This window comes from Petaurus breviceps, unplaced genomic scaffold (genome assembly GCF_028583685.1).
Source record: "Petaurus breviceps papuanus isolate PSGF00001 unplaced genomic scaffold, PetGlider_PUasm1.0 90700, whole genome shotgun sequence".
NCBI classification, from domain to species: domain Eukaryota; kingdom Metazoa; phylum Chordata; class Mammalia; order Diprotodontia; family Petauridae; genus Petaurus; species Petaurus breviceps.
Genome location: NW_027187315.1, coordinates 3,833,910 through 3,905,998, shown reverse-complemented (window position 1 = coordinate 3,905,998; position 72,089 = coordinate 3,833,910). Strand labels below are relative to the sequence as shown.

The 72,089-nt window shown below is 40.3% G+C and overlaps 1 pseudogene; it reads left to right on the top strand.

Annotated features, from left to right (window-relative positions):
• The first annotated feature begins 43,311 nt into the window (after positions 1-43,311).
• On the top strand, positions 43,312-43,889 carry LOC138144371 (large ribosomal subunit protein P1 pseudogene; annotated as a pseudogene).
• Positions 43,890-72,089: the final 28,200 nt, after the last annotated feature.

Sequence of the window (72,089 nt, the reverse complement as noted above, 5' to 3'; positions counted from 1 at the left end):
ACCCCTGTTTTGGGGGAAATGCTATATGCTGATGTGCCCCATATGTGATTTCTCCCCCTTTATAATATGAGTTCTGTGAAAGTCAATCTTGCTTTCTATTTGCATCTCCAGTACTTTGTAGAAAGTAAGCACCTCAGCATATCCAAGGTGGGAGTATCCATTAGAGAATGCTCCTCCCCCTATTTGCTCTTGGGGCTGATTCTTTGAAAACCTCATGAATTGGATTGCTTAAGGGGCTTGCCTTGGGGAATTCTGATCTTTCCCTTCGTTTTCTGAGTTTACTATGGAAACTCAATTGTCAGTTATTGTCATCTTCCATGTCATTTATAGGCCCTAACAGATTGGCAGATCTAGTTAAAGAATATCTAGAATGCATTTGATTCAGAATAATTAATCTGCTTTCTTCTTTTTTTAACCTTTCTTTTGAAATACATTTTTATTGATATTTTCTATTTCTTATATTGCTAATATTATCTCAACTATCCTTTCTTTTCCCCCTTCCAGAGAGCCATCCTGTGTGACAAATAGTATTTTTAGAGAGAGGAAAAAATCAGCACAACTGAATGATACATTGAAAAAGTTTGAAAACATGCATAATTCTTAACACCTGTGGACCTCCCATCTCCACGAAGGGTTGGGTTTGGGGTGTCCTCTCATTTCTCTTCATGTACTGTCCTGTTTCCTTCCATTTAAAGGTCAGTGTCCCTGGTCAGAGAAATAGATGTCCCTTTCCCTTCTATTCTTTTATTACAAAATGATCATTCTTCCTAGCCACTGACTATATAACACATCTGACAGTTCCACAATGGCCATTTTCTACCAGGAGTCAAATTCGTAACACAGCCATCTTTGGGAAAGATTATCTTGTTAGACTTCTGGCATTGGAGGATTTAGGAAGTTATTGGAGTTCTGGCATAGTTTTCTTGCCCTGAAGTCATATTCATTTTCCAATAGTTGAGGGGAGAGGGGAAGAAGGACAGCTGCAGAACTCTCAGCCGATTAGAATCCACTGGCTTACAAACAAATTTTCCCATTAGGTTCCTGTGAGAAATGTACAGATTTGGTTGGTCTCTGGCCTGGGGCCTGGAACTCCTAGTCCCCTTCTGCAGAAGAGCCCTGGCCAAGTGCCACCTTCTTGCATTTCACAAGAGCAGGAAAGAGAGCCACTGACCCAGGAGAGAATGCTGGCAGCATCCAGGCCTTGCATTCACATGCTGTGTGAAGGAGGCTCACACTGCTGTTCCAAACCCCAGAGCTGGCCTTTGTGTGAGAAACATCAGAAGCCAGAGTGAGCCAACCCAGTGGGGCTGCTGGGTTTAGGGGAATGCAGAGGAATAAATGCATTAGAGGCATAACATCGGAAGCATATAATAAAGTAAGAGGCTGCTAGATTTTAGGAGGGATCATAAAAACACATGCCTCTCCTTGAGTTCTCATTATCTGATTGGCTCATAATAACTATGAAGATGTTATGTGTTTGTGTATTTTCTGTATGGTCTGAGAAATGTATGGAACCCAACGGACCTTTGTGGGGAAGGTGGGGGGAGGTATAATCAGTTATATGGCACTGACAAGATTTAAGGCTGGGAATATGGTTCCCTTGAGAGTCTCTGTCAGTTCCATATCTCCTCTTTTCCATCTAAGTCCCTGATTTACCAAATTGCTCTTCCTTAAGTACAGATCTGGCAATGTCACCTTCCCGGCCCCACATTCAGTGAAATCCAGTGACTCCCTATTATCTCCAGGACCTTCCAAGATCTTCTTTTGGGGTTTTCAGACCCTTCACATCTTGGACCTTTCCTATCTCTCCTCTTAAGGTTTTATTCCTCTCTACATTCTTCACGATCGAGAGTCAAATGCTTCTTTGCTGTTTTTCATATATCTCTATCTCTCTACTCTGAGCATTTTCCTTGGCTGTCCATCGTACCTGGAATGCTCTCCCACCTCATTTCTACCTCTTGACTTCTGTCAAGAAATAGCTTAAATCTCACCTTCTACAAGAAGCCTTTCCCACTCCCCTCGAGACATGTGACTCTCATTTAAATAGTATATGCAGAGTTGCTTACATGATGTCTCCCTCATAAGAATATGAGCTCCTGAGACAAAGAACATATTTTTTCCTTTCTTAGTATCCCTAGTGCTCAGGACGTCTCCTGGCACAAATGAATTTTTAAATCCTTTCTTGGCAGTCAATCTGTCTGCATTTAGTAAGTGCTTACATTATATTATATTAACAAGCATTTATTAAGTGTTTACATGTACCAGGCACTGGGCTAAGGACTGGGAACATAAAGAAAGGTAAATACATAGTGCCTGCCCTCAAGGAGCTCACATTCTAAGGGGAGAGACAACATGTGAACATACATAAATTCAAGATATAGACAGTATAAGTGGGAGGTAATCTCATAGGGAAAACACTGGGAGAGAGGAGAGTTGAAAAGCCTCTTAAATAAGGAAGGTGGGATTTTCGTTGAGTCTTGAAGGAAGTTAGGGACTTGGGGAGATAGAGATGAGAAGAAAGAATATTTCAGGCACAGCCTGTGAAAAGGCATGAGTCAAGAGCACCAGGGCCCACACCAGCCAGAAGGCCAGCGTCTCTGGATTGCAGTTAGCCTTGCCCCAGGGATACTGTGGTAGGAGTTTATTAAGGACAATGACTGTAAGAATGGGGATCCTGATCTGCCTAATTAGAGGTCAGGTTTACCCAGGGCTAAACTCAGCCCACAAACTGCAGTGAATGAGAAAAGCAAGGAAAGGTGCTTGTCTCAGCCAAACAGTCCCTTTCACATATAACATCTCAATGCTGGCACCTTGTTGCTCCTCAATTCCGGCTCCTTCAGGCCCCAACTTGGTCTAGGAACTCTTCCAATGGCATTCACTGCCTCTCCTGCCATTTGATTTCCTTTCCTCTGGAAAGTGTTGTCTGTCTTATAATGAAATCATCAGAGCAAACATACCTCAGGTTTCTGGCTTTTGTTAGTCAGACTGATAGCCTTGCCCAGAAGGCATCTGTGAAGACCTCCTGACTCACCAGTTCCAGCTACCTGTCCCTAGCCCCTACTCCTGGATTAGTTAGGTCAACTGAATTCCTCTTCCTTGCTCCAGGGTGTAGATAGTTATCCCTACTTCTCTTTCCCTCTCCCATGTTGCCAATACCTACAGCTGAACACTTCCAATGACCTTTCCATTATGCATTGTCAACATAGGCACCTGGTGCTAGGCCATGCAAATTACCCTGAACTTCAGAGAAGCTTCAGTGAAACTCTAGAAATAACTGAGGGCAAATGGGCAGAGCTGCTAGATACTACCAACAACTGTTACAACTGCAAAGGCTGATATTCCTATTGTACTAGAAAATCCTGCTTGCCCATCCTAATCTGTTTTCACTGAATTCACTTTCCAAATCAAAGGGCAGTGTTCCTATCTACATCCTGTCCTATCCTATACAGATTTAGGGGACTCCAGGGGTAGATGACTTATTTCATTGCTATTTGGACACCTGGATCTTTCAAAACACATTTTTCCTTAACAAGAGTGGAGTGTCTTAAGAACTAAATAGAAGCTAAGTAAAGACTAATACAAAAATTGGGGAAAGTGGGAAAGGGAAGAAGGTAGGAAACATTTAATATACATGAATATTATACATGAATAATACTTTTGGTGATAAATAATACATGTGATGCAATTGGTTTCAGGCTCCTCAGAAGAAAAATAAAATTTTTATATGTTTCAATAATGTGAAATTTAAAAAACCAACAACTTTAACTCCAGGTTTCTGTTTTACAAAACCCAGAAATATAAATGTACTAGTAAGCATGGTTTGGTTTTGAGTGAATAACAAGTTGGTATTAGCCAAAAGCTCAACTCACCCAACGCAGCCCACTCCAGGCCACCAGTCCAAATGAAACTTTTTGATTGGCAGCCTCTCCTAACCCTTTGGCTATTTTCCAAGTATAGTTCCAGTATGTGCACTCAGATAAGGATGGGGGTGCTGTTGGTGGAAATACTGTCTACATGTGAATGATTATTATTATTATTATTATATTAAATTTAGCAAGCATTTATGGAGTACCTACTGTGTTGACAAGCACTGTCATAAGTACTAGTAAACAAAAGACAAAAAAAATAGTCCTTTTCCTATAGGAACTATAGGAATTCTAGTGAGGGAAACAAGACATATACAGATAAGTATATAAAAAATGTGTAGAGAGCCAAGTCCTCTTCTCTCTTCCTCTTTATCTCACATCACCTAGATGTTTTCTGCTGCTTACTCCTCCCTCACCCCTGTCTCATAAGATGTCTCATAAGAGACCCTTCTGGCCAAGGCCATTCCCTATGCACACAAATGACCCCATTCCATCCCATTTCCTCTAGCAGACTGCCATCTCTGTCATCCCCCCTCTCTCACTTATTTTGATTCCTGTCTATTGGCTACAGGCTTATCTTAGGGATATTATAGGTTCAATTCCAGATCAGCACAATAAAGTGAATATTGCAATGAAGCAAGTCACATTAATTTTTTCGTTTCCCAGTACATGTAAAAGTTATATTTACACTATACTGTAGTCTACGAAGTGTGTAATAGTATTATGTCTAAAAAATGTGCATACCTTAATTAAAAAATATTTTATTGCTAAAACATGCTAAAACATCAGAACCTTCAGGGAAGCATAATCTTTTTTCAGGTGGAGGGTCTTGCCTAGGTGTTGATGGCTGCTGACTGATCAGGGTGGTGGTTACTGAAGGTTGGGGTGGCTGTGGCAATTTCTTTTTTTTTTTTTAATGCTTTATTAACTTCTGATTTACATCATTCGTTTCCACCAGATTTTGAGTTACAAATTTTCTCCCCGTTTTTCCCCCACCCATCCCCCCAAAACAGCAGTCCCACAGGATATCCCCACCTCCAATCTGCTCTCTCCCATATTTTCTGCCATACCTGTTTCGACTTTTCCAGTGGATCTCTATGCCTCAGTGCCTGTACATCCCATTTCTTAATTACATGTAAGATGGTATTAATAATAGTATATATATATATATATATATATATACACACACACACACACACACACATATATATATATATATTTGATTTCAAAACTTTCAATCCCAGATTCATTCCCTTCCCCCCCTGCCACCCACCCCCACTGGGGAGACAACCAGTTCAGTATAGGTTGTACATGTGCGGCTAATGCAAAACAATAACATAGTAGATATATTGTAAAAGACTGACTACATTTCCCTCCCACCCATTCTATTCTCTACTTTGATCCTGTCCCTTTTCAAAAGTGGGTGCTTCCAACTTCCCTCCCCCCCAGCCTGCTCTCCCTTCCATCATCCCCCCTCTCATCCCCTTCCCCCCCATTCTCCTGGAGGGTGAGATCCCCTATTTAGTGTGTATTTCCCTCCCTCCTCAAGCCAGATTCAATAGGAATAAGGTTGATGCATTCCCTTCTGCCCTCCTGTTCTTCCCCTCCATTGCAACCATTTTCCCCTGCCTCTTCTGTATGAGATAGTTTGCCCCAATCTGTCTTTCCCCATCTCTTCTCATTATACTCCTCTCACCTCTCAATTTCACCTTTTAAGTATCATCCCTTCCTGTTCAATTGGTCCCATGCCCTCTATCTATGTATACCTGTAAACGTATATACACATATTCACATATCTATTCATATGCCCGCATACCCTCATATAAAGACATACATATTTCTAATCCCTTCAACTACTGAGAAAAGTTTCATAAGTTACAATTATTGTTTTTCCATGTAGGAATGTTAATAGTTCAACTTTGATAAGTTCCTTATGATTTCTTTTCCCTGTTTGCCTTCTCATGCTTCCCTTGCTTCTTGTATCTGAATGTCAAATTTTCTATTCAACTCTGTTTTTTTCAGCAAGAATGCGTGAAAGTCCTGTATTCCACTGAATGACCATATTTTCCCCTGAAACATGATACTCAGTTTTGCTGGGTAGGTGACTCTTGGTCTTAATCCCAGCTCCCTTGACCTCTGGAATATCACATTCCAAGCCTTTCAATCCCTCAGTGTAGAAGCTGCCAGATCCTGGGTTATCCTGATTGTGTTTCCACAATATTCAAATTGTTTCTTCCTGGCTGCTTGTAATATTCTCTCCTTAATCTGGGAATTCTGGAACCTGGCTATAATATTCCTAGGAGTTTTCTTTTTGGGATCTTTTTCAGGAGGTGATCGGTGGATTCTTTCAACCTCTATTTTGCCCTCTTGTTCTAAAACATCAGGGCAGTTTTCTTTGAGAATTTCCTGGAGGGTGCTTTGTAGGTTCTTACTTTGGTCATGGCTTTCAGGTAGTCCAATAATTTTTAAATGATCTCTCCTGGATTTTCCAGGTCAGTGGTTTTTCCCAAGAGATATTTCACATTGCCTTCTATTCTTTCATTTGTTTGGATCTGTTTGACAGCATCTTGATTTCTCATAAAGTCATTAGTTTCCATTTGCTCCAATCTAATTCTGAAGCAATGATTCTCCTCAGTGAGCTTTTGAGATTCTTTTTCCATCTGGCAAATTCGACTTTTTAAGGCATTCTTCTCCTCATTGCCTTTTTGAGCCTCCTTTGCCATTTGAGTCAGTCTGTTTTTTAAGGTATTATTTTCTTCAGTCAGGCTGTTGACTCTCATTTCATAATTTTCTTGCATTGTTCTCATTTCTCTTCCCAATTTTTCCTCCACTTCTCTTATCTGCTTCCTAAGGTCCTCTATGGCCTGTAACCAGCTTGTATTTTCCTTTGAAGCTTTTGGTGCAGGAGTTCTGACTTCACTGTCTTCCTCCTGTTCCATGCTCTGCTCCTTTTTGTCCCCAAAATAGGAGTGTAATGTTGGAATCTTCCGTCTGCTTTGTTTCCTCTGCCTGCTCATTTTGCCACTCAATGATTTGACTTTTGGGCTTTTTGCCACAGTAGGACTCTGCCACCAGACAGGGGAGTTTTCGTCCCAAACGCTGGAGTTTTCTCAGCTGCCAGAGGTATTAGATGGGTGCCCTCTCCGAGGTCTCCACACACTCTGGCAAGCTGGACACACACCCCAGGACCTCCACCCTAGACTGCAGTGCAGATCCAAGCAGGTTAAAGCAAGAGCGATTACCCCTCAGACTGGTGCTTGGTCCCCCTACACTCTGCAGGCCAGGAGCTGAAGCTGCCACATGGCGCTGGCAGGCTGTGCTGGTGTCTTAGAGGTTTCTCGCCCCGGGGGTAAAAGAAACGCACTCCCACTTACTGGTCGCAAAGTCCAGACTGTACTGACCTCTCACTTTGTCCTTTGTGTCTATGCATTGATAAATCTGGAAACGGCCACAGCTGCTGCTGATCTGGAGTCCCTCCAGCCGGTGGCTGGTCAGGCCCGCCCTGGGGCTAAAGCCTCAGCGTGGGGCTGGGCTCTCCCAGAGCGCTGCGCTGGCCGATTCCTGCCGGCCTGCCGGGCTGTCCTCAGCGGGAGGTTAGCTTCTCTGTGTCATTATGTGGGTTCTACAGCTCCAAAGTTTGTTTAGATTCCCCTTTTTACATGGATTGGGGAGGGTGGAAGCTGGAGCCACGGGAAGGTCTTGCTTCTACTCCGCCATCTTGCTGTGGCAATTTCTTAAAAGAAGACAATAATGGAGTTTACCATATTGATTGGTTCTTCTTTTCACTTGAATATTTCGAGGCCATTGTAGGGTTATTAACTGGTCTAATTTCTTTTTTTTTTTTTGCTTGTGAGCCTAGAGTCTTTGGGTATTTTCCAAAGCACAAGTTAAGTACAGCCTCTGACAAGGTCACACGACTAGTTTTTTGAAATATTGTGAGAATTACCAAAATATGATACAGAGACATGATGTGAACACATGCTGTTGGAAAAATGGTGCCAATAGATAGACTTGCTCTTTGCAGGATTGCCACAAACCTTCAATTTGTGAAAAATGCAATATCTGTGAAGCATAATAAAGTAAAGTGCAATAAGATGAGGTATGCCTGTACTTCCTTATGGCCTACAAATATGTATGTTTCACTTTCCCCCAAAACCCACACTTATCCACTCATCTGCTGACTATTGTCTCATATCTTTCCTTCATTTTGTAACTTAAATTCCTTCAGCAGGTTATCTGTGAGAAGTGCTTTCATTTTGTCTCCTTTCAGCCTCTCCTTGACTCTCTAAGTGGCACAGTGGGTAGAGCACTTGACTAGGAGTCAGGAAGACTTGAATTTAAATCTGGCCTCAGACACCTACTAGCTGTGTGATCCTGGACAAGTCACTGAACCCTGTTTGCCTCAGTTTCCTCATCTGTAAAGTGAGCTGGAGAAGGAAATGGGAAACCACTCCATCATCTTTGCCAAGAAAACCCCAAAAGGAATCACAAAGAATGGGACATGACTGAAACAGCTGAACAACCACGTAACTCTCTGTATCCTGTCTTCCAATCTCATTATTCAACTGAAACTACTCCCACCAAGGTCACAATGATCTCTTAACTGCCAAATCTAATGGCCTTTATCAATCTTCATCCTTCTTGGTGTTTGTGATATTGTCAATCATCCTCTTTCCTCTAGTGATACTACTCTCTGTTTTCTTTCCATTCTTCCTGAGGTTCTTTTGCTGAATCTTCATACTCACCAATAGTAGGTATCCCACAGGGACCTATCGCAGGCTCTCCTCTATTCTCCCTCTTTATTATTTCACTTGGTGGTCTCATCAGTTCCCATGGATTCAATCATCACCTCTTTGCTGATGATTCACCAACCTACTTATGCAGCCCTAATATCTCCGCTGACCTCCAGTCTCTCTTCTCCAACTGTCCATTAGGCCCCTTGAACTGGGTGTCCTATAAACATCTTAAACTCAGTATGTCTAAAACTGAACTCATTATCTCTCACCCAAAGCCCTCTCCCTTCCCAGCTTTTCTGTCACTATCGAGGCACCACCACACTCCTAGTTCTCCAGTCTCTCAGTCGTCCTGGGCTCTTCTGTATCCAATCTATTGCCTATCTAATACACTTCTGTATCTAATCTATTGCCAAATTCCATTGATTTTTACTTTGTAATAGTAAATATGCTCCCCTCTCTCCTTTGACATTGCCACCATCTTGGTACAGGACCTTATCACCTCATGCCTGTACTATTGCAATAGCCTGGTACAAGTCTCTCCACCTTCTTCTCTACTCAGCCACCAAAGTGATTTTCCCCTAAGTGCAGTTTCAACCATGTCACTCCCACTACTCAATAAACTCCAGTGACTCCCTATTACCACAATGATCAAATATAATTTTGGCATTCAAAACCCAAGACATTCCCTCATTTTCCATTCTTCTTATACCTTAAACCCTCTTTTACACTCTATGACCCAATGATAGCCTTAATCTCCCAAGTCTGGGTCTTCCTCATACATGCAGCACTCTCCTTCTGAAACTCTGCTTCCTGGTTTGTCTAAAGTCTCGGAGAAAAGCCTGCTTTCTACAAGGACCTCTCCCAATCCCTCTGAATTCTGGTGCCCTCCCTCTGTTAGTTATTTCCGGTTCGTCTTGTCTACACTTTGCTTTCACAGAAATGTTTACACGATGTACCCTCCTTCAGAGCAGGGACTATCTTTTGCTTCTCCTTGCATCCTCAGTGCTTGGCACAGTGTCTGTCCCACAGTAGGGGCTTAGTAAATGCTTATTGACTGAGAAATACTAAGTGATTTTGGAGGAATTAACATATAGTAGGATCAGGAAATGCCTCTTGTCAGAGGCTGTACTTAACCTGTGCTTTGGAAAATACCCAAAGACTAGGCCCACAGGGACATATTACCCAAGTGAATAGAGCACGGGCCCTGAGAGTCAGGAGGACCTGAGTTCAAATTTGACCTCAGACACAACACAAAAACTAGCTGTGTGACCTTGGGCAAGTCACTTAACCCCAATTGCCCTCCAAAAAAAAAAGAAATAAAAGGCCAAGGTCTACCACTGCATCTGGAGTCATCGCCAGTTGTCCTGACCTATGTCATGCCCCTGGACCCAGATGGCTCTGTTGTACCTGGCTTGCCCATCCCCCAACCTCAGCTCTCCCTCCTGGAAGTGAGCAGACTGCCAGACTGGAGCTCTACCCTCCTCCACCGGATCTCCATTCTGGGTTCCCTGTCCCTCCCCAACCAGATCTCTGAGTGGGAATTTCAGGCTAGGGTAGATTCTGGCACTGGGGAATTTCAAGGTGTGTACTGACCAATCACTGTTCTTGGCTTCTGCAAGTTTCTGCTTACATAATACCTAACTGTTGGCCATGTGGCATCCCTTTAAAAACTGGTACATTGTCCATGCTTGGCACAGCAGCTCCAGTGGAGAAGGTGAGCTAAGTGACTTTTTACAGCCTTCCCTCACTTAAATGAAATTCACACCAATTACCAATTACATATTACCCAAGTTATCACATTGTGATGACTAAGAATTGAAAACAAACAAACAAAAAAAAATATATATATATATATACACATATATATGAATGGAATGGAATGTTACTGTGTTGTTAATGATGTGTATGATAAATACAGAGAAGCATGGAAAAATCTATATGAACTGATGAAGAATGAAGTAAGCAGAGCCCAATACGCACACAGATTTATATATGTATATTTACATACACACACAGAATAACTACAACAATGTAAATGAAAAGAACAATGATACACCAAAAAATAAAAAGTAAATGTAACAAAACTATAAGAAGATACCCCCAATCCACTCCTTCATGGAGGTAGAGGTCAACAGGTGTTAGGCATTGCATATGTTTTTGAATTTTTTCAATGTATCAATTAGTTGTACCAACTTTTTTTTCCTCTTCAAAAAATACTATTTGTCATACTGGGATGACTCTCTGAGAGGAGACGGAGGAGATACATAGGGTACTGTGGTGATATAAGAAATAAAAATGTCAATAAAAACTTTAAAATTTTTTGTAAAAATTAAACACCTCAAAAAAAAAGAATTCGATGCATTTTCAAAACTGGTTTATATGTGCTTTGAGAATGTAAAGCTTCTTCCATCTTTTTGATAAGAAAGTATTAATCTTTCTGTAATTTCCATGGGATATGAGTCCTGTGTTTTAACATTGAAGAGATTTTTGTTTGGACCTCTTCTGGCTCCATTGTCATCCATTTTATATGCCAAAAAAGTATGAGTTAAAGTTGGTATTAAATGGGTATTAATTGTTCTAAATGTATTCTTTCTCTCAAGCTTTGACTGTAGAATGCTATTCAATCCTCAGCATACATGGCCTCAGGCTTCTCCTTGATGTCCTTATTTGTTTTATATGTTTTGCTTGGAAGTCAAGATATTTGTAAGTATTTCCTTCTTCCATTAGTATAATTTGACCTCAGACTTCAATCTCAAAGCCTTCAGACTCTATTCTTCCTTAGTGAGAGAAGTGAAAATTTCTCAGACTATACTATAAAATCTAGTAAGGCTTTTTGTGGGAAATAGGCCCAAGTTCCCTTTCACCGGAGATCACATGATTTACAAGGACTAAAAACTCAGAGCAATAGGGAGTCACCCCTCTCCTCAGTGACACCTCAGCATAAGATATGCCAAATAAGGACAGAAGCGCTTTCTCAAATGTACATTGGGTGGTCTACTGTTTCCTTGTTACCTTGAGGTAGATTGCCGCAATTAGATTGGACACCTAACTTCCAGCTAATGGAAGAAAAGGGTCAGTAGGAAGGTGGGGGAGAATTCTTTGTTAGGGTTTTATAACTTCTCCATTTCCTTTTGTAAATATCTCCTCCTTCCTGACCATTTGTCAGGAGGGTGGCCCTTTCTCAAGATCATAATAAACCATTCTTTACTGCTTCCTACCTTGAGAAACCTCTGAGTATTATTTGGGTAAGGATTTCTGTTGCACACAGTTCTGGGGGGTACACACATTAGTGATATCTATTAAGAATTTTACATTTCTCCAGTCTAACCTTTTGATATAGTCGGAGAGTAAGACGCAGAAGCTGTTTTATGAGTTTTTCTCTGGAATCATGTGACTTAATGTTATCCATTCACATCAAGTGATTAATATGATGTTTTGATATACTTCTCTTTTTGACTTAAAAGCCACATTCAGTTCTATTTCAGGAACAATAATAATGGATGCAAGTCTATGCAGATCCATAGTTGGCTTAAGCTATGGAAGATGACATATTCTAGATTAACTGATCCTGATATTATTGTACTATTTTAAATTGAATAACTAATTATTGAATCAGAACCAAGGTTTTTCCCCTTTTCTACTTCTTCATCCAGAAATCGACCTGTGTGGGAAATCTTTCTAAAAGACCTACCCAAACAGGATGACTGAAATCTAATTAAAGACAGTAAAAGAAATTCTGTTTGGATTAAAGTGAAGATTCCTGCTCATTGTGTTTACTGAGAGAGGTCTGGGAAAGTGTTGATTCTCACTTTTGTCAGACAGGTGATATGGAAATTGTTAAATCTATTTGACTGAGATTTAGTCCAAGTATGAGATCCAAGTCCTGTACCCTGAGACTCCCATTGTAATATTCATTTTCTCATTAATTGTTAACCAATCAGAGTTGATTACCTCCCTCAGGACCACCCATTCTTCCAAGAGTGTATAAACTGTGAGCCCACCACCATGAGGGGTCTTTGGTCTGAGGCAGACAGTCAAATGACCATCCTTTTATTAATAAATGTGCTGGCATTATTAATAAAATGATTAAATTACCCTGAAACTATGTCTCTTGAACTTTTTAAATGCCATAAAATAGAGGGCAGTTTTCCAGCATACTTTGATAATTCTTTATATATTTGCACTCATGACTAAGCTAAGAGTATAGGACTGAGTCAGTCCTTTCAATAACAATAATGGGGGGAGGGGTGGAGTCAAGATGGCAGAGTAGAAGCAGGACCTCCCCTCTGCTCCGGCTTCCACCTTCCCCAATCCATGTAAAAAGGGGACTCTGAACAAATTTTGGAGCTGCAGAACCCACAAAATGACACAGAGAAGCTAACCTCCCACTGAGGACAGCCCAGCAGGCCGGTAGGAATCGGTAAACTCAGCGTTCTGGGAGCCGAGCCCAGCCCCAAGCCAAGGCTTTAGCCCCAGGGCGGGCCTGACCAGCCACCAGCCAGAGGGACTCCAGGTCAGCAGCAGCTGTGGCCGTTTCCAGATTTGTCAACACATTGGGATCCAGTAAGTGGGAGTGCTTGGCTTTTGCCCCCAGGGCGAGAAGCTGCTGAGAGCCAGCACAGCTAGGCGGTGCCATGTGGCAGCTTCAGCTCCTGGCCTGCAGAGTGTAGGGGGACCAAGCACCAGTCTGAGGGGTAATCACTCTTGCTTTAATCTGCATGGATCTGGAGTGCAGTCTAGGATGGAGATCCTGGGGTATGTGTGTGGAGACCTCAGAGAGGGCACACAACTAATACCTCTGGCAGCTGAGAAAACCCCAGCGTTTGGGACGAAAACTCCCCTGTCTGGTGGCAGAGTCCTACTGTGGCAAAAAGCCCAGGGGTCAAGTGACTGAGGGGTGACATGACCAGGCAAAGGAAACAAAGCAGACAGAGGATTCCAACATTACACTCCTATTTTGGTGACAAAAAGGAGCAGAGCATGGAACAGGAGGAAGACAGTGAAGTCAGAACTCCTGCACCAAAAGCTTCAAAGGAAAATACGAGCTGGTTACAGGCCATAAAGGACCTTAAGAAGCAGATAAGAGAAGTGGAGGAAAAATTGGGAAGAGAAATGAGAACAACGCAAGAAAATTATGAAATGAGAGTCAACAGCCTGACTGAGGAAAATAATACCTTAAAAAGTAGACGAACTCAAATGTCAAAAGAGGCTCAAAAAAGGCAATGAGGAGAAGAATGCCTTAAAAAGCCAAATTTGCCAGATGGAAAAAGAATCTCAAAAGTTCAATGAAGAGAATCATTGCTTCAGAATTAGACTGGAGCAAATGGAAGCTAATGACTTTATGAGAAATCAAGATGCTGTTAAACAGATCCAAACAAATGAAAGAATAGAAGGCAATGTGAAATATCTCATGGGAAAAAACCACTGACCTGGAAAATAGATCCAGGAGAGATCATTTAAAAATTATTGGACTACCTGAAAGCCATGATCAAAGTAAGAACCTAGAAATCATCCTCCAGGAAGTTCTCCAAGAAAACTGCCCTGATTTTTTAGAACCAGAGGGCAAAATAGATGTTGAAAGAATCCACCAATCACCTCCTGAAAAAGATCCCAAAAAGAAAACTCCTAGGAATATTATAGCCAGGTTCTGGAATTCCCAGATTAAGGAGAGAATATTACAAGCATCCAGGAAGAAACGATTTGAATATTGTGGAAACACAATTAGGATAACCCAGGATCTGGCAGCTTCTACACTGAAGGATACAAGGGCTTGGAATATGATATTCCAGAGGTCAAAGGAACTGGGATTAAAACCAAGAATCACCTACCCAGCAAAACTGAATATCATGTTTCAGGGGAAAATATGGTCATTCAGTGGAATAGAGGACTTACAAGCATTCTCGATGAAAAAACCAGAGTTGAATAGAAAATTTGACATTCAGATACAAGAAGCAAGGGAAGCATGAGAAGGTAAACAGGGAAAAGAAATCATAAGGAACTTATCAAAGTTGAACTATTAACATTCTTACATGGAAAAACAATAATTGTAACTAATGAAACTTTTCTCAGTAGTTGAAGGGAATAGAAATATATATATATGTCTATATATGAGGGTATATGGGTATATGAATACGTATGTGAATGTGTGTATATATGTTTACAGGCATACATAGATAGAGGGCATAGGACCAATTTAACAGGAAGGGATGATACTTAAAAGGTGAAATTTAGAGGTGAGAGGAATATAATGAGAGGAGATGGGGAGAGACAGAATGGGGTAAACTATCTCATATAGAAGAGGCAAGGGAAAATGGTTACAATGGAGGGGAAGAACAGGAAGGCAAAAGGGAATGGGTCAACCTTATTGCCGTTGAATTTGGCTTGAGAAGGGAATAAAATACACACTAAATAGGGTATCTCACCCTACAGGAGAGTAGGGGGGAAGGGGATGAGAGGGGGGATGATGGAAGGGAGGGCAGGATGCGGGGGAGGGATCAAAGTAAATAATAGAACAAGTGGGAGGTGGGATAGGAAGGAGGGAAATATAGTCAGTCTTTTACAATATATCTACTACGTTATTGTTTTGCATTAGCCACACATGGACAACCTATACTGAACTGCTATACTGAACTGCACCCAGTAAGGGTGAGTGACAAGGGAGGAAGAGAATGAATCTGGAATTCAAAGTTTTAAAATAAAATATTCAAATATATATATATATATGCTATTTTAAATACTATTTTACATGTAATTGGGAAATAAGATATACAGGCACTGGGGCATAGAGATCCACTGGAAAAGTCGAAAGGGGTATGGGAGAAAATATGGGAGAGAGCAGATTGGAGGAGGGGATATCCTGTGGGACTGCTATTTTGGGGCAGTGGGTAGGGGAAAACGGGGAGAAAATTTGTAATTCAAAATCTGGCAGAAATGAATGATGTAAATCAGAAGTTAATAAACATATGAAAAAAAAGATATCTTAAAAATAACAATAAGGCAGTGTATGCATGAGAATGTTTTTATGTCATCTGTTCAATAATCACTGAATCAATAGGAACTTGTTCTTTATACCCCTGGGACTTTTGTGCATACCCTTTTTGCTCTTCAGACAATTTTTTTTCCTTCAAGGTGTTTATAGATATAGTGATATGAGCTGTGAATGATTTTTCTGAAGTACATAAACAGGTGAATGACCTATAGTTGGAGTGACTAGTATCCTCATCTTGATAGTAAACAGGTGATGCCTTCTGTTAAGAATGATTAGATCAGACTTGCATCAGAAAACTTGCAAAGTTCTATGCTATTAATTCTTGTGCCACTGAGAAACATTTGCAGCAACAATTATGACTCTTCTCTAGATCTACTACTTTTTCCAGTTTTGTAGAGAAGTTAGACTTCCTATCTTTGCCCCCTTTGCCCCACACAACTGTATTCATTATAATAATGGTACGAAAGCTTTTTGTTTTGTGTTTCTATGGAAACTTTTTGCTTGCCACTCGTGTTTCATTATGTTGGTCTTTTGAAACCATATAGTCATCAACTAAAGAAAACAAGATATATACAGAATAAATTGTTGATAATCAATAGAGGGAAAATATTCGTGTTAGGGAGGATTGAAAAAGGCTTCTTGCAGAAGACAATTAAAGCTGGGACTTGAAGGAAGCTAGGGAAGCCAGGACATAGAGATGAGGAGAAAGAGAATATGTAGAATCCGTGAATAGTCAAGAATTTTCTACATTCTTCTTTTTGCCTATTCTTTCTCTAATTGTTTTGTTTCTCAAGCTTCTTTAGTATCACTTTTGATAGGTATTAAATTGTTTATTTAGTTTTTTGCATTGTTTGTATCACCTTAATCTTTTGACTTTCTTTTTCAGTTACTGATTAAAAGTCTAAAGAGTTTCTGATATACTTTTGTTTTCCAGATTCCATTCTAGATGGTCCATTTTTATCTTAGCCTTCTTGAATCAGGCAGTACGGTGCTCATTTTTTTCTACTGAATCTATGTAACTACTAGGTATTGCTGTAGTTTTCCAACATCTTTCTGCAATGTCTTCAATAGTTTTTTCAAGCTGTTTTTTCATTGGTGCCTGACATCTTGATTCCTATGTTCTTTACTATCACAATGGCTCCAGCACATACTTCCCTGTGTATGTCCTGAAAGATTTTTAGATTATCATATGTTGTGGGAGGATGTATTCACTCCTGATATAGAAGATGTCAGTTTTAAAAAACTGATCTGTTTTGGTATAATTGGTCTATTAGTCATTAGGCATGCTATGCCATTTAAAATTTTCCTTTTAGAAATTCTATGCTATTAATTCTTGTGCCACTGAGAAACATTTGCAGCAACAATTATGACTCTTCTCTAGATCTACTACTTTTTAAGCATGCCCATTTCCTATTAAAAATCACTTGAGACTAATATTATTATTTTTTATCCACTTCATTATTAGATAGTATTCCCGGAGTTTATGCTAGATATAGTTTTTCAATGCTTTAAGATTCTTTACTCTTCAGGTTTAAAGTAACTCCTAAATTTCTACTCTTACCTTATCCAGTCTGGATTTAGGTATGATTGCCTTGCATGGAATGGTAATACAGTATTTTGTGACTTGGAGCTGAAGATACAGCTGATAAAAAAGCAGTATAAAGTCTTTGCCCATAACTGATTAACTTAGGTTTCCATTTTCTCTGTAATGATGTAGCAAGTTGCTGTTCAGCCATTTCAGTCGTGTCCAACTCTTTGTGACCCCATTTGGTGTTTTTGTGGCAAAGATTCTGGAGTGGTTTACCATTTCCTTCTCCAACTTATTTTGCATATGAGGAAACTGAGACAAACAAGGTTAAGTGACTTGCCCAGGGCCACACAGTTATTACATTTTGGAGGCCGGATTTAAACTCAAGAAGATGAATCTTCCTGACTCCAAACCCAGAACTTTATCCACTCTGCCACTTAATTATGCAGTACTGGCTCATAATAAAAACATCCTATCTTTGGGATATTTTTATGAGTGTACAGTTTCATGCACACTCATGATTTGCCCACCGTAGTGGTTAGTGTCTTCTGCACCAAATCATTTCTGGCAATGGGGCATTGGTATTTCTGATGTGTTCCAGTATATGTCTCCTTTTTGTGCTAACAAAACACAAAGGAGTGCCTCCTGGTCCCCTCTACTTCTTGTCAAAATGATAATTTACACCTACAAGCCTATACCACCCTGACTATTTTTTGACTTATAGGAGCACTTACATCACATCAGCTATAATAATGACCTGATAAATAGTACTGTGAGGGATCACTTGGCCAGTGTTTAGGGAGTTCCTATCTGGTCTTCACAGCTGCCCTAGTGGTCTGAAGGCACCAAAATCTCCCTCTCTTCATTCCTTTACAATTTCTCTTTCTATGCTCCCCCCCGAGGATGGATTTGGTTTTGAGGGAGTCATAATGGAAAAATTGTTCTTTTCATCTTGCTCAGTGGAGTTCAGATCAAAAACAGCCTGAGGACAAATTGCTATCTTGCTATTACTCTTAGCCTGCATTTCAGCAGGGCTATTGCACAAGATTCCTGGCAATTGAAGGCCAAGAAAACAACTTTTATCTGGGGGCCCTGATGCTGCTTTTAACAGGAGACACTGAGGTGGACACGGTGCTTTGGAGCCAGAGGAGTCTTAGACTTATTTCTGATGTCAATTTAATTTTCCAGGGTGTAAAAGTGCAAGATTAAAGAGAGTTGTGTACAAAGATCTCAAGTTTGTTTGAAATTTTAAATATTGATGAAGGGCTGATTTCTGCCAAGAAGTCTTACCTCATATTTCTAATTAATTCATTCCCCAGCATTAATCTGAATGTACAGAAACAAAACACATGTCAAGGCAAAGATTAGGAGATGTCTTAAAATATCACTAATTTTAGCAGAAAATAATTTTTTTTTTTACATTTTTACAAGAAAAGTCTTGTTTACTTCATTGGTTTTCTTTGTCTGAGTCAACCTTGTGACTTGATAAAAGGGGTGCCTGGATATAGACTGAGCAGCAGACAGACATCTTGTGGCTTTCAGGCGACTCTCAATACCTTTAGATTCTTTTTAAAAGTACTTTTATTGTTTTAAGAATAAAATTTTTTCCATCAGGTAATAAACTATCTGACTTAAATTGTGTGTGTGGAGAAATTATTTGAGGATGCTCTTAGAAAGTGCTATAAGTTTACTCTCAGTTCTGAGGTTAGTTCAGGGGCAGATGTCTTTAAGACACACCTAGAAATGGTAGAGCGGTATGTCAGCTCTTGTAGGTGAGTAATCAGCATGGGATACAAGGTTTAACAGAGCCAAAATCTGATGGAGTTCCTTCCCCCTCCCCACCTCAAGTTAGGTCCTGATGCAAAGGCAGGACTTGATTGGCTTGATAACTCCTAAAAAGGGGGGGGGAAAGAATTGAACTCTGGTTCTTCTGGAGAGGTTACTTGAAAAAACACAACTGCGATCCCTTATAGAAATACAAGTCAGTATCTAACTATTATCTGCAAAGAGTTCTTTCTAAGTGTTACCTTCTACCAATGGCAATACTCCCAGCTATCTCAGCTGCTAGAGAAGAACTTTTCCTAGAGTCATGCTTTGAGGAATGTTACTACTACCCAAGCCAAATTCTGCCAAAGACAATTTTAGGAATAAGCCAAACCCTGAGAAGGCCAGGTCACACTTACATAGGCTTATATAGAACCGTGTGTTCTCCTGCTCACAAAGGACTTCACCTTTGTAAATGTAGAGCATGTGTGTTTACTATGCAGGTTATATATATTTCCACATGAGCTGTCTAAATGAGGTGTATGGGGAGGTGTGAGTAGATAGCTCTGAAACTGCCCCTTCTCCTCTCGAGGGGAAACTGATTATCTCCTGGAAGACATCAGAAAGGGGGCCATGAGGTTGGCAACTCTGCTTTCCTCAGGGAAAACATACCAGACCATGACTACGTCTGCCTGCTCCCCTAAATATTGCTGGTCTAGGAGTATGATTTTCCCCCTTTAGGTTCAATTTGCTTTCCTGGTTGTTATCTTTTAAAAGGACAGGATACCCTGACCTTATATCTGAAGACTTTGAGTTTACCCTTTTCTACCAAATGCTAGTCACACAAGAGACCATCACAAAACTTGTTTATCCAAGCAGGTATCAAACAGAAATTAAGGATGTTAACACTGATTAGACTATACCAGAAAAAAAAAGAATGAATGTGCTCTCCCAATGTATATTTGTGTCTAATGGTACTTATTTTGGAGGGAAGAAAAAAAAATTTACATGGTAATTTTGTTGCATATTTGAAAAGAATAGCAAGTTGTGCATAGTAGATTTGTAATTTCATGTACAATAGTCTCTTTAAAGTTGTACTATAAGGGTAGGTGGTGCAGTGAATAGAGCACTGGCCCTGGAGTCAGGAGGACCTGAGTTCAAATTTGACCTCAGACCTTTGACACATTTACTAGCTGTGAGACTTTGGGCAAGTCACTTAACCCCAATTGCCCTAAAAGAAATTGTACTATGTTAGGGAAATGTTTGTTTTATTCCATAAATGAAAAATAAAATTTAAAAAAGACAGTTTGGAACTACTTGTGTTGCTTCTTTTTTTTCTTTTTTTCATATTCTTTGGAAAATTTATTTTCTAACTACCATAGCTACAATTTAAGAATAAATATGGATTTTTTTCATTTTTCAAATGCTTTATTAACTTCTGATTTTCATCATTCATTTCCTCCAGATTTTGAGTTACAAATTTTCTCCCCGTTTTTCCCCTACCCACTGCCCCACAATAGCAGACCCACAGGATATCCCCTCCTCCAATCTGCTCTCTCTCATATCTTCTCCCATACCCCCTTTGACTTTTCCAGTAGGGCATGTTGGATCTATATGCCCCAGTGCCTGTACATATTATTTCCCAATTACATGTAAAATAGTATTAATAATAATAGTATATATATACATATATATATATATATATTTTAAACATTTGATTTTAAAACTTTGAATTCCAGATTCATTCCCTTCCTCCCTTGTCACCCACCCTTACTGGGAAGATAAGCAATTCAGTATAGGTTGTACATGTGTAGCTAATGCAAAACGTTACCATGGTAGATATATTGTAAAAGACTGACTATATTTCCCTCCCTCCTATCCCACCTCCCACTTGTTCTATTCTTTACTTTGATCCTTCCCTTTTCAAAAGTGGGTGCTTCCAACTTCCCTCCTCCGCAGCCTGCCCTCCCTTCCATCCCCTTCCCCCCTACTCTCCTGTAGGGTGAGATACCCTATTTAGTGCGTATTTCATTCCCTCCCCAAGCCAAATTCAATGAGAATGAGGTTGACCCATTCCCTTTTGCCTTCTTGTTCTTCCCCTCCATTGTAACCATTTTTCTTTGCCTTTTCTATATGAGATAGTTTACCCTATTCTGTCTCTCCCCATCTCCTCTCTTTATATTCCTCTCTCATCTCTTAATTTCATCTTTTAAGTATCATCCCTTCCTATTAAATTGGTCCTGTGCCCTCTATCTATTAATACCTGTAAACATATCTACACACATTCACATATGTTTTCATATGCTTGTATACCCTCATATATATATATGTATATATATATATATATTTCTATTCCCTTCAACTACTGAGAAAAGTCTCATCAGTTACAATTATATTTTTTCCATGTAGAAATGTTAATAGTTCAACTTTGATAAGTTCCTTATGATTTCTTTTCCCTGTTTACCTTCTCATGCTTTTCTTGCTTCTTGTATCTGAATGTCAAATTTTCTATTCAACTCTGGTTTTTTCATCGAGAATGCTTGAAAGTCCTCTATTCCACTGAATGGCCATATTTTCCCCTGAAACATGATACTCAGTTTTGCTGGGTAGGTGATTCTTGGTTTTAATCCCAGTTCCTTTGACCTCCAGAATATCATATTCCAAGCCCTTCGATCCCTCAGTGTAGAAGCTGCCAGATCCTGAGTTATCCTGATTGTGTTTCCACAATATTCAAATTGTTTCTTCCTGGCTGCTTATAATATTCTTTCCTTGATCTGGGAATTCTGGAATCTGGCTATAATATTCCTAGGAGTTTTCTTTTTGGGATCTTTTTCAGGAGGTGATCGATGATTCTTTCAACATCTATTTTGCCCTCTGGTTCTAAAACATCAGGGCAGTTTTCCTTGAGAATTTCTTGGAGGATGATTTCTAGGTTCTTTCCCTGATCATGGCTTTCAGGTAGTCCAATAATTTTTAAATTATCTCTCCTGGATCTATTTTCCAGGTCAGTGGTTTTTCCCATGAGATATTATTTCACATTGCCTTCTATTCTTTCATTTGTTTGGATCTGTTTAACAGCATCTTGATTTCTCATAAAGTCACTAGCTTCCATTTTCTCCAATCTAATTCTGAAGGAATGATTCTCCTCAGTGAGCTTTTGAAATTCTTTTTCCATCTGGCAAATTTAGCTTTTTAAGGCATTCTTCTCCTCATTGCCTTTTTGAGCTAGTCTCTTTTTTAAGGTGTTATTTTCCTCAGTCAGGCTGTTGACTTTCATTTCATAATTTTCTTGCATTGTTCTCATTTCTCTTCCCAATTTTTCCTCCATTTCTCTTATCTGCTTCTTAAGGTCCTCTATAACCAGCTCATATTTTTCTTGGAAGCTTTTGGTGCAGGAGTTCTGACTTCACTGTCTTCCTCCTGTTCCATGCTTTGATCCTTTTTGTGCCCAAAATAGGAGTCTAATGTTGGATTGCTTTGCTTGGTTTGCTTCCTTTGCCTGCTCATTTTGCCACTCAATTACTTGACTTTTGGGCTTTTTGCCACAGTAGGACTCTGCCACCAGACAGGGGAGCTTCGTTCCAAAGGCTGGGGTTTTCTCAGCTGCCAGAGGTATTAGTTGGGTGCCCTCTCTGAAGCCTCCACACGCTCTGGCAAGCTGGTCACACACCCCAGGACCTCCACCCTAGACTGAAATCCAGATCCAAGCAGGTTAAAGCAAGAGTGATTACCCCTCAGATTGGTTGCTTAGTCCCCCTACAGTCTGCAAGCGAGGAGCTGAAGCTGCCATGTAGTGGCAGCTGTGCCACCGCCCTCAGAGGCTTCTAGCCCTGGGAGCAAAAGCCGATCTCACTCCCCAACTACTGGGTCCCAAAGTCCATACTGCACTGACCTCTCACTTTGTCCATAGCATCTATATGTTGATAATTCTGGAAATGGCCACAGCTGCTGGTGATCTGGAGTCCCTCCAGCCAGTAACTGGTTAGGCCTGCCCAGGGGCTAAAACCTCTGACTAGCACGGGGCTGGGCTGGGCTCCCAGAGTGATGCGCTGGCTGATTCCTGCTGGCCTGCCAGGCTGTCCTCAGTGGGAAGTTAGCTTCTCTGTGTCATTCTGCAGCTCCAAAGTTTGTTCAGAGTCTCCTTCCTCCATCTTAACTCCGCCCTGCTACTTGTGTTGCTTCTTGAAGGAGGAAAGAAAATGAATGTCTCATCTCCAAAGCTTTCATATCAACTCACAGAGGCATGCAATAAAGAGTAATTTTTCTCTCTACCAATGAGGACAATCTCAGGCAAATGCTCCAGGTTTAAGACCTGATTTGCATTATTGTTTTTGTAAGGGTGGGTATTGATTGATTCCATCAGTAAAATCATCTTACTCATCTTGAAGTGTTAAACACTGAACTTCACACCTTAATCAGATAGGGAGACTTCTCTATTGAATCAATCAACCACAGGTTTTAGACTGAACACAACAAAAGGTTTTTAATCAATTTATATGTAATCTGGAATGACATTGCAGATTGTTTGAGGAAACTGTGTCATAACTTGTGAGCCATCTATGAAATAGCAGGTCGGTTCAGAACCCAAAAGATTTGCGCATCTGGCTTGAGAAGGGGAAACCTAAGGCCAAGACCCCTGAGAAGGAATCACTTAGAGGGAAGGAAAAGAGACCTGGCCTCATCCTCTGTCTTGGTCTCCTCTTCCCTCAGTTCCCTTTGATGGGAAGAAGGCCTTGTCATATCAAAAGAGTCTGAGGATTCTGGATTCTCTATCAGCATCCTAATCCTAGCAGCATCCCCAAATCACAGCAGCTGTTGGTATTATCTGCAATAGTAACAGTACAGAGAAAGGGCAGCTTTAAGACTTCCCAAGGATTTACCAATTGATAAATGACCAAGGTATATATGAACAGGCAGTTTTCTTATGAAGATTTTAAAGTTATCATTTACCATGTTAAAAGTGCTCCAAATAACTAATAATTGGAAAAATTAAAATTAAAGCAACTGTGAGGTTCTACCTGACATCTATCAGATTGGCAAAGTTGAAAAAAATGCAGAATGATTAGTGTTGGATAGCCTACAGAAAAACTAATATTTTAGTTTTTAGACCCACTGTTGGTAGAGCTGGGAATTGGTCCAACCATTCTGGAAAGTAAATTGGGACTATGCCCCTAAAATGATTAAACTATGCATACTTTCTAGCCTAGCAATGCTACTACTATGTCTGTTTCCCAAAGAGATCAAAAAAGAAGAAAACAATTCTTATGTAAAAAATATTTATAGAAGCTCTTTGTGGTAGCAAAGAACTAGAAACTGAAGGAGTGTCCATCAATTCAGGAATGACTGAACAAGTTATTGTATATGAATGTAATTGATAGTTATGCTATAGGAAATGATGAGATTGGTTTCAGAGAAATGTGGGAGGATTTGTATGAATTGATGCAGAGTGAATTGAGTAAAACTAGGAGAAAAATTTATACAATAACAACAATATTGTAAAAAACAAATAACTTTGGAAGACCTAGGAACTCTGATCAGTGTAATGACCACCAAAATTCCAGAGCAGCAATAATAAGGCAGGTTATACACCTCCTTACAGAGAACTGATAGACTCAGAAGGCAAATCGAGACATAGCATTTTTGGACATCGCCAATGAAGGAATTTTTTTTGCTAGAGTAGGTGTATTTGTTACAGGAGGTTCCTCTCCCCCCCCCCCCAAATGGAGAGAGGGAGAAAAGGAAAGAGAGAGAGAGGGGGGGGGAGAGAGATTTTGTCATATGAAAAAAATTTAATTTAATTTTAAAAGACTAAAAGGAATTTAGCAGAGAAACTACACTATACCTAATTGGAATATCTTGAGATTTTTAGTCAAAGAATTTCCAGGAAATGTGAATTTCCTCTTTGCCATGCATGCTTTGTTAAGTCTACTTTCCCTTGGACTCTATACGTACTGGTTGGAAAATGTGTCACAGACTTTTAGGGGAATATTTTGTATACTCTATTCTATCTTGGTAATTAAACTTCTCTAAAAGCTAATTATGTCTGGATTACTAGTTTATTTCAACAGATAATCAATGGTGGGAAGCATACCAATGGAGCTATATAGCATTAGAAAGATAGACCTTAATCCCTCAATCAATCAATAAACATTTATTAAGAACCTACTATGTGCTAGACACTGCTAATCACTCAGTGCTGCCCCTAAAACTCTGAGGCACAAAGTAAATTTCCTCTGGGGACCTAGTCTATCAGTATGAATTGGGATTGGAGCAGTGCCTTAAGGGTTAAGGAATATAAGATCTTCCCTGTTCATTTATAGGCCTATGTGACCACATGTGTTCTCTTTTTCCCTTGAACAGGGGCTGTGTTCCCAGATCTAAAGGTACACAGGTATTTCAATCAGGATGTCTTGTTTCTTTGAACTCTGGCCAGTTTACAGCTGGGACACATCCTGAGTCACACAGAACCCATCAGGTGAAAATTATATATATTTCGGGAGATTTATATTGCCTTGGGGAGGAACTTGCCTAAGAAGAAGCTTTCTTACCAGAGGCTTGCTTGCAGGAAGGCTTTCACACCTTTTGGCTCTGAGCCTATTAGTTAAAAACTATATATCCTGGGAGGTTGGTATTTTACTTTGGGGCTCACTGGTGGGAAGAATGTTTCTTTGTGATTTGGCCAGATGAGACTCTGGGTAGCTGTTGTTAAGACCTCTCCCTGCCCTTTGCCAACCCAAAATTGGTGTTACCTGGTCTGGTATTATGTATTATGTCACTCTGTTTGGAGCCCTGTCTATTGGATTCTTTCTTGGATACTCACTTCTCTCTACTTATATATCTTTCTCATTGTTTAATTAAAGTAGGATAGGGGTGGCTAGGTGGTGCAGTGAATAGAGTACTGGCCCTGGAGTCAGCAGGACCTGAGTTAAAATCTGGCCTCAGACACTTAACACAAAACTAGCTATGTGACCTTGGACAAGTCACTTAACATCAAATGCCCTGCCCTCCCCCCTCCAAAAAGTAAAAAAAAAAAAAACCCCAACAAAAACAAAACTACACAAAATTGAAGATGACTAACCCATTTGAAACTGTCTTTCCTTTAGAGAAGCAGATCAAGAACCTGTGCTAGCAGCGCCCTCTGTGTGCTGGTGTGGTTGCTGCGACAGTGTCATGTCTCCCACTTTCTTGAAGTCTGGTCCTGGAATTAGAGGGCAGTGTGAGGCATTGGAAGCTGGATGTTATAGACTCAGCTATACTGTGACTTTGGGCAAGATGTTTTCCTTCTCTGGATCTCATTTCTCATCTTTAAAATAAAAGTAGGATTAGATGGACTTTACGGTGCTTGCCACCTCTAATAATAATTGTTCAGTGCCTGGCACATAGTAAGAGTTATGTAAATGTTAACTATTATTGATAGTCTATGATTCTAACTAAGATGAATCAGAAATGGGAGCCAAGTAAAGAATGGTTCTAGTTAGTCAAGAGGAAGAACTAGAAAATTCTTTGAGGAAGTTGACCTATGCAGTAGGGACAAGTGTATAGGGCTATATATAATAGGCAGCCAGAAAAATACTGACATTCTCTACTCCCATCTCCACCCCCATTCCTGTATCCAATCTGTTACCAAGTCCTGTGGATTTTAACTTCACGACTTCCCTAGTGTATGGCCCCTTCTCCCCTTTGACACTGCCTCCACTCTGTTGCAAGCTCTCATAACCTCACACCTGGACGGTTGTAGTAGGCTTCTGGTTGCCCTCCACATCTCGATTCTCTTCCCACTCCAGTCCATCTCCCACTCAGCTTTCAAAATTTGTCTTCCTAAAGCATGGGGTCTGATCATGTCACTCAACCCTACTCAATGAAATCCAGCGACTCCTCATCACTTTCAAGACTAAATATAAAATCCTGTTTGGTTTTTAAAAATGCTTTATAACCTGGCCCCTTCCTACCTTTCCAGTCTTCTATGCTTTAGCCCCTTCTGAATACTCTTTGGTCTGGTGACACTGACTTGCTGTTCCTTGAAAAAGATGCTCCATCCACATACCTGGAATACCCTCCCTCCTTCTGTCCCTCTTCTAGCTTCAAGTCTGAGCTAAAATCCTTCCTTCTGCTATGGCCCTTTCCCAGCTACCCTTTAATGCTAGTACCTTCCTTCTGAGAGGAGCTCCATATTTTCCCCAGTGAATTTTGTTTGTACATTATTTGTGTGTTGTCTCCCCCATTAGATTGTTTATTGCTGCCTGTTCTTTGTTCTTGAAGAGGACCAATGACATCAGGTCATCAGCCTCACTCTCTCTTCCAGAGTCATTGAGGTCCAATGGCCAGACAAAGGTCAAAATAACTGGCGATGACCCAGGGTGCAGTGGGAGATGTTGGCCTTCTGAGCCAATAGCCATTCAATGACTAAGGGCTAGGTAAGAATTGAGACAAAAAGATGAACTAGTTTGCCATCACAAAAGAATCAGTCTGAGAGGGGAAGACTCTCCTAGTTTCTGTCCAGAGCAGAAAACAATTGCTATTTACACTTACTCTAAGTCATCAAAACCCAAACAGTGAGCCCCTGCCCCTCAATTAGATTTTGAGCTCCTTGAAGATAAGGACTATTTTGCCCACGTTTATATTTTCCATGTTTAGCATAGTTCCTGGTACATAGTTGGCTAGGTAGTACAGTGGATAGAAAGCTGGGCCTGGAGTTAGGAAGACCTGAATTCAGATTAGGCTGTATAAGCTAGTAAGAACAACATCATTTATTAAACATTTGCTAAGTAGCTTCCTATGGGCCAGGCACTGCGCTAACCACTGAGGATACAAAGAGAGGTAAAAACATGATCCCTCCCTCAGAAGAGGTCACACACACTACACACACACACACACACACACACACACACACACTACACACACACACACACACACACACCACACACACACATCATGCTATATCTATATATTATAAACATACAGGATATATGCAGTGTAGAAGGAAGGAGATCTTGGTGGGAAGAGGGCAGAAAGAGAAGATGATGGGAAAGGCCTCCTGTGGAAGGTGGGTTTGAAATGCGTCTTGAAGGAAGCCACGGAATCCAGGATGTGGAGGAAGGCAGGAAACTATTCGAGCTATGGGGGCCAGATAGTGAAAAATTATTTTGTAGCATACAAGAAACATGGAGAATGTCTGGATGCAGGAATGTAGAGAGTAAGCCAAAGGGAGTATTATGTAAGAAGCAGGAAGGTTCTGAAGGGCTTAAAATGCCATAACATAGGATTTTTATATTTGATCCTGGACGTAATAGGGAGCCACTAGATTTTGCTGAAGGGGAGGAGGTGCAGTGCGGATGTGGTGAGAGCTATGTATTAGAAAAATCACTTTGGGGCAGCTAGGTGGTGCAGCGAGTAGAGCACCAGCCCTGGAGTCAGGAGGACCTGAGTTCAAATCTGGCCTCAGACACTTAACACAAAAACTAGCCTTGTGACCTTGGGCAAGTCACTTAACCCCAATTGAACTCCAAAAAAGCAAAAAAAAAAAAAAAAAGAAAGAAAAAGAAAAATCACTTTGCCAGGTAAGTTAAAGACAGGGAGAGGGGAGAAACTGGAGTCAGGAAGACTGCTGCAATAGTACAGGTGAAAGGTTTGGAGAGACTGCACCAGGATCGTGATGGGGTGAGTGGAGAGAAGGGGATGTATAGTCTTATCTACAACTCAGAGTATAGGGATTAACCAGGAAGAATTGACTTTGGAGTCAGAAATTATTGTTGTTCAGTCATATCCAATTCTTTGTGACCCTATCAGGGTTTTCTCAGCAAAGAAAATGGAGTGGCTTGCCATTTCCTTCTCCAGCTCATTTTATAGTTGAGGAAATGGAGGCAAACATGATTAAATGAGTTGAGTTGAGTTAAATGACCTGAATTCAAATCTGACTTCAGGTCTTCCTGAATCCAGGCCTAGCATTCTCCATTGTGCCACCTTGCTGCCCTGGACTCAGAAGATCTGGGTTTAAAAAAGACATGGATTTAAATCCTGCCTCTGATGCTACTGGTGCAAATTTACACAAGTCACTTAACCTCACTGGGCCTCAGTTTACTCAACAGTAAAATGAGAGGGTTGGATTAGATGGCCTCTGAACTCCTTTGTACTTCTATACTATGACATTTTGAATAAAATTTTGAATAAGTTTGGCTGAAGATTTCTATGAAAGCTTTGAGTCAAGTCAGTAAGTGTTTCTGAAGCACTTATTGGCCTTGTTCTCAAAGACCTCACAGTCTAATGGGGGAGACAACATGAAAACAACTTTGTACAAAGAAGATACAAACAGGCTAAGTTGTAGGTAATCTTGGAATGAACATACTAGCATTAAGGGGGAAAGTATTCTTGAAAAAGATGGGATTTTATCTGAGACCTGAAGGAAGACAGGAGGCAGAGGTAAGGAGGGAGAGCATTCCGGGCATGGAAGCAGCCAGTGAAAATGCTTGGAAACAGGAGATGGAGTGTCTTGTTCTAGGAGAGGTAAGGCCATTGTCATTCAGTTGAAAGAAAATAGCTCCAGTGTGTTTGCCAAGAAAACCCCAAATGAGGTCACAGACAGTCAGACATGACTGAACAACAATTCTTACTGAATTCCATAAATATTTGTCATGATTAGCTCCCTGTAATAGCAGGTGGAGGAATAGGTGAACATGTGAGACCAATTACCCTGGACTTTAAAAAGAAAATATTAAATCTGAGCCTGTATTAAGCTCTCTGGTGATATAGAGTGAGACTTCAAAGATCCAATATGATAGAGGGGGGAGGGATGGCACTAGTAGCAAGGGAGACCAGGAAAGACTTCCTACAGAAGGGTGGCACTTTAATTGGGAATAATAAAGCCCAAAAAGTAGGTTGGTTCTCGGTTGCAAATGGCTTTAATGCCAAACGGAAGCATTTATAGTTGATCCTAGAAGTAACAGGGTGCCACCAGAATTCACTGAGTAGGAAAGCAAGTTGAAAATTAAGAATTTTACTTTAGCAGCTGTATGGAGAAGGGATCATGGTGAGGAGAGATTTGAGGCAGAGACTAATTAGGAGGGTTGATCAGAATCTGAATTAAGATGATGGCAAAGAAAAGGAGAGGTGGGAGGAATGTGAAGGTAGAAATGACAAGATTTGGCAACTAATTAGATATATGAGATGAATAAACTTTTATTTGTCACATTAGCTAATCTGTTAGGTGTGAGGTGGCACCTCAGAGTTGTTTTAATTTGCATTTCTCTAATCAAAGGTGTTTTAGAGCACTTCTTCATATACCTATAGACAGCTTAGATTTCTTCATCTGAAAACTGCCTATTCATATCCTTTGACCATTTATCAATTGGGGAATGGCTTGTACTCTTGTAAATTTGACTCAGTTCTCTATATATTTGAGAAATGAGGCCTTTATCAGAAAAACTTGTTGTAAATATTGTTTCCCAGCTTTCTGCTTTCCTTCTAATCTTGGTTGTATTAGTTTTGTTTGTACAAAAGCTTTTTAATTTAATATAATTAAAATTATCTATTAAATATTTTGTAATGCTCTCTCTTGTTTGATCATACATTCTTCCACTCCCCATAGAACTAATAGATTATACTTGCTCTTCTAATTTTCTTACAGTGTCACCCTTTTTGTCTAAATCATGCCAAAGGTCTGTCATATCTAAATTTTCTAATATTTTATATACTTCCTTAGTTTCTTTCTTGTTTATTTTTTGGTTAGATTTATCAAGTTCTGAGAGGGTGAATTTTTTCAATACCTGGTTTTGCCCTTTTTGCCCTCTGGTTCTAAGACATCAGGCAGTTTTCCTTGATGATTTCTTGAAAGATGCTGTCCAGGTCCTCCTTTTGATATTGGCTTTCAGGTAGTCCAATGATTGTGATATTGTCTCACCTGATTTGTTTTCCAGGTTAGTTGTTTTTCCCATTTACATTTTCTTCCTTTTTTTATTCTTCTAAATTTGTTTAATTAATTCTTGATGTCTCATAGAGTCATTAGCTTTCACTTGCCCAATTCTAACTTTTAAGGTGTTTTCCTCAATTAGGTTTTGTACTTTCTTTTCCATTTGGCCAGTTGCACTCTTTAAGTTGCTTTCTTCAGTGAATTTTTGTATCTCCTTTTCCATTTGGCCGATTCTACTTTTTAAGCAGTTTTCCAAACTGTTAACTCTTTTTTCATGATTCTTTTACATACTCATTTCTTTTCCCATTTTTTCCTTCTACCTCTCTTATATAATTTTTAAGCTCCTTTTTGAGCTCTTCCATGAGTTCTTTCTGGGCTTAAGACCACTTCCTATTTTTCTTTGGAGTTTTGCCCATGGGCGTTTTGATATTGTTGTCTCTTCTGAGTTTTGTCTTGTTCTTGCCTGTCAGCATAATAACTTTCTATGGTCAGATTTTTTTTGTTGTTATTTTGCTCATCTTTTTCTGGGGGGAGTGGGGTGGCCCTTTTCCTTTCTTTTATTTTTATTAACATTTTTTTTGGAGGGCAGTTGGGGTTAAGTGACTTGCCCAAGGTCACATGGCTAGTTTGTGTGTGTGTGTGTGTGTGTGTGTGTGTGTGTGTGAAGTGTCTGAGGCTGGATTTGAACTCAGGTCTTCCTGACTCCAGGGCCGGTGCTCTATTCATTTCACCACCTAGTCTCCCCCTTTCCTTTCTTTTAAATTTGAGCTCTACTCCCAGGATGGAAGGGTTGCTGTTTCAGGTTTCTTATGCCAGTGGCTGTGGGTCCTGGCTGTTTACCTGGTGCTTCACTGATGTTGCCCTGAGGCCCATGGGGGCCTATTGTATTTGGTGCTGTGCTGAAGGGGTGGGGTGGAAGGTAGCTGGTGCTGCTGGAGGCCATATGAGTCTGGCAGCTTACTAGTGCTGAATTGGGGTCCTAGAAGTGGTGTCTGGGTGTATGGTGAGGCCTCGTGGGGATGTTTCTATGTTTTCTCAGGGCTACACTGAAGCATGTGTAGGATTGGCCTCTGGAGGCTGCCTATTTGCCCAGAGCTGTGCTGAAGAATGAAGGTTTTTTAAAGGAAAGATTTGAGTATGTTTGTAAGCAGCAAGAAGTCTGTAGGGGATGGGATCAAGGACATATTTAGAGGGGTTAGCCTCAATAAGGAGAAAAAGTCTCCTCATCATCTAAGGGAGTAAAGGAAGAGAAAGTAGGGAAGGATGTCAAGGGGTTACAAGACACAAAGAAGGGAAAATGAAAAAAAAAAACCCATGATGAACAGCCTCTATTTTCTCAAAGTGTAGGATGAAGTCTTCAGAAGAGTATGGAGAAAGAGAGTGGTATGGGAGTTTTGGGAAGAAAGGATCTGAATTCCTCTTTTTCTTTAACTGTCCTTGAATTCAGACTTGGCTGCCATGAGGATAATGGGGGTGAGTAGACATTGACTAAAATGACATATTGAAATAAAGAGATCACCACTTTCAAACACTACTTCAGGTGTTTCCTGAAGTCTCAGTGCCCAGAAAGGAAAGTGGTCAAAAGCCAACGCTGTGGAAGAAATCTAGATCCCAGAGTGAAAGCATTATTGGGAAGTAAGAGGAGAAATACTGCAGATTTGCTAAGACTGCCAGCTATTGTAAAACTCATTGCTCTTGAAAGCTGAGGAAGAGGTTAATTTTTCTTGTCATCTTCCCTGCTTCTACCTATTTCTAGTCTATGATCCTCAGAAAGGATGAGAACATTACTTTCCCTCATTCTTTGTGACAGGCTTTGGGTGTGTATGATGCAGTGTCTCTCTGGCCACATCCAAAGATGTAGAAAAGCAACTGGGAGGTTTAGAATGCATTCACATAGGAATGTTCTTTCTATTTTTTCTTGCTTTATTCTATGTAAAATAAACCATGTGATTCCAGCATGCTAAGTCTCTGAATCTGTAAGTTCAAGGGCCTGAAACTGAGAAAAGGTAGCCTACAGAGGGCAATAATAGCCAACATTTGTATAGTGCTTTAAGGTTTGCAAAGCCCAATACACATGTTAACTCATTGGATCTTCACAACAATGCTTTGGGGGAGGTGCTATTATTATCCCCATTTTACAGATTAGGAAAATGAGACTTAGAGAGATGAAGTTACTTACCCAGGGCCAAACAGCTAGTAAATGTCTGAGGCAGAATTGGAACTCAGGTCTTCTTGATTCTCAGTTCTCTACTCTCTCCCCTGCCCCACCTACCTGCCTCATGTAGGAGCAGGGTAGGAGCTCATAAGTTCTGTATAGACAAAAAATTTTATATTTTTGTCTTTTGAGAAATATTCCATTTTATTCTCCAGATCGATTTTGGATAATCAGTGGAGTTTAATTCAAATAGCTTAGTCCCACCACAGAAATATGAGCTAACAGGGGCGGCCAGGTGGCCCAGTGAGTAAGAATGCTGGCCCCAGCATCGGAAGACTGGGGTTCCGGCCTCAGATACTCGGCACCCACACAAAAATAACTGGCCATGTAACCTTGAGCAAGTTACTTAACCCCAATTGCTTTAAAAAGAAAAGAAAAGAAATATGAGCTTACTAAGTATGAGAGAAAGGGATTTTCAGTAGAAGGTGCTAGGGAAAAGTTTGGGTTTTTGCAGGTTGGGCACCATCTGGTGGACAGTGGGGATACAGCAGCCTCTTAGGGATTCTACCAAATATCACAGAGAAATTGCAGGGCCATGGATTGGATGGGTCAAGTAGAAGGTTGACTTAGTTATTTCATTTCCTGTCTGGATAATTAATACAGTGACATACCACATTTCTGTAGGCTTAAAGATGGTAGCACTCAAACCCATGACCCAAGGATCTCAAATTGTATTACAATGAGTCAATGGGTACACAAGTATAACATGCTATGTGAAGGATAGCTATCATTAAGGGGCAGTTTAATAAGACCAAAGCTTAAAAAGTCCCCTTTGTTCCCTTCAGAGATTAGGAAGGAAAAAAAAACACAGTGATAAATGGATTCCTCTCTTAAGGTGTGCACTTTAGCCACAAAACAACTATGCTATAGTAGATCGTGGAGGGAAGGTTCAAGATATAGTTGAAGGGTGATGGTGGTATTTTTAGTAGAAAAAGAACATTTAAAGGGCAAGAAAATATAAGTTTCGTGTTTTCTCCATCCTATATCACAGTATTTTCTGGACAGTTTTCCTTTTTTCATCAGTACAGAAACATTGGCTACAGCCAAGAGGGCATCTGGTCTCTTAGCCCAGAAAGTCTGAGGAGTCAGCTGTTGAGGGAAATTCCATCAGTCTAGTTCTTATTTACCTCTAGTGCTCATTTCCCCTTAAGGGGTAGGTCCAGTCTTAGGCTGCTTTGAAGCCAAGTTTCTATGTACTTGTCCTAGAAACAGCTGTTGTTCACTTAGCACTCACCCTTGGTTTCTGTCCCTTTCCATTTATGGCCTCTGGAACTTTGTAGAAATCCTGGCCCTTTGTTCTCATTCAGGGCCATTGACCAAACAAAGGACAAAGCAAGCTTTGCTGTTTACTAGGTCAGTGTTCACATAGCCAAAGGATGCTCAAGTGGCATGTGGACAGTTGGCTGGCTGGTAATGAGGATCTTGGCATATGCAGTGGCCCTCATTGTTTTATCCTACCTTGTTTCTAAGGAGCACTGGCCTGCTGGGCACACAGTTGGAGAGCCCTTTCAGTAATACTACTGGCAGCCATGTAGATAGGGGCTATTCATACTTTGCCTTGGCAGGGGGGTGTCTGGGATTTAGACAGTGCCTTCTGCTAATTTAACAGCTAGTCCCTTTTAGTATCTGTAGAAGTGACATTCTCCCAGCCTTCTTTAACCCCACCATGTCACCAGATTATATATTTAGAGCTACCAAGGACTGTAGGGAATCACCCAACCATATAGTTCTTTTTCAGAAAACTTAAGAAACCAAACAAAACTTAGCATTGTCATACTCAGCTGGTTCCATCTCTTAAGTTCAATTGTTTATTCATTTCTTTGCCACCTGGAATTTTTGCCAGCCCTACCCTTCTAATGAGTTGGATCATATGTATCCCCTAGAGTATCCCCTGCCTTTAAATCCAATGGTGGTAGTCACCAGTGACAAAGAGTAGAACCATAGGTAGGAACTCCTAGGGCGGGGGTGGGTTTGGATTCAGTCAAAGGGCCACGCTTGAGGACCTAGAGGACCACATGCGACCTTGAGGCCACAGGTCCCCCACCCCTGTCTAAGGCAATAATAGTTTTGACCATTGCTGTAGGCATGCTAGAAGAGAGGGAAGTCTGGCATCCAGTATGATGGGAACATTATGCTAAGGCCCTATCCTATGAAGGTTGGGCTAGATTTTCTTTAAAACAAACTGGAAAATGTTCCAGAGATTTAATTGACTCAGTGTATAATTCTTAGGCTGTTGACATGGATTCTGGGTCACTGAGTACAGATAGTTATTTTTGGGCCCTGATGCTTGACCACTGCACCACCACAGAGTCCAGGGAGCTGCTAAATCAACACAATGTCCTTACTGAATATTCTTGTCAAATCACCTTGACACTATGGCTAAATAAATCTTTTTTTGTTAGCTGTTAGGTCGTCTATGAGTGTTTCATTTTGTTCTGATAGTGAGACTAACCTACTAGACCACAAGCCTGAGTCCAGCCTCACTCTCACAGGAATTGGGGGATGTTGTAGGAAACAATCTAGGGATGGTTGTACTATGCAGCAGGAAAGTGGTATCTACCAAGAGGAAGCCTTGCCCTCCTGAATGTCGGAACTCAGAGTCAAAGTCCCATTTGCCTCAAACTAGTTATGCTTTTGGCAAACACATCTGAGTGTTAGGTCACATGGTGTCTATTATATCACGTCTCCAGTAGGCTGCATGACTTGTGTCTTTGTCCAAGCCTCAACTCTTACGTCCTCTGGGAAGTCAGTGGTTTGGCCAATTAGAGCTACTGAGTAGTTACTTGCATAAAGCTCTGAAGGAAGATACAAAGGAAATCCAAAGTACAGAAGGAAGGAAACAAGCATTTTATATAGCACCTACTAAGTGCAAGGCTCTGTGCTAAGCACTTTACAAATACTGTCTTGTCTGATCCTCACAACTCTGAGTGGTAGCTGATATTATTATCCCAATTTTATAGTTGAGGTTAAATGACTTTCTCAGGGTCATGCAGCTAATAAATGTCCGAGCTAGGACTGGAGCTGAAGTCTTCCTGACTCTAGGTCTAGGACCCTAGCCTTTGTGTAACCATGGCAACTATGCTAAAAGAGCTTAAAATCTAATAGAGAAGATGGAGTCTTAAAGTCTAATAGAGAAAAAATGCAGGTCTTAGGAGATTTGAAATATATAGTTTGTAGATATTGAAGGAATTGACTGCAAACCAGCACTTCTTAGACTGTGGGTTGTGACCCCATATGGGGTCTTAAAAAATTTGGTAACAGTAAAAGGTTTCTGAACATGCAGTGACCAAAAATTAATTTGGAATCAAATGCATAATGAATCCGAGGTGTTTCTGGCAGCTCTTGCCTGAGTTTCATCCGCAACTTGGTTCTGAACACAGCACATGAACACTTTGCATTGAATATGCCCTCAAGCCACACCACACCAATGAAAGCTGCCAAAATACTGAAAAGGGGTTGCAAGTAGAAAAAGCTTAAGAAACCCTGCTCTAAACAACATGCTGACGGATTTTACAATGAATCAAGAGCCCTATGTTAGGCTGGTGGTTAGGACTTGGTAAATGACTTTGAGACCAGAGATGGAGGGAGGCTTGATGATAAAACCTGCTATTCATCTCCTGACAGAAAGAAGGTGGATGAACTCCAGATGCAGGATGAGATGTGCAATTTTGGACATGGCCACTGTGGGAATTTGTTTGTTACAAAAGTTTTGTTTTTCCCCAAAAGAGAAAGGATCGATATATACAAAAATATTTATAGCAGTTTTTTTCTGGATGTAAAAGAATGAGAAGTTGAGGGGATGCCCATCAATTGGGGAATGGATGAACAAGCTGTGGTATGTGATTGTGATGGAATGCTATCATAGTATAGGAAATGATGAGCAGGATGCTCTCGGAGAAACCTGGAAAGACTTGCATGAGCTGATGCAAAGTGAAATGTACTGTGTACAAAGTAACAGCCATGTTGTATGATGATTAGCCGTGAATGCCTCAGCCATTCTCAGCAATACAGTGATCCAAGACAACTCTTGAAGGGCTTATGATGAGGAATGCTATCCATCCCCAGAGAGGGAACTGTTGGTGTCTGAGTACAGATTGAAACATACTTTTTTTGCTTTTTTCCTTGAGTTTTTTTCTTTATGTTTTCTTTCACAATGTGACTATTGTGGATATGTTTTGCATGACTACTAGGTTTGCATGACTATGGAATTGCTTGCCTTCTCAGTGGGGGTGGGGTGGGGTGGGTGGAAGGGAGGGAATTTGGAACTCAGTTTTGAAGATGAATGTTAAAAATTGTTTTTACATGTGGCTAGGAAAAATAAAATACTAAATAAAAGCTAAAAAAAGTTTTGTTTTTCCTTCTAAAACAATCTCTTTGGGGAAGGGGGAGATGAGAGGAAGATAAAATAGGTACTTAACAAGTAAAAAAAAAGATGAATCATTATGTGGGGAATTTTCAAAGAAACACTCAGATTGTTTAGAACTCATTATTTTTAAAAATTTAATATTTTTCCCAATTAAATTTTAACATTTTTTTTCAAATGTTTAGTTCCAAATTATCTCCCTCATTGAGAAGGCAAGCAATTTTACATAGGTTATACATGTATAGTCATGCAAAACACATTTCCGTGTAAATCATGCTATGAAAGAAGACGCAGACCAAAAAAAAAAAATAAATATAGGAAAAGTATCTTTCATTTGCATTCAGACTCTACCAGTAGAACTCATTCTTCCTGCTTTTCTCTGCCACTTAAAGGCCATGAAATACCATAATATGTTAAATTGCAGTGGAATGTAAGCTCTTTGGAAACAGGAGCTCTCATTTCTTTGACTGTCCCAAGTACACAGCACAATGCCCAACACATAGTAGACATTTAATAAATGATTGTTACTTGATTGATTGGGTAGGTAAATCCAGTGTTCAAAAGCAAAGTACAGCCAAGCTCACATGGAGGGTGGGGTGGGACAAACTTTCCTGCCTTTGTTTATACAGTCACACAGAATAAAGAGGGAACCCTTTGAGTAAGATGGTTCTTCCCAGTAGTGATAGTGAGTATCAACCCCCTTCTCCAACTTCTTGTATTTGAAAATCATTTCTCATGTTTATTGTATTAACTGTAGTTTCTTGAGTAGGAAACCCAAGAATTCTCTTCACCTCATTTCTACCACCAACCCCTCTACCTAATGGAATGAAGTTTGCACCCCATGGAACATGTACCCCACATGCAGCTTGAGGACCTGGGATCTCCTAAACTTTTTATCTCATGAGACTATTTCCAAATCTGGACACATTCATCTTGGGATCATTATTCTGGTTATCTATGCTCAGGGAAGGAACAAAAGAGGCAAAGAGGGCTCTGAGATCTGGGTCTCAGAGTTGCCCAGGTTGAACCTTTGCTTCACCTGCCATGTGCTCACAGCTGCTATGGTGGCTGGGCCTTGGGGAAGGGGCCCTTACGCCTTCAGGGAGAGGCTCAAATAATCCTCACAAAATCTGAAGACAGGAAGAGGTTGAGGGTGGGGTCACTCATTTTTAAAGGCTCTTCCTGCTTTGTGGCCAAGAAGAGTGATTGCTTCATCATCTCAAAGTGCATACTTTTTAGACCTGAGTCCCACTAGAGTCCCTGGAAGGTCCTGAAAGTTTCCAGGGAAACTCTATCACATAATCCATAGAATAGCTCTCTTCAAGCCCATTCCTACATACCATCCATGGAGAACAACCTTCTTTGAACTATGCAGGACTTTCTCTAATTTGCTAGAATTGTTGTGTAAGTGTGTTTGTATATATAAAAATGGAGGTGGGGGTAGGTGTGACCACTGGAAGGAAAGATGAGGGTCAGAGGATGGGCCAACACCTGGTCTGCATTTCCAGAAGATGTGGACCTGTAAGGAATTGTTTAGACAAGACAGAACCAAGGGAAAATGTTGAATGTCTATTCAGCAGCCTCTCATGTTTGAAAGCTTAAATTTTGCCTCTAACTATGAGAATATAGCAGGGGTTATGCTACTGCTGCAGCTGCATATTTTAAGTCTTTTCATGTCAACTTGTGAGAACAATTTTTGCCTAGCATTTCTTTTGTATAGCAGAAATAAATTGTTGTGCCATCTCTGATTTATTGGCAGGTAGGTTGGCACAGTGGATAGAATGCCAGACCTGGAATCAGGAAGACTCATCTCTCTGAGTCCAAATCTGGCCTCAGATATTTACTAGCTATATGACCCTGGGCAAGTCACTTAACCCTGCTTGCCTCTGTTTCCTCACCTGTAAAATGAGCTGGAGAAGGAAGTGGCAAACCACTCCAGTATCTTTACCAGGAAAATGAGAAATGGGGTCATTAAGAGTCAGACACGACTGAAAAACAACTGAAGAACAACAAAGTCCTGATCTTCACTATATGTAGTGCTTAACCCTTCTCTTTGGGTGCTAGACCAGCAGGAGCTTAGAAGACTACCACAGATCAGGCACAAAGAGTCCATATAAACATCTGGAGTAGAGGTGTCTAAATGCGCACATCTCATTTTTCTTTGGAGCTACCAAAGTTCTGCTTTGCTCATAGAACACAGCACCATCTTTGATGAGGGTGTGCCCCCCTGAGAGGTCCTGTGCAAGTCCCATGTCTCAAAACTGATTCCAGAGTTCTTCAGAGAGACCTGGAGAGTGTCCTTGTATCGTTTCTTCTGACTTCCATGTGAAATGCTTGCCTTCTGTGAATTCTTCATAAAACAGTCTTTTAGGCAAATGGACATTTGACATTTGAACAATGTGGTGCTCTCTGCAGTAGAGTTGGGATGCTTGACAGTTCAGCTTTAGAAAGGACCTCAGTGTCTGTTACCTTACCTTGCCAGGTGATGTTCAGAATCTTCCTAAGGCGATTCAAATGGAAATGATTCAGTTTCCTGGCATGATGCTGATAGACTGTCCAGGCTTCACAGCCTACAACAATGAGGTCAGCACAATGGCTCTGGAGGTCTTCTGTTTAGCAGGCAGTCTCTTCTCTCCCACACTTTCCTTTAGAGTCTCCCAAACACCGAAATGACTCTGGCAATTCATGTGTCAACCTCATCATCTATGTGTGCATCAGTGGAAAGTACCCAGAGCATTGAAAACTGTTCCATTTGCTGTAACCCACGGTTCCATGTATGGATGGTGCAGTGCTGCCTGATGGAGGGCCTCTGTTTTCTTTGTGTGGTCAGACCAAAATTAACACAAGCTGCAGAGAATTGATCCATACTCTATTGCAGACAACCTACAGTATTTGGGATCACAGATTTACAGCTGAAAGGAACTTTGGAGGTCAAATTGGGCAGAGGTGCCAAACACATGATTCCCAACATTCCTGATTGCTTGCACTGGAAAAGAAAATACAACTGTGAAATATTTAACAAAGTAAGTTTAAAAATAGCAAAACATAGATAACATCAATATGTTTTTGTCTAAATCAATAAGTTACTCAAGGACACTTAGGTATGGTTTAGTGGGCCTCCTCTCTGTTTGAGTTTGATACCAGTGGCCTCTTCTAGCCCTCTTATTTTACAGAAGAGGAAACTGAGGCCCTAACTGTATGTCCAAGGTCATACAGTTGAAAAGCTACAGAATCAGAATTCAAACATAGGCCATCCGCTTCTAACTCCAGGACCCTTTTTCCTGTGTCTCTTTGCTTCCCGTGCAAGTCACTTTATTTTTTGTGCATTATATGTTCCCATACATACTTATTAGGCCTTACATGTATGTCCTTTCTCCTCCACTGGACTTTTCTTTCTCTCTTGGTGACCTGCACAAAGTGTATCCTCAGTGAATGTTGTTAATGGATTGATTAACTTATCAATTTGCTTTTCTTTCCTGACCCTTTGGGGCTTAAATCAGATGGATTTGAGATCTAGAGTAATTTTAAAATTTATTTTTGTGAAATTCACAGTCAACTAGCAAAGTCAGGTGGAGAAGTGGATTTGATGTCTTTAAAATACATTAAAGGAGGTGTGGCTAGGTGGTGCAGTAAATAGAGCACTGGCCCTGGACTCAGGAGCACCTGAGTTCAAATTTGGCCTTAGACATTTATCACTTACTAGGCATGTGACCTTGGGTAAGTCACTTAACCCCAATTGCCCTGCCTTCCCCCCTCCAAAAAGAAAAAAAAAACCCATACATTAAAAGAAAACTTGTGTAATAGACACCTTTTTTATATACATGTGAATTTTATTATATAATAAATATATTTTATATAATATGTTAGATTTTAATTATAATTGTGTCATTATATTATAATTATATGCATAATCATTTATAAGAATCTTCTCTCTTTTGAATATATGTGCAGATCTGGCTCCTTCTGTGATATATTTCTATGGCTTTCATCCCCTCTCAGAATGAAAATAAGAGAGAATAGGATAATCATGAAAGGAAGGAGGAAGAAGGGAGAAAGGCAGAGAAAAGATTTCCCCCACCAATAACCTTGAGCTGCTTCCTGCTTTTATGTGTGTGCCATATTGTTTCTCTGAGAATTTGAGTCGAGAGGCAAGGTCTGGGGCTACCATTTTCTGTGACTTGTAGCAGTCAAGTATGTTGTCACCAAGCAACAAACAACACACAATGGGAACAAAGAACTATTTTGATGTTGTTCAAAATTTGTTTTCTGAATAGGCTGATGATCAGGTAAACACTTTAGGTATTTATGAGTGGTTAGAATAAACACATTATAGAAAACAAAACCTGTGAATACATTCCTGTTTTCATACCCAGCCTCCTTATCAATTCCTCCTATCTAAAAAATAAAATTAATTCTTTCTTAACAGACAACACAAAGCAAAAGTCAAAAACATCCCTGTATTTGGAATGTGAGAAAACTCATTCTTCTAAAAAAAAAATAGAAAATTTTAGTTTGGAAAACAACAAACATTTGTAGCATAAAAAGAACCATGGATTCCTGTTTCTGATAGACCTTGGCCTTTAACAGGTATAAACAGGCTTGCCAGTCTGACATTAAAAGAAGACTGTGCTGGAGTATGGACTATAAACAACAAGCTACCTAGGCTATCTACTTAGCATTTGGAATCATAGCATCTCAGAGACTAGTTTGAGTAGAAATTTCTTGTATGGCATTCTAACAAGTGGTCATACGATAGCCACTTGAAGACTTTCCAGGACAGGGAACTTACTACTTCATGACCTGTTCCATTTTGAATAGCTAATAATTAGGAATTTTTTCTTACACAAAGCCAACAGTCTGCCTCTCTATAACTCCTACTCACCAGTTCTGGTTCTGCCTTTTATGACAGGCTCTTAAATATGTGTGAATGGCTATTGTGCCACCCTTAATTTTATTTTCCAAGCTAAACTCCTTTAGTTGCTTCAAACAATTCTCCCATTGTATTTTTGAGTATTATCATCAATCCGGTTGCTTTGTTTCTGGATATGCATGCTTGTCAATAGCTTTCCTAAAAATTAGACCCAGAGTAAAACAAAAAAATGTTTCAATGACCTTCTCTTGGACTCTCTTGGTTTTGTCCTGGGCTTAGGGCTTCCGATAACCTTTCCATTTCTGCTCTGGGTTCTGACATTAAATGACTTCCCCCTTTGATGTGCAGCCACCTTGCAGAAGGATGCAAGTTAGGGTTGAAGTGTGTTGGGGGAAACAATACCTTCTAAAATACTGTTATTCTTCTTTGCTTTCTTTATATCCCATCACTCTGAGATCTGAAGATTTCTCTACCTGCGTTGGGTCTTAAGGAGATAAAGGGAATTGTAGCAATTGTGCCTCCTTCTACCATAAGGGATCACTGGAAGTTAAAGAATAACTTTTACTCTAAGGTTTCTCCTTGGAGCTCCAAAGAATCTTCACAGAATCTCTTCCATTCCTACTTCTTTCCACAGCATGTGAAAATGAGGTAGCACATATAAATTTGTTGTGCAGAGCTGAGATGGGATCTGATCTAAACAGGGCCTGGGTCTGTTAGCCTGTGGCACAGATGTATATTTTGGGTGAGGTCTGCTTTAGGCCAGTCCCCTGGGAATTTAGGTTGGAAACTGGAACCAAATAAGACATTCAAAGGCCATTCAATAGTTAACAAAAGGAGATTTACCTAGCCATAGGAGAAGAATATTTGGTCAAGGAGAGGTGTCGAGGACACTTTGAGTTGATTCAGCCCAGTGAAGCTACCTTGTCTGAGATGCGCATTGTGATCCACCATCCAAGGTGGTGTGATCCATCTTTAGGCCTGAGGAGGAAGTGATAGCAAAAGTCTGACTGTAGTCTGCTTGAACCAACCAAGTTCTGAGGATGTTCTCAATACCTGTTAAGAGAATCTGTTCGGCATGCGCCTCTTGGCCAAAAGGTGCAGATATAAGGTGCTGCGCCGGCCTTTGACCCTTTCTCTTCAGTTGTCTGTAAGGTGCTTGGTTCTTCTTCGGAAGCTAAGGCCACGGTGAGGTGAACCCTCACTTCAGCCGGCGACTAGCACCACTATAAACAAGCCTCTCCTCATCCATCTGCTGAAATGGCCGTCTCTGAGCTCACCTGCTTCTACTCTGCCCTCATCCTTCAAGACGATGAGGTTACTGTCACGGAGGATAAAAATCAATGCCTTCATTAAAGCAGCAAGTATAAATGTTGAACCATTCTGGCCTGGATTATTTGCCAAGACCCTGTCCAGTGTCAACATTGCAAGTCTCATTTGCAATGTAGAAGTTGGTGGACCTGCCCCAGCAGTTGGTGGTGCTGACCCTGCTGGAACTGCTGCTCCTGCTAGCACAGCTGCCCCAGCTGAGGAGAAGAAGAAAGAGGAAGCAAAAAAAGAAGAATTTGAGGAGTCCGATGATGACACGGGCTTTGGTCTGTTTGACTAAATATTTTTTGTAACATCAAATAAAAAGCTTAACTCAAAAAAAAAAAGAAAATCTGTTCTAACTTGCATGAGGGGAGGGGTTAAGATATTGCTCCTACCATCACCTCTTCAAAAGAATAAGGAAGACTTAAGATATTATAGAGAACTAAATTTGAAATACAGTCATCACTGCCTGAGCCCTTCAGTATATACTATGTCTTAACTTACATAAGATTCTCCCCAGGGACACAAATACTAGAACACAAACACAAAAACAAAAAACAGAAAGCTCCGTAGGGAATCAGTCCCCATGACTAGATTACTTTGCAACACAGTCTTCATCTGGCTCTTTTGTGCTCCCTCCTGGTAACATAGTCAGTGTGAGGGCTAAGCTAGAAGCAGCAGTCCATAGATCTGGGCTAGCTCATTTTTACAGTCTGGTTACAGTTAACCTCAAGGGGAGAGAGAGGCCAGTGCCCGTCTCAGAATTATTGGCAACAGCTGTTCCTTCATGCGCCTGCATTCCTGATTGTGGTAACATTGTGAATCATCCCTGGGTGATCCTTCTATGAGTCATTGTAGAGCAAGCATAGCGCTTGGAAAAAGAGATCATTCTTTTTTCTGAGTTAATTTTTCCTTGTTCCCCCTACTGAATATCCAGTGAATGTCATTGTCTACTGGCAGCCCCCTGGAGAAGACCTGTGTCAATGAAAGGAATGGGGTTTTCCAGTATTTCAGGGATTTTAAACCTTTTTTGGGGTGTTGATCCTTTTGGTAATTTGGTGAAAACCATGGACCCCTTCTTAGAATAATGTTTTTAAATGCATAAAACTAAAATGCATAGGATTATAAAGATAATCAATTGTATTAAAATAAATTACATTAAATTATAATAAATTGTAGTATTTGCTATCCCAAATCATAGTTTAAAAACCAAACCAAAACAAGTTTATGGAATCCACATTAAAAACGTGTGAGCTATTGCTTATAGTCTTCTACTTTGCAGACTTACTTTCTGTTCTCTAGGATTTTGCGAGGGTCTTCAACTTCTGAGAGGAAAGGTACTTTACAAATGAAAAAATAACCTAGAATTGATGCCAGTTAATGGGGGAGGGACAGGAATAGAGATATATCATGCCTCTTGTCAACTAGAACAGAGTAATTATTAGATGGCTACTGAAAGATTCTGCTAATCAGGACAATCAAGGCCTTCAGACAAGGAATAATGTTGGCCAACTTGATATGTGTGTATATACATATGTGTGTATATATATATATATTCACATGTATATTTGTATTTTCCTCATTAATAAAATTTCAACATCTTTCAATATGTTAAATCCCTTAATCTCCTAGGATTAAATAAATATTAAAGTTACTGAATATGCAGTTTGTTAAGAATGAAATGAATAATAAAACAAAGACATACATAAAGATTTATATAACCCAGGGTTCAAGTCTGCAACATTCTCATAAGGTTCTCTTCATTGGTGGAGAGAATTATTACTAAATATTGCTTGCCTCTGTGAGAGGTGAAATTAGCTTGGGATTTGGGGAGAATTCTTTTTTTCACCCTGCTTCAAGAGAGAATACATGTGATTCCAGACTCCCTTAAGGGATAAATCTGAAGAGAAAGAGAACACTTTGGAGGGTAGACATGCAGGGGAAAACCAGTCCCAAAGAGACTCTCTCTTGGTTATTGCTAGTGGGGGAGCTCATTCATTCTGGGTATTTTCTAGTATATCTTGATATATATCTATGTGTATATGTATATGTGTGTATGTATGTGTGTTTGCTGTATGCTTTGATAAATGAGTTTACTTACTATTTGTGATGGTCTTTTGTGTAACCAGCATTTGGGGGGAAGGAACAGTCTTTGGAAATAATCTGTACCCTTTCTTCTTTAAGGGATAAGGACCAAGAAAACATTTGGAAACTAAAAAATAATTTTCCCTAGACTAACAATAGCTAGAGGGAGCAGATATAATTCTAGTCTAGCACCTCTTCTCTGAAAAGAGCAGAATGGCCAGCCTGGTGGTCCCAATGTTCTACTCCCATCCAGGCAAGAATCAAAATCTCCCTTGGAAATGGGTGCAGGGGATTCCAGAGCTATGTATTTATGCTTGCCCCCAAACCAAATTTAGATAATCTATGTGTACATACATAATGTACATGAGCCCCATGCATACTTTACACTTAGAATATATTAACTGTATGAACAATCATAACCAGAGTAATTTCAAACCCTTACTGTAAAAGCAGTGACTTCATTTCTAAGAAAGCAGTTTTATACCATTTATTTCATCTTGCAAGGTATTTCACAAGCATATATTAATATCATGAAAGATTCCATAATGAATTCAGCAACAGAAATAATTTTTTAAAATAATGCTTTAGTTATCATAGATCTTAGGTCATAATTTTTAGAGTTAGAAGAGACCTCGGAAATCATCTGATCTAACCATTCTTCCTTTTATAGAGGGATGGTAAACTGAGCATGGGAAAGGTAAGTGACTTGCCAAAAGTCACAAAGGGAATAAGTGTCAGGTGGTATTTAAACCCTGTTCCTCTAGAGCCCATGATTTTTCTTTCCAATCAATATCAAGTAAGGCATAAAGTAGGCAGGTATATGCTCCCTAGAGATGTCTATCACTATCATGGAGAATGTCCAAAGCAAAGTCCAAATGGAAGAAGAATTCCATGATGAGATTCTCTGAATTTTCCTCTCTTTGCACACCACTATGACAATTGAACTTGGCCTCAAAAGACATTAGATCCTCCTTAATGAGAGTTTGGTCTAATTATCCACACAGGAAAAGTCAAACAAATAAGGAACAATTATCATATGCAGTTGGCAAAACAGTCCATTAAGTTGGCCCATTGACACATGTATCTTGCACAGATACTGTGGATGCCTAATGGCTTGGCCCAGAATTGAATAGAAGGATGGGAGCATCTTAAATTTCACTCTGGAAATTGTGCAGTACCTTAAATGACCCAAAGTTTTCTACTGATGTTAGAAAGAGGAGGTTTTGGATTGTGGAAAAGCTTAGTATCATTTGAACTCATGCTTTATGATGCAAATCTTTGAATAAAATGTACAAGAATCAAAGGATAACTGAAAGATACATAATTGGTATTTATGGACTACAGCACTACCCTAAGTAGATGTTTAACTCCTTGAGGAAGGGACTATCTGATTTTTGTCTTTGTATTGCTAGAACTTGGCATGTTACCTGGCACTTAATAAATGCTTATTGAATTAAATTATGTGCTCAAGGACAAATGTAAAATATATAATCCAGGAAATGTATGATCAGAAAAGGAAATGGTTTCATCATGTAGTAAGAACAAGGGATAATAGGTGTATAGTTCAAATATTGCTTTAATACGCAGGTAATGTAAATGTAAGATGGGTGCCCTCACTCCACTCACTCTCTCAGGGCCAGGCAATCTATACCAACTTTTTAGAGTTGATTAGTCTCTTTTCTCTGCCATTGACTTGAGACTGTATTCCTCCTATATTAGGGGGCTAGTAGCTAGTTTTTTCAGTTGTTTTTTTTTAGCCACTGAACACCAGATCAGCTTTTATAAAAAGATAATTTCTTCAAAAACATAGCAAGAACAAACACACAAACATTTCTCTCAACTCCTTAGGAACAGAATCTAATCCCTGGGTAGGGATAAAGCTCATCCCTCAGCTCAGTCCCTATGTAGCAATGGTCCTACCAAGTTCCTATCATAAGGTGGTTTTGCTGCTGGCTGAGACTGTGGCTCAGACTTCTATCTTTGAAACTGTCACTGTCAGATACTCTACTTCCTGTACTTACAAAGTAAAAAAATGAACATAAAAGGCCAAGGAACAAGGCCTGCTTCTCAAGGGCCATATGGCCTCATGAGGGAAAGGAAGCCCTAAAGGCCCATTCCTCTTACCTCATGTTCTTACCAGCCATGAGTGAAAGAATCATCTCATTCCTCCAGACACAAGTGCAGCAAAGAAAGGTGGCAGTGGCCAGGGCTAGACATTTTGAAGAGTCCAATGATTCTGGTTACACAACTAATGGTAAAAAGCTCCTCTCAACCGCACAGTACCCCAATAAGAAACTGCTACAGAATCTCTGCCTAATCACCATAATTCTCTTACAGGCAAGCAGTTCTACTATCTTTCATATGGATAATAAGATCTTAGCAAACTGATAGGGTCTGTACATTTGCCAGAAGTCTTAGAAGACCTCCACCATGTTAGGTAAATCCCTTATAGAGAATTTTTGGGAGGTTAGAGATAAGAGTTGTGCTGCATGAAAAAAATGTGGATAGGTGGCAATCTATAGCACTTGATAATGAAACTACATCAATGAGAAAACAGATCTATCGAAATTTGGAAATATAAGTTGGTGAGATATAAAGTGAGGATGTTGAACTTAACGATTTTAAAATTTTATTATTTATTTTTAACATTCTTTTTTTTCTTTTGATTTTAATATCATACAATAAAACAGCATAATTTTATCAGTGTACAATGATCAATTTATTAACTTTATCAATAGTCAATATTTTCATAGTTGTTTTTCCTTTCCTGATGATGACATTTAACATTCTTTTAAAAAAAAATAGGGATTCCAAATTCTCTCCCTCCTTCCTCTTCTCCACCCATTGAGAAGGCAAGCAATATGATATCAGTTATATATGTGATATCATACAAAACATACTTCCATATTATAAAAAAGCAAGAAAAATAAATTGAGAAAATTATACTTCAATGAATCCTCTCTTTCTCAGTGGATAGCATTTTTTTGATCATGAGTCCTTTGGAATTGTCTTGGATCATTGTATTGGTCAGAGCAACCAAGTCTTTCATAGTTGTTCATTATTATAATATTGCTGTTACTGTGCACAATAATCTCCTGGTTCTGCTCACTTCCTTTTGCATCAGTTCATATAGAGCTTCCCATGTTTCTCTGAAACCATTGCCCTTCTTATAACACAACAGTATTCTATCCCAATCTTGTTCAGCTATTCCCCAACTGATGAGCATCCCCTCAGTTTGCAATTCTTTTCCACTACAAAAAGAGCTACTATAAATATTTTTGTACATATATGATCTTTTCCTTTCTCTTTGATCACTTTGGGTTACAGAGTGGTATTGATGGGTCAAAGGATATTCACAGTTTTTATAGCCTTATGAGCATAGTTCCAAATTGTTCTTCAGAATGGTTGGACCAGTTCACAAATCCACCAACAGTTCATTAGTGTACCTATTTTCCATCTTCCCAAACCTTCAGCATTTGTCATTTCTGATAAGTGGGAGGTGGTACCTCAGAATGATTTTAATTTGCATTTCTCTAATCAATAGGAATTTAGAGCACTTTTTTATATGACTATGGATAGCCAGAGTTTCTGCTAAGGACTCCTGCTGAGGACTGCCAGGGGCCAGAGCTGCTGGGAGTGCGCTTCCCGGACGCTGGGTGGTTGCTGTGAGTGGGGAGAGGAGGACCTTTGCCTGAGGTAGCCTGTTCTGTTTCAAAGGCTTGAAAATGTGGGTGCTTTCTACTTTATCTACCTGTGCCAATGTCATAACTACTCTGATGGCTTTCACTTTCTGGTTTTGGGACTCAGTCTTTTGGTATCTTAATAAATTTTCCAGCTTATTCCCCCATATGGCAAGCATGATGTATTTTGTGATGGATAATTATATCAGCATATTTGTAATCTCCGTAGGCATTGTGAATATGACATTGCTGATACACATCCCTGGTTCAGACCTCCCTGTTGGAGGCAGAAAGGAGAGAGCCCCCAAGGTCATGAGGCTGTGGCTGCAGCTGCCGTTGACAAAACTCATCTCAGAAGACCTAGGGCAACAGTAGAAGATGGGGGTGGCCTGTCCTGACAGCTTGAAAGGGGCAGGGAAAGCAAAATCAAGCCATTCCCAGAATGTGTCTAGAGCCTTCTTCTCCTGCCTGCCAAGGATTCCTCCTCAGGTCACCCCTGGGGAAGGGAAGGTCCAGAGAATGAGGTAGCCTTTGGCTCCTCAGCCAGAAGGACTATAGAGCCAGGGAGGGAGAAGCCTGGCCAAGGGAATGTCAGCTACCTCCTACTCTCAGACTTCCTCTGGCCCCACATAAGTGGAACTCAATAAATAGTATTTTGTGGAAAAAAAAAGAAAATATAGGAATAAATGGAGCCTTCCTTAAAATAATAGGTAGCATCTATTTAAAGCCATCAGCAAGCATTATATGTAATGGGAGAAAGCTAGAAGCATTTCCCATAAGATCAGGGGTGAAACAAGGGTGTCCACTATCACCCCTCTTATTCAATCTGGTACTAAAAATGTTAGCAGTAGCAATTAGAGAAGAAAAAGAAATCAAAGGAATCAAGTTAGACAAAGAAGAGACCAAGCTATCACTCTTTGCAGATGATATGATGACATACTTAGGGAATCCTAGAGAATCAAGTAAAAAACTGCTTGAGACAATAAATAAATTTGGCAAAGTTGCAGGATATAAAATAAACCCACATAAATCCTCAGCATTCCTATATATTTCCAATGAAACTCAACAGCAAGAAGTAGAAAGAGAAATCCCATTTAAAGTTACTGTAGACATTATAAAATATTTGGGAATCTACCTGCCAAAACAAACCCAGGACCTGTATGATCATAACTACAAAACACTTTTCATACAAATAAAGTCAGATCTAACTAATTGGAAAAATATCAATTGCTCATGGCTTGGTCGAGCTAATATAATAAAAATGTCAATTTTACCTAAATTAAATTATATATTTAGTGCCATACCAATTAATTTACCAAAAAACTACTTTATAGAGTTAGAAAAAATAGTAACAAAATTCATCTGGAAGAAAAATGGTCCAGAATATCAAGGGAATTGATGAAAAGAAATGCTAGGGAAGGTGGACTAGCTTTACCAGATTTCAATCTGTACTATAAAGCTACTTGGTCATCAAAACTACTTGGTACTGGCTGAGGAATAGAGGAGTGGATCAATGGAATAGATTAGGCACACAAGATTCAGAAGTCAATGACTACAGTAATGTATTGTTTGATAAACCCCCAGACCCTGGTTTCTGGGATAAGAACTCACTATTTGACAAAAACTGCTGGGAAAACTGGAATATAGTATGGCAGAAACTGGACATAGACCATTATCTAACACCATATACCAAAATCAAGTCTAAATGGGTTCATGATCTAGGTATAAAGGTTGATACTGTAAGCAGTCTGCTAAAACAAGGAATAGTTTACCTATCAGACTTGTGGACAGGGAATGACTTTATGACTAAACAAGAATTAGAGAACATTATAAAATGTAAAATGGATAATTTTGACTACATGAAATTGAAAAGTTTCTGTGCAAACAAAGCCAATGTAACCAAGATTAAGAGGGAAGTGGGAAATTGGGAAAGAATCTTTACAACCTATGTCTCTGACAAACGACTCATTTCTAAAATATACAGAGAATTGAGTCAAATTTATAAGAATACAAGTCATTCCCCAATTGATAAATGGTCAAAGGATATGAACAGGCAGTTTTCAGAGAAAGAAATTAAAGCTATCTATAAGCACATGAAGAAATGCTCTAATTCACTATTGATTAGAGAAATGCAAATCAAAACAACTCTGAGGTACCACATCTCACCAGTCAGAATGGCTAAGATGAAAAAACAGGAAAATGACAAATTCTGGAGAGGATGTGGGCAAACTGGAACACTAATGCATTGTTGGTGGAGTTGTGAACTGATCCAGCCTTTCTGGACAGCAATCTGGAATTATGCCCAAAGGGCTATAAATTCTTTCATACCCTTTGATCCAGCAATACCACTCCTAGGGTTATATCCCAAAGAGATCATAGAAATGGGAGAAAGACACATATGTACAAAAATGTTTATAGCAGCTCTTTTTGTGGTGGCAAAGTATTGGAAATTAAGGGGGTGCCCATCAATTGGGGAATGGCTGAACAAGTTTTGGTATATGCATGTTATGGAATACTATTGCGCTATAAGAAACGGGGAGCAGGCAGTCTTCATATTTACCTGGAGAGGCTTAAAAGAACTGATGCTGAGTGAGAAGAGTAGAACCAGGAGAAATTTGTACATAATTACAGACACAACGTATGTGTGATGACCAACTTTGATAGACTGGACTCTTCTCAGCAATGCAGGGATATAAGTCAATCCCAAAAGACTCATGATGGAGAGAAAAATGTGCATCCAGAGAAAGAACTAGAAAGAACTAAGTTTATATCCAGGTGGAAGCAAAATACCTGATCTTTTTCATTCTCTTATTTGATTTTATGCCCTCTTTACCATTTTTCATTCCAGCTGGTACAATCCATCCTTATAACCTGACCAATGTATAATGTGAAAGTATTTACAGATCCTATACTTGACTATAAGCCGCCATGGGGGGGACGGAGGGAGGGGGACAAAATGTGAAATTCAAGGAATTGTGGAATTGAATCCTGTAAACTAAAAGGAAACAAACAAATTAATAAATTAAAGAGTTTTTAAAAAGAGGTTATTGGTGGAGTGTTTCAACTTTTATTTGACTCTGTATCTAAGATATCTAGGCAGTTTTTTTTATCATTTCTTGAAATATGATATTTAGGCTCTTAATTTATCATGACTTTCAAGTAGTCAAATCATTCTTAAATTATCCTTTCTCAATCTATTTTAAAGGTAAATTGTTTTTCTGATGAGATATTTTACATTTTCTTCTATTTTTTTTCATTTTTATTGAATTTTTTATTGTTTCTTGAAGTTTAATGAAGTCATTAACTTCTATTTGTCTAAGTGTCATTTTTTTTCCTTTTGGAGGGCAGTTGGGGTTAAGTGACTTGCCCAAGGCCACATGGCTAGCTTTGTGTTGAGTGTCTGAGGCCGGATTTGAACTCAGGTCCTCCTGACTCCTGTGCCACCTAGCTGCCCTCCTAAGTGTAATTTTTAAGGAATCCTTTTCTTCAGTGAGCTTTTTAAAAAATCCCATTTTCCATCTGGCCTTTTCCACTTCTTATGGAGTCTTTTTCTTCAGTGAATTTTTATGTTTCTTTTATCATTTGGCCTATTCTGATTTTTAAGGTATTATTTTCTTCCTATAAATTGTGATTTACTCTAAAAAATTATAGTATTTTTTGTGCCTCTTTTACCAAGATGTTAATTATCTTTTCATAAGTTTCTTATATCACTCTAATTTCTTTTCCCATTTTAGCCTCTACCACTCTTTTCTGTTTCTTTAACTCCTCCAAGAATTCCTATTATATTTGTGTCCAATTAGCATTTACCTCTGAGGCTTTGTTTGTAGTTATTTTTACATTATTGTCTTCTGAGTTTGTATTTTGGTGGTCTTGCCATCATAGTAGTTTTTTATATGTTAGTGCTTTTGTTGTTGTTGTTGTTGTTTGCTCATTTTTCCAGCTTATTTTTTGACTTTGAACTTTATGTTCAAGTTGAGCTCTGCTCACTTGGGGGTGGGGAGGCACTGTTTCAATCTTAAGACTTTTTTGTCCCACTATTTTTAGAGCTAATTGGGGGTAGGGTGGGAGGGTGAGGAGGGGTTTGCAAGTTTTTGGTGCTTCCAGTGTGGTGTGTTCCAGGGAGACGTGTGGTCACTGTTTGCCTGGTCTTTGCTCTGGTCTTTACCCAAGAAGGGCCCCTGCCTTCCTGCAGCCAAAAGTGCTAGAGCCGTGCTTTGAAATTGCAACCGGGGTCACTGCTTCCTTGTGACCTATCACAAGTATTCCTCTCCACCCTGGAATGGGCAATAGACTTGCCAATCAGCACTGCATCTCATGTTACCAAATGGTCCCTTGTAATCTCTTTCTGACCAGTTGTCCAACCCCCTTACTGGCTCTAATCTGAGAGCTCCCAACTGCTGCTGCTATTAACACTCTAATGTCCTGAGGCTGGTGCTGCTGCCGCATGCACTTTGGACCAGCCCCCACCCTGGTGTGATAGACCTCTTCTGTCAACCTTCTAGGTTGTCTAAGGCTAGAAAAAAGTCTCTCTCTTATTGGTTCTGTCCCTCCAAAATTTGCCCTGAGATACTATTTTTAAAGTTGTTTGGAGGGTAATGTTGGAAGGTTTCAGCTGGAAGGGCTCCTAGTTGAATTTGATGATTTTGAAGGTCCCTTCAAGCTCTAAAGCCTATGATGATTTGAACTTCTTGGCAAGTGTGGGAAAAGTGATGAAAGCAATGAACAGCTAATTTTTTAATCTCTTGGGAAGTTTGTATCAATCATTTGAACCTGATAAATTTTATCTCAACATATTTAGAAACAAGCCTCCTGAGATACAAAGCAAACATTATGGAATCAATTTTTTTAAATGGAGGTGAAGCGGGGCAGCCAGGTAGCACAGTGAGTAAGAACACCGGCCCCCGAGTTAGGATAACCTGGGATCGAATCTGGGCTCAGACACTTAGCACCTACCCAGAAACACCTGGCCGTGTAACCTTGACCAAGTTACTTAACCCCAATTGCTTAGGGCTGGCCAGGTGTCACAGTGAGTAAGACCACCGGCCCCAGAGTCAGGAGACCTAGGATCAAATCCAGGCTCAGATTAGCACCACATCCAGAAATAACTGGCCGTGTAATCTTGAGCAAGTTACTTAACCCTAATTGCTTTAAAAAAATAAATAAATGGAGGTGAAGGGTGGTTATTTGTCTTAGAGATGATGGAAAGGATAACTGAATGGAAGAGGCTTGACTAGGGAACAGTTAAAATGAAAGTGATCTGGAATCAATAGTGCTTCATGGTGGCAAAGAAGGAGGAGAAACATAAATTTAAGCTGCATTAAAGAAGCAAAACATCCAGAAAAAGGAAGTTGATCATTCCAATGTAGTGTACTTTTGTCAGACCATATCTGGAGCACTACATTTTGAGAAGTGTATTTTAACATGAAGAAATACCAAATTATTCTACACCTTGGGGGTAGAAGAAGGTGAGAGGAGTAATGCCAGGGAAAACAGGTGGCTAAATCATTCATTCAACAAACATTTTTCAAGCATCTGCTCTCCAGATCTCTTGCCTCATTTTTAGCTCCCCAAATCAAGTTTGTATTCACATTTACTCATTTCTGAATTTCTCTCCCCAATCCAGATTGTAATGAATCACCTGGTATCACATGATGCTGGTAAAAAAAAAAAAGGACAATTTACTTGAAATAGAATGCAGAGTAAATCACAAGAATTAAAGTCAGCTAGCAGGCATTCCATTATCCATTTTCCTACCTCCTCCCAAACTTCCAGGGCACGCAGGCTGTGAGTCTTCTTGGCTTCCACTTTTCAGCCTGGCACCATAAACAAAAGAAAAAATAGGGGAAAACAGGTTTGCAAATTCGCTCACCCGTGCTTCCCTCACTGGTCCATCAGAATAGCAGGTACAAGCATACTTTGGGGATGTTGCAGGCTCCACTCTAGATCACCGCCATAGAGTGAATATTGCAATAAAGCAAGTTTCATGAATTTTTTTTTGTTTCCCAGTGCATATAAAAGCTGTGTTTACACTTTACTGTAGACTTAGTGTGCAATAGTATTATGTCTAAGAAAACAATGCACATACCTTAATTTAAAAATGCTTAATTGCTAAAGAATGCTAATCTTCATTTCAACCTTCAGTGAGACATAATCTTTTTATTGGTGCAGGGTCTTGCCCCGATGTTGGTGGATGCTGAAGGTTGGAGTTGTTGTGGCAATTTCTTTCTTTTTTTTTTTTTTAAAGCAATTTCGGTTAAGTAACTTGCTCAAGGTTACACGACCAGTTATTATTTCTGGGTGTGGTGCTAAGTATCTGAGCCCGGATTTGATCCCCAGGTCATCCCAACACTGAAGTCCGTGCTCTTACTTGCTGAGCCACCTGGCCGCGCCTAAGCAATTGGGGTTAAGTAACTTGCTCAAGGTTCCACGGACAGGTGTTTCTGGGTGGGTGCTAAGTGTCTGAGCCCGGATTCGATCCCCAGGTCATCCCGACACTGGAGCCGGTACTCTTACTCACTGTGCTACCTGGCCACCCCATGGCAATTTCTTAAAATAAGACAACAATGAATTTTGTCACAAAAATTGACTCTTCCTTTCACTTGAACACTTAGAGAGATCATTGAAGGGTTATTAATTAACATAATTTCAATATTGTTGTACCTCAGGGAACAGAGAGACCCAAGGAGAGAGAGCTGGAGAACAGCTGGTGGGTGGAGCCATCAGAAAATTATGCAATATTCATTAAGGTTGCTGTTTTATATGGGTGTAGTTCATGATGCCCTAAAATAATTGCAATAGTAACATCAAAGATTGCTGATCACAGATTACCATAACAGATTTAATAATAATGAAAAAGTTTGAAAGATTGTGAGAATTACCAAAATGTGACACAGAGAACACATGCTGTTGGAAAAATGGTACCAATAGGCTTGTTCTAAGCAGGATTGCCGCAAACCTTCAATTTGTATAAAAGCACAATATCTGTGAAGTGCAGTAAAGCAAAGCACAATAAAATGAGGTATGCCTGTAATCTGTTTTGGGAGCACTGATAGCAGTGGCATAGGATGCACAGGATTCTTTAGCCTAGGGGGCTGTTATGAAACCCTGGCCCTTGTTCTGGTCATCATTAGTGAGGTCTGGGACAAGATCTCAGAATCCATCATTTGGAGCACTCTGAGATTCCCCTCGAACTCTCAGCATCTTTCTGTCATTTGTCTTCTTCAGCTCCCCTGTAATCTACCTTCCTGATTCCCCCAGTGCTCTTTCCAACATCTTTTCCATCTCAAAGACATCCTAGGCTGTGTGTCCCCTACATGCCCCCCTGCCCCAAAGACAAGGCAGAGATTTGTTGGTCCCAAAGTCTTGTGGGAATGTGTCTTCTGGAGAGACTTGATACATCTTTAGTGTACTGTGTTAGGCATTGGGGACAGGAGAGATGGGGAAAGGGAGAGGTGATACAAAAATAAGTATGTGCACACACACTGAACTAGATTTGTGATTTCATTGGTATAGTAAACTCCTTGTGAGGAAGGTCCATCTGCCAACTGTTCAACTTATGGTCTTCAAGAGTTACCTAGACCATTGAGAAGCTAATTGACTTTCCTAGTCACTTAGCCAATAGGTGCCAGAGATAAGGCTTTTCAACCCAGGCCTTAATTAAGGCTCATTATTCATTATGTTTCACTGCCTCTTCTCTCTTCCATTCTCTATTTTCTATAATACTGTATGATATATGATAATGCATCCTCTCCTCCCTCCAGTCTAGCTGCTCTCACTCACAGCTTTCTGTGGGCTCTGCTCCACCCTTCAGCAAGCTCTTCCCACCACAGGCTCCATGTGATTGCATTCAGCCTATTAGGTGTCAGGGTACATCTTCAAAGCAGGGAAAGTCTTCAAATTCCCTTAGGATTATTGAGGGGCAGGAAAGATCTTCAAATTCTCATTACCATTACAGATGCTGGCAGAGATGGAGGCAGAATGGTGGTGGGGTAGCATGGTGGGGAAAGCATATGACTTAAAGGTAGAATACATGTGCTTAAATTCTGGCTCCAAAACTTATTAGCTCATTACCCTGGATAAGTCACAACCTCTTTGAGCCTCACTTTCTGTATGTGTGAAATGGGAATGAAACAGTGCCAGTCATAATGTTGTTATGAGGATCAAATGATATAATGTATGTAAAGCATTTTGCAAAACTTAAAACTGCATGTATCTAAGTGTGAACTATGAAGTACTTTCTGGGTCTCTGCTACCTAATCTGTAAAACGAAGATAATCCTTCTTCATAGAGTTGATATAAGGAAAGAGCTTTGTAAAAGCAGGATGTTATTTAAGTGTGAAGTTTTATGATTATTATGAGGCAGCAGAAGCAAAAATACAGGATTGGAATATCAATGAAACCAACTGGAATTGAAGATCAGGGCTAGCTAGGCCTAGAATAGAAGCAACAAGTGACCTTTGGGTAACATCTAAGTTTGGGGGTGCTGCACTGGAGATACAACACTCAGGCAGACACATTGTAATATCAATTTGGTAATTTCTTTGAACTTGGCTCTCTGGGGTTGTTTCTGGAGGCTTCTGGAAGAGAAAAGTTAGAAGTCCATCAGTCTTGTTTTGTGCAGATAGGAGGAAATGCTGGGGTGGGTTGGGGAGCAGAGTCTAGGTGACCTTGGAATGCCCAGCTGCTCCCTTCCACCCATTCCTTTAGGAGAAGCTCTGAGGGCTCTGCTGGAGATAAGAATGAAGGGATTATGCTAGTGAGATGCAGAGCAGATGGAAAGAGCTTTGATTCTCACTTCCTTCCCCTCACTTCCCTTGAAGGGAGATTAGCTCAAAGCTTCTATTACCCTTAAGTTGGTGGACAATTTCTTCTCCTTTCTAGAGAGGGCTGACTCAAGGGGAAGAAACCAAATGTATTCCCTAATGCCAAACAGCTCAGGAAGCTGTTTTCATATAAATGATTTCTCCTACTTTACCATTATTAATAGTATTACTAATTAACTAGGCTCCCCTTTATGTGAAAGAAATTTTTGTCTAGTGCAATTAATGATTGAGAGAGAGTAAATATCTAGAAGAGTTTTTGATCTCTGTAGAGACGGGATACCTCCCTGCTTCAGTGGCTGAGGCATGAGGAGAGAAGAGCAGACATTTGGAAGGCCCAAAAGCAATGGAGACATAGTGACAACAGGTCTCTAGGTAATTGTGTTTCCTTAAACAAGGGTCCAGACATAGGTTCCCAAAATGGGCAATACTGCCCCCTGGGGGACACAGGACACAGAATGATCCAGGGGGGCAGTGGTAGCCTCGGGTGCTTTGAATAAAAATAAAGGGTGGTGAAAGAATAAGGAAAGAAGATGAGAAAATTTTGAAAAAGCATTTGTACATGTTTCATCTGTTGTGTAACAGAGTTAAAGTCATAGTGATTACATTATTTTCCAATTATTACATTATTTTCCAAATAAACACACAAAATACAAGTTATAACTGATCAGTGATGTTGCAGCATTGACAGGAAGTATTGGCAGCAATATGTGCATGTAATGACTTGTTTCCAATACAATACTATAAGGTTACATGATGCAATAATTTGTCATCAAAATTTCAATGCAGGAAAAAAGCACAAATTTACAATAAAATATTAAATTTAAGATGCGTCATTTTAAAATATTTTATATTTTTTAATTATGCAAATTTTTAAAATTAAAGGGTTATAGAAAGTAGATTTCCAGTAGGGCACTGAGTAATATTTTTTGAAAGGGTGTGGTAGGCCAAATAAGTTTGGGAACCTCTGGTCTAGAAGATGGAGGGATAGGGAATGAGCCCCCAAATTTTGTGGGTATAGGGAATTCCCAGATGAGGGGACTCCCTCTACCATTGCAGGTTGGTATCTTTGATGCAATTTATAATCTATAGATAATTGTTTAGGACAATGAGAAGTTCAGTGACTTGCCCAGGGTCACATAGCAGTATATATCAGAGACAGGGCTTCAACCCAGTTCTGACTTCAAGACTAGTTCTTTATCCAGAAAAAAAAAAAATCATGCTTCCTACGGGGTTCCTACCTCTTAAACCTCCTGCTATAAGGAAAATGTTTCTCAGTTCCTTATATTCCCTCACTTAGGAGCAGCCTTCAAAGAGGCTGCCCTCATTAAAACCTTATATGTGGGAACTCCTATCACTCATCATGTGTGAAGACCTGGTTTGGAACCAGAAGATTCCCAGGGTTCTCTTGGTGGGAGGGAATCTGCAGCCCCCTGATCACCAATCAAAGCATCTCTTAACCCACACAACTGCTAGACAATGAAATAGGAAAGATTAAAAGACTTGAACTGGGTGTCAGTATACCTGCTTTCTGTTTGTACCTGGCCCTAAAGGGCACCTCGAGCGTCTCACTACCATCTGGTGCCTTTTTCTGATTACTCCACTGTGGTTTCTAGCTCTGGATTCTTTAAAATCTCCATTTCTCCCAGTGTGGTTCCCATATCTCTTGTGCCTCCTAAGAGTGTGTGTATGTGTGTGTGTGTGTGTGTGTGTGTGTGTGTAAAACCAGGAAGAGGGAAGGGGAGAGACAGACAGACAGAGACTCAGAGACAGAAAGAGACAGGTGGAAAACTGTGTCTAATAAGTGATAGCACCTCTTACGTGCAACAATGTGGTAATTTACCAGCCAAATGGTTCCCTCATGCCCTGAAAGTGTTAATTCCCCTGGCAGGGCTAAGGCTTTACTCCCAGCAGAATATCTCACTCTGCCTGGCTTGCTCTAGGATCAGGCCTGTTGTTAATAAGTAATGACAGCTCTGCTCTGCGGTTCAGTCTCCCGGGGTTTTGTGTCAGAAATGTCTTCCTTCGCTGTTCTTGCAGCTGACAGTATCCAGTTCACTGGCAGACTTTGTGTGTTCTGGTGTCCCCCATTTCCTCGTCTCCACAATAGAGCACACAGAATACCACCTTCTGCCCAAGGCAAGGGGGAATGGTGGGGCAGGTCCGTCCCTTTTCTGAAAGGGAAATGGGTGCTCCTTCTTGGGTGAGGATGACACATCACCCAAAAAGGTTCTGGACAGCAGCCCCACAGTGGATTTCTCATCTCCTTATGACATTCTTTCTGATGAGTCAGTCAGAGGAACCCAGGAAACCAAACCCTGCCTACCTCATTGGCATGGCTTCTGAAATTCATAAAATTATGAAGATAGGAGACTTGCTGAAGTCATCTCAGTTCATGCCCTGCTCCGCAGGGAAGATGGCCTCTAAAATCAGAACTAATTACTGGCAGGTTGTAATAAATGACATTTTAAAGTTAATGGATCTCACATGAGGGTCTCTCTGACCACTGTCCTACATTCCAGGCACAATGAGAATGTGGGTCAACATCCACCCAAAACTATAATAGCTCATGAACTGTCCTAGACAAATATATTTCTTAAAAAAAAAATAAGATTGGGTCTCCCCAGTTCTCCCAGGCTAGAAATGTAGGGCTAATCATGGGTCCATTCCCACTGCTGATAATTATAGTAGTTTTTATCTCTGTTTTTTTTTTCCAATGTGGGCCAATTTATCCTTCCTTAAGCAACTTGATTACTGCCCTACCCCCCCCCCCCAACCCATGGGGCTTACCATATTGGTGCTGGATTTAATTCAGAAACCTGCTTGGCTTTAGCCCAGTGCAATTCAGAATTCCCAAAACTCAAACTATATGCCAGCCTCAGCCCCCCCAGTAGCTGAGATTACAGGTGTGCACCACCATACCAAGCTTTCACTTTTAAAATAAATTTTATCAATGTCTTTTGTTTTCATTTGTCGTTTCTAGATATAATACTCCTTTCTTATTTCATAGAAAAATTAAGCAAAACCAAAGCATTTGTAAGCATTTCTTGTTCTCCCAGTTGCTAGACACAGGGTTGGGGGAACCTGTGCCCTCAAGGACACAGGTGGCCTTCTAGGCCCTTGGGTGTAGCCTTTTGACTGAGTACAAATTTTACAGAACAAATCCTCTTATTAAGGGACCTAGAGAGGACTTGAGAACCTAGAGAGTCATATGTGGTGTCAAGGCTGCAAGTTCCCTACCCCTGTCTAGAGCCTTCCCTGATAAGATAGCTTCCTGTCTCCTTTGCATTCATCTTGTGTGTCCCTGCTTATTTATATGTTTTCTTTCCTATTCCTGTAAGCTCCTTGAGGTCAAGTGCTTGTTTTTCCCCTTCTTTGAGTCCTTAGTTCTTACCCAAGCTTTGTACAAATTAAGAGTTTAATGAATGCTTGTTGGTTGATTTACTGTCTGCGACCCCATTTACAACATTCTGCACCTGTAGTTCCTTACTTTGCTGAAAGATGGGGCCAAGCTTGTTCATTATGTTATCTTACTTTTTACCAGCCAACTAGAAGACACATTAGTTCAAAGAAAAAAACCCAACACATTTAATTAAGCATCATAGCAAGATAAGTGACCAGAAAGATGTGATCAGGTGAGCTACTATCTCTGCTTCTCTGGTCCCTCTGCTGTATAAACTCTCTGAGTTGCTGTTTCTCTCTGCTGCCATAGGCTGATCTTTGCTTCTTATATAGCTTCTTCCACTTCATAGGGAAGCATCTACCAGCTCCTTGACTGTTCAAACTCTGGGTACCATCTTTTGTGACACAGATATCAACTGGCTACACCCAGTCAGCCAGCTAGCTTAAAATGTCCTTAGGTATCTTTAAATTTGTCTTTTGAGCTACTTTTCCTCTTACTGGGATTGAACCCCTTGGTCCAGTCTCCTAACTTTTTCTTAAACTTGGAAAATTCCTTTCAACCCCTATTTGTTAATGTCCTTTCAAAACATATCGGGTACTCTCTTTAGCAAAACTGCAAGAGATGTGCATAGAGTTAGGATGGCAAGGTTCTTTTAAAAGCTCATAATGTCCCCTGTTTGCTATGTAAACCAATTTGGGGCAAGATAGAAAGGGCTAGGTAGAGCTGGGCAGAGTCAGTGGCCCACTGTTTCTTTGTTGTGCAGCAACAGAATCACTGGGTCCACTACAAGAGGATTCTTTTGTCAGCATTTAGCAGGATTTGCTTGAAGGAAGCTCTTCTTCTGTCTGGTTAAAATCAGTACAGGTGGCACGTTTTTCAAATTCACTACCTAGAATAAATATGCTAACTGGATGTTAGAGTACAGAGAGTTCTCGCTTTACATAAATTCACATTACACAAATTTTTAAGAATTGATTGTAAAGAATTACAAAAGAAACCTCATTCCAAAAAACTCACCTGCACAATACTGTTCTTTTTTTGTACCCACTCTGTGCTCTACACCCTCCCCCTCCCCAAACCAAACAAACTAAAGAAAAAAAAAACTAGCAAAACTCTCCAAATGAAAGCAGAATAGACATGCAGAGAAATGCTACTTGTCTGGGGGATTGGCTTGAGATCTCCAGTGGGGAGAGAGGATACCTTTGCTTCTAAGGGTCTGTCTTACTTCCGTGCTTGGGTACCACTCCCCAACAAGTCCTTGACCCCTATGCCAGCCCTCTCCCATGAGGAGAGAGGCTTCCTTCCTGCCTTCCCCCATGCCTCCCCTTCCCACTCTGAGGGCAAATTGACAGTATGTAAAAATCGCTTTACCCCAAAACTGTTTGTAGTTAGAAAAAAAGAAATAAGCAGGAACCTAAGTGGTCTCCACCAGGGGGAGCTCTAAAACGTCATATTTCCCATGCCCTAACCTCCAGGTTCTGAATGAACGTTATCTATTTTTTCCTTAGTATAGAGCTTACGTGACATAGACACCCAGCATGTAGCATGGATCTGTAGATAGATCTAGAATCCCCTACCCCACATGCCAAGGAAACTGGAGTTCCACCCTTGTGGCTATGTGAGCCTGGGAGAGTCGCTTTTGTTGGCCTCAGTTTCCTCATCTGTAAAATGAGCTGGAGAAGGACATGGCAAACTACTGCAGTATCTTTGCCAAGAAAACCCCACATAGGGTCACAAAGAATAGGATATGACTGAAAACAACTGAACAACAAATCCAGTTATTCCCTGTGATAGTAATGGCAATTAAAGATTCCCCTGTATTGGCTTGGTTTTCAAATTGATTGTGTTAAAACCCAGAGCTTGTTAATCCCACCTGTGGGATGGACTTGTTGATGTGAAAAGAGAGTCCTGAACTGGGAGGAGCTGGTGACTTAGATTTGGAGAGACAAGAGAGAGGCAGAAGAACTTTTTTTGGAAGCAGCACCTCGTGGAGAGAGAGAGACTAAGAGAATTGCTGGTGGCTGCTTTGAATTGCCCTGGACTTTTGAGACCTGCCCCCTGAGCTGCCAAGGACTGAGGAGACATGGCTGTTTTGCTGGTACTTTGTCTGTCTGTTTTGATGTTCTTTTGCCAGATTTGTCCACTGGTGAAAGACAGTCCTGTTGTTGAAGAAGTCCTGGAACCTGGCTTTTGGTTAAGAAGCCCTGAGACTGTCCTGCAGACAGAGAGTGAATACTGTCCACTGGTGAAGGACAGTGCTGTGTTGCAGGGGTCTGGGAACCTTTCTGTTGGTTCAGAGCTACTGAGACTGTCCTGCAGACAGAGAGTGAATACTGTCCACTGGTGAAGGACAGTGCTGTTGTTGCAGGGGTCTGGAGACTGTCCTGCAGACAGAGAGAGAATACTGTCCACTGGTGAAGGACGGTGCTGTTGTTGCAGGGGTCTGGGAACCTTTCTGTTGGTTCAGAAGCCCTGAAGAAGGATTTTCTTGTTGTATGTTTACAGAAATCCTGGGAGAGGGTTTTGCTAATGTTTTCAGGGGTTCTAGGACTGTTCTACAGACAGAGGATGAATTAATGAAGGGACTGGCAATGTATCTTGTGGCCTTGCTAAGCCTTGTCTCCCCAGGAACTAAGATTGCTGAGAACTTGCCTCGTGTCAAGATGAAGAAAAGACCTCCATTTGAGTATTAAGTGCTGTGCTTAAACTTGATGTAACTCTGGGGTAGATTCAATTGTGATCCAGGGGTGGGGAACTTTTGACCTTTTGGTGCTTTGTGATTGACAAATGAAGGTACTTTACTTATGTTTGGAAACTAATCTCCATTTGAGAAGAGGGGCTTTGTGGTGGACTAAATGAAGGTATAGCCTAGGGGTGGAGAAGTATTTAGACCAGGGACTTTGTAATTGATTGAATGATTGGAAGGTCCTGGGGTGGGGTAGTACTTGGAAATTATTTAATCAGGCTTAGTAAATGCTGTATTTTGAATGATGTCATGTTTTGACCTTCTCTGTTCTTGGTTTGTCACTGAATAAAATGGAGAGCACCTATGCTGGTATTCTGAACCTTGGGAAGTTGCCTTTCCTTGGTATTACATTACATTCCCCCAGCCCTACTCTGGGGGCCTTTGGAACAAATTTTTCACAGGCTCAAAAAGCAATCATAGGACTTTCAGGGAGGGATTCCTCAGGCAGCAAAAGTCCCCTTTAAAAATGTTCCAGGGGCTACTCTTCTAATTCCCTGGCTGTAACAGCCTCACCTAAGTCTGCTATAATATCACAATCTTTCTGTAAGGGTAGCTAGAGCAAATACTAATTTTCCTTGAGCACTGTGAACTAGCATTTAAGTCTTAAACCTTGTATATTTTCAACAGATCAAACATAAGTGACTTTTGTGCTGGTGCCCAGGACAAAGGAGCTATTGGTCCCACTGTACTAAAGGGAAAATGAAAAAGCATTTATATAGGACCTACTATAAGCCAGACACGGTGTTTAGTGCTTTTATATGTGTGTATGCATGTATATGTGTGTACGTGTGTATAAACACACACACACACATGAATTTGATCCTTACAACAACCTTGGGACATAGGTGCTATTATTATTATTCCCATTTTACAGATGAGGAAACTGAGGCAGGCAGAGGTTAAGTGACTTTGCCAGGGTCATACTGCTAGCAAGTAGCTGAAGTACAATTTGAATTCAGATCTTCCTGACTCCAGGCCCAGCACTCTATCCAGCACTTCACCAGCTGCCCAGAACAGTCACATCTGGAGTATTTTGTTCAGTTCTGGATACCACACTTAAGGAAGATAAATTGCACGATGTATCTGTCCAGCAGAGGGCAACCAGGATGATCATACGATTTAGATAAAGTTCAAGGTTTGAAAAGCACTTTGCAACACACTATCTTGTTTGGGCCTCACATTATAAGGTAGGTACTACAAGAATTATTATCTTCTCCATTTTGCAGGTGAAGAAAATGAGGTTTGGTGAAGTTAAGAAAGTTGCCTGGTCACTGCCTGAGGTGGTGCAGTGGATAGGCTGCTGGACTTAAGACTAAGAAGACCTGTGTTCAAATCCTGTTTCAGATAATTACTAGCTGTGTGATCCTGGACAAGTCACCTAACCTCTCTCAGCATCCATTTCCTCTCCTGTAAAATGGGAGTAAATATATCACCTATTTCATAGGGCTATTGTGAGGATCAGATGAGATATCCATAAAGGGCTCTGCAAACCTTAAGGTGTCATATATGTGTGTCTACATATACATATATACATACACACATATACATGCACATACACTCAGATAGATGTAAATTGATAGATAAATGCTAGTACTGAGGTAATAAGTAGCAAGGTAGAATTCTAATTCAGGTCTTCCTGGCTCCCAAGTCTACCACTTCAACCGCTATGCCATGTTTCCTTCTGCCATGCTGAAGAAGGGCCCTCAGATCACACTATGAGAGCACTGACTGAAGGAAATAAAGTTGTGGCTTAACCTGGGGAAGAAAAGACGTAGGGGGAACCCAAAAGCCATCTTGAAATATTTGAAGGGCCATTGTTTGGAAATATGGAAGAGGGATTATATTTGTTCTTTTTGGCTCCAGAAGCCAAAACTAGGAAGAAAAGATGGAAAGTAGAAAAAAGCAGATCGAGTCTCCTTGTACAAGAGAGAGACTTCCTAACTAGAGCTGTCTACAAGTGGCATGGGCTGCCTCCTACCTGGAGGGTGTCAAGCAAAGACCAGACAGTCACTTGTTGGAAATATTGTAAAGGGGATTCCTGTTCAGGATTGGATGAGGTGCCTTCCAACTTTGAGGTTCTCTGATTCTGTGAAAATCATTAGGGGCTGCCCTGGCATGCTATGATAGAGGAGGGGAGCCCCCTGCTGGGGAATTATCTGCAGCTGAAGGCAGAGCTCTGGGCTATTTTTTATTTTTCCCATGGAAAATGGAATTTGGCTGTAGCATGCTGGGACTCCCACAGGGAGCACACTCATGATTAGTTTCTAGCAATGATTTCTGCCAACTGAGAGCCATCGTGGGCTGAGAGGAGATGGTACTAATGAAGTATTTCAAAAGGGCTTAAATAAGCATTTAAAGTACCAGTTATCAGGGCCTTCCCATGCCTGGAGATTTGGTGGACTTTGTTGATGTGATGGCATCACTGAGTGACTCTCTGGAGGAAGGCAAAGAGTGGGTTTGGGAGCAAGGAAATCATACAGGTCACTGAAGGGACAGGGAGCACTGGTTCCTGCTACCTGACACAGTCATATTCTAGAAGACACAGTCATAATATAATAATATAACAGTATAACAGATTTGGAGCTGAAGGAAATCTTAGTGACCATCTGGTCCAATGTTTTCATTTTACAGATGAAGAAACCAAGGACCAGACTTGTAATTAGTGTAGAGATGGGATTTGAAGACAAGTCTGCCTCCAAGCCCAGTGATCTTTTGGCTGGTTTCTCCTTGTCAAAGGGCTCCCTTCTATAGTCCCTACTCTGGATTCATTAGTAATACAATACTAGGTCGTGAAACTAAAAATTAGCTAGAAACTGAAGTCCCATAAGGGGAGGCAGTACTGGGTTTACTGGGTCCAGGCTTCCATAGTGCCATTTCTGATCATCTAATATGGTGGTGCAAGTGGGTCTAGACTAGGGAATGTAGAAGAGAAACCTTAAGAAAGTGAGAGAGCCCCAAGACTAGACAAGAAGACCCTAAATCACCTAAAGTATGGCTGTACCAAATTATCTGGGATGAGGGATTCTGGGAGTAGGAGGTTGGGTCAACTAGCCCAGAATACTGGGCTGACACTAGAATTAGGAAGCAGACCTGAGGAGAGAGCAGGTAAACTGCATCATGAACTCCTATCATGCTGCTTTTCCAAGGTATGTATAGGTGGCATTTCACTCTGGCCTTTAAGGAGAGACCCTAGAATTAATAAAGGCTCTAGTCATGGTCCTCAGCTGTAGGCAAATAGACAAACATTCCCTTAGGTATACCCAGAGAATACTTTCCATATCCCCAAGGCTTCTTTTCCAGCTGTTAATGGCCACTCTTTCCCCCACTTGATTGCAGCCTGCAATTCTTGGCCAAGTGACCTGACTCCCCCTTGTACTGGCAGCAGTGGTCCCAGAGGAGATTATATTCTTGCCTGTGGATGGGTAGATGGGCCATATGAACCTGGGTTGCCTTGGGGAAGATTGACCTAGCATCGCGGGGAAGATTGACCTAGTGTCACAGAGAACTCGTACCTGGGAAGGGAGAAGCAACAACTTAAATGATATCCAAAGGGGTTTCTTCTAATGCATGTAGAGTTGTTTTCTGTTTTACTCCACTGGTATAATCTGTCATTATATATATATATATATATATATAGTATAGTATAGTATAGTATAGTATAGTATAGTATAGTATAGTCAGAGGAGGGGATCGATTTACCAAAAGGGTGAATTTGGTACAGTGGTCCAGAGGCAACTTATGCTGCTTATTGATACAGAGACTGTTTTGAGATTGTCCTAGGGATATTTTAAATGCCAATCTCTCTTCTCTGGCCTATGTGCACCAGAACTTTACATTAAAAATGGAAATCTTTTGTTTTTATTTCATCTTTGTTTCCAAATATATTCCTCCCCTTTTTCCTGCCCAAAGGGTCATCCTTTATAACAAAGAATAAAAAGAAAGAGAGGTAGAAAAAAAAAGCAGTTCAGCAAAATTAAACAGCATATTTAATCTAATGGTCTTTTATGTCACAGGTTTTAAGATTGTCCACATCTCCAGTAGCATCTCACACTCTGCACCTGGGTATGTGGACACCGCCTTACTCTCTGGGCAGCTAAATGGCACAGTGGAGAGAGCACTGGTCTTAGAATCAGGAAGACTCATTTCTTTTGCCTCCTTGATAAAAGGAATCTTTTTTCTTAACTCTCTTCATAGGGTTGCTGGATAGTACAGTGGAGATCTGGCCTCAGATACTAGCTATATGACTCTGAGCAAGTCACTTAACCCTGTTTGCCTCAGTTTCCTCAGTTGTAAAATGAGCTGGAGAAGGGAATTGCAAATCAGTCCAGTATCTCTGTCAAGAAAACCCCAAATGGGGTCAGTAGAGAGTCAGATACAACTGAAATTACCGAACAACAACTTACTTTTTGGGCTGACTTCTTCACTCCAAGCTTCCCTCAGACTGTTAGATCTGTTTCTCAGAGGACCACAACATGATTATAATCATACTTTCAGGGTGCTAAGGTTAACCCTGTTGAATGGGGGGATACTATCACCCCTATTCAGCACAATGAGCTATTGAGGCCCCAATAATACATTTCTATTTGCACAAAGCCAACTTCTTGAAATGATACTTTTATATCTTAAATACAACTTTACTTAACTACTAGTCCCCCCCAAAAAATAATATCACAGTCATTTATATAATAAAACAAAGCTAGGGATAATAAATATGTCACAATCCACACATAAACCTGGACCATAATCTTCTAATAATGCATTCAATAGACATGGGGAAAACAGGTACATATGTACAAAAACCTGAGATTGTGGCATCTGAGTCAAGAAAATTCATGTCCTCAGAGTAACCCAGGACTTTAAAACTTTAAATTTACAGAACAGTCCATAACATTTTGGATGGAGAGAGCTTAGTAGTTCACTAAAGAGAACTTAACTAACACTTCTGGAGGCATGACTTCTCTGCCAAACCAGCTGATCTACTGGGTGACTTCTCTGATTATCTGCTTTCAAGCTGTTTCTCAGCTCAACTGGACTTCATCCTTAACAGCAACTACAGTGTCTATCACTTCCAGATTCAAGCTCAGCTGATGTGGTTATGAAATATGTTCTTTCACCTCTCTCTTACCCTTCTGGATAAATACTCTGGGTCTTCTTTGAAAATGACCCTACCTTAGCTTATCATTAATCACCAAATTCTCATCTTCTGTAGTAATCAGATAAATTACATTTGTCCCATAATTATGTAACAATGCTGGTATCCACATCCTACATGTCCCATTCATTACTGCTTGCCTCAGTAACTGTAATTCTTAGAACTCTGAGCAGACCACCTTATGATAAATTGATTCATATGAAATGGCAGTACTTTAATGGGACAGTAACTTATATAACTAGTATTCCATAGTCCTCCACCTCAGCAAGTGAGAGAAGAAAGGGAATTTTACTGGGGTCACTTTGGATCATTATTAAACACACAGCATTCAATTCAGATTTTTAAAAAATTCTTTCCATTTACTTTGTCGTAGTCACTATGTATCTTGTATTCCTAGTTCTGCTTTTTTTTTTTTTAAAGCAATCGGGGTTAAGTAACTTGCTCAAGGTTACACGGCCAGTTATTTCTGGGTGTGGTGCTGAGTATCTGAGCCCAGATTCAATCCCCAGGTCATCCTGACATTGGAGCCCATGCTCTTACTTGCTGAGCCACCTGGCCCCTAAGTAATTGGGGTTAAGTAACTTGCTCAAGGTTATACAGCCAGGTGTTTCTGGGTGGGTGCTAAGTGTCTGAGCCCAGATTTGATCCCCAGGTCATCCCAACACTGGAGCTGGTGCTCTTACTCGCTGTGCTACCTGGCCGCCCCGGTTCTGCTTTATCAGTTCATACAAATCTTCCCATGCTTCTCTGTATTCTTCTTTTGTGTACTATGGTTCTCTCCCTAATAAATAGGGAACTGCTTAATTTGAATTTCTTTGTTACTGGAAAAAAAAGTGCTGCCAAAAGTATTTTACTGTATATAAGATTTTTTTTTCTGTCTTTGACCTCTTAGGAATGGGCGCCTACTAGTGGAATCTCTGGGTCAAAGGACATGAACACAGAGCCTTTTCCTACCCATATTCCAACTTTCTAATAGCTCTCCTTGCCCTCTAATGGGGTTTAATATTCTGGCTTGGATCTGAACAAGGTGAAGGATAACAGTTTGCTAAGAGGATCTTAGACTGGTAGAGTAGGATTATCTAGTCAAATAACTGACATTGATTTGGGGGCCTACAAGTGACTTATTAGCTTTGTATTGTCCTCAACTTGGGCAACCAGGTGCATAGAGTGCTTGACCTGGAGTGAGGAAGTCTCATCTTCATGAATTCAAATCTGGTCTTCGACATGTACTAGCTGTGTTACCCTGGGCAAGTCACTTAACCCTCTTTGTCTCAGTTTCCTCATCTGTAAAATGAGCTGGAAAAGGAAATGGCAAATCACTCCAGCATATTTGCCAAGAAAACCCCAAATGGGGTCATGGAGAGTCAGACATGACTGCAAATTACTCAACAAACAACAAAATTGTTCTCAACCCAAAGGTATGGAGGCATATAGACTTCTGAATTAATGACTTATTCCAAAATTAGAAATAGGAGCTGGGATCTAAATTTATCAAATGTGTTCAAAGAGGAAATGGAAGGAAAAGAAAATGAAATATACAATTCTATGATTCCCCCCCCTTTTTAATTTTAATTATTCATTGGTTTTCCACCCTGAATAAATTAAAAGCTAGTTAATGCCCAAATAGGTAAAGTGATTTCATGCCTCTTAAATATTACACTTGTGCTTCAATTCCACATTAGATGTTCCCCTGAAATTTTGAATTCACAAAGTCAATGCTGTATTACAAGGAAAAGGTGCTGAGTGTTAATCAGCAGTCAACTCACCTTCTCAGTGTCCTGCACAAGACCTCAAAGTGACCCAATAAGAGAGAATGTAAAGACCACAGAAAACCTCTGTAAAACTGGTTCTGAGACACATCCTAGCCAATTATGGAGAATGGGCCTGTTATGCTGTACTGTTTAAATGACGCCATCTATAGTGGACACGGGACTTAATAATAACAGCATTTAACACTTACTTAGAACTTTTTCACATTCAGAGCACTGGGCAAACAATAGCTAATTAATGGGTGAGCTTCTATTCCTGGATATAGATAGTGGTTTCTTCCAGACTATATTTAGTACTTTTAAAAGTACATGCATAAGACTGTGGTTGGTGCTGGGCATAATTAAATTAAAAGATGTCATACCTAGGTAGGCAGTGTGGAATAGTGAAATAAATGCAAGATTTAGTCAGAGGACATGGATTCGAACACCGGTTCTGCCCGTTTCTATATCTATGATTTTAAAGTAAGTCATTTAAATTCTCTGGGCCTCAGTTTCCTCATTAGCAAAATGCAGGAATTGGATTGGCTGGCTGCTAAACTCCCTTTCTGTCCCATCTACGATCCTGTTCTCTATGGTTTATGATATAATAGCCCAAATATATGCAAAATTTGGTAGAGATTTTTGTTTGCTCATTTTCCAAAGAGAGAGGAGGTGAGAAAGAAAATGTATGTGTACAAGCCACATATAACAGCACATGGCTATGTAGGATCTGCTATGAGGTGGGTGGATTCTTTGTTTTGTTTTTCAGTTTTGATTCTATTTTTAATAGTTAAAGGAAGGAATTCTAGGAGGGGGTAGGTGGTAAGGAAAAACAATTAGAGGCAAGTAGGGGAGAATGTAGAGACCAAATGGGGAGTGTGAGGAAGAGAATTGAAAAAAGAAAAGTGAGAAGAGA